Source organism: Pinus tabuliformis, chromosome J, assembly GCF_031772625.1.
Source record: "Pinus tabuliformis cultivar Carrire ecotype Pingquan chromosome J, CPIR1, whole genome shotgun sequence".
Classification (NCBI taxonomy): domain Eukaryota; kingdom Viridiplantae; phylum Streptophyta; class Pinopsida; order Pinales; family Pinaceae; genus Pinus; species Pinus tabuliformis.
Window position 1 is genome coordinate 517,834,308 of NC_142295.1, and position 72,089 is coordinate 517,906,396.

The 72,089-nt window shown below is 40.7% G+C and overlaps 2 protein-coding genes across 2 annotated transcripts; both read right to left on the reverse strand.

The window, feature by feature from the left end:
* Positions 1–31,736: 31,736 nt before the first annotated feature.
* LOC149228029 (uncharacterized) lies at positions 31,737–34,124 on the reverse strand. Its single transcript, XM_089380654.1, has 2 exons — positions 33,037–34,124; positions 31,737–32,514 (listed from the first exon to the last, which is right to left on the reverse strand). The coding sequence occupies exons 1-2, from the start codon at positions 34,122–34,124 to the stop codon at positions 31,737–31,739; spliced, it is 1,866 nt and encodes a 621-aa protein (XP_089236780.1).
* Positions 34,125–35,396: 1,272 nt separating this feature from the next.
* LOC149228030 (uncharacterized) lies at positions 35,397–36,107 on the reverse strand. The gene has a single exon (XM_089380656.1). It carries the CDS (start codon positions 36,105–36,107, stop codon positions 35,397–35,399), a length of 711 nt encoding a protein of 236 aa, XP_089236782.1.
* Positions 36,108–72,089: the final 35,982 nt, after the last annotated feature.

The following is a 72,089-nucleotide window of genomic DNA, read 5'->3' on the forward strand; positions in this document are numbered from 1 at the left end:
ATTGGCCTCAGGTAGGTACAAGTATGGTTCTTGAACCTTCACCACATTTTTTGGTCATAATGCACATCCATATTCCTGTTATAACACTCAATGCTCTCAACCTTGGCAGCATGGGAACCATTCTCAGTATGGGTAGCCCCCTCAATCCTGGCAACAAGGATGGAGAGGGTCAAACCATTCACGTTAGTCCTATCCTGAAAAGTTGTCATCATATCCTCCTACATATGCACTTCACCATATGTCACAACCATCCTTTCCCCCCCTACCTCAACAAACTCAATTGATGCTACCATTACCTTTACCAAAACCTTTTCGACCATCCCAACTACCTACTCAACAGGTACCAAATCTTAATAATCAAGCAGTGCAATCGATTCGTTTTGTTAAACCACCCCCTTATCCTATTCATAAAACCTTGTTGATTGGGATACGTGAGCTTCAATTCAGATTGGGAAGGTTAATTAAACCATAAAAACAAAAAAACCCCATGGTGATCACTGAGGAGGAAAACAAGGAGGAAAAATTTTATCATTTGAAGAACAATGACACTATTTAGCCCATTCCCAAACCATCAAAGTTACCATCTTCTTCAAACCGACCTCCCTACCTAGAGAGGCTAGTTATGGAGAGGAGTGACCTCGAGTCTAGTCTAGCTTCTGAGTTGAGGAATCTTTTCATAATGGTACCTTTGCTTCAAGCTATTAGAGAGATCCCCATCTGCATAAAGATCATTAGGGAACTTTGTCTCAAAAATCTATGGAGGAATAGAGAAAAACCTCAGACCATTCAATTTGTTGGTTGAGCAGTCGAGTTAGTGATAGGATGTGCATAAAAGGAAAAGTATATAAATCCTAGAAACCCAGTTGTCTCTGTTCAAATAGGTGGTATCCTTGTCCCCAATGTGTTAATAGACCTAGGCACAGCCATCAATGTCATGACTAGGCAAACCATGGATCAGATTGGGTTGGTCCATATTTGTCCTACCCCTACCATGCTTGAACTTTTAGATAGGTCAAAAATCAATCCAGAAGGTGTATTAGAGGATGTTTTTGTCTCCATAGACTCTTGGGAATACCCTGGAAACTTTTTTTTCCTTCAGCCAAAAAATCCGTTGGGTAGACATCCCTTGATTCTGGGGCGACCATGGCTTGCCACAATCGATTCTTACAGTGGATTCCACTCTGGTGATATGTATATTTCACATGGAGACTCTAGGAAGAAATTCACCTTATACCCACCTGCTAGATCTATTTAGGACCTCAAGGACACTTTGTGGTTAGATTATGACAATAGTGATGAGGAGACTCAACCTGTTTCTTTGATCCACCATTATACAGAGTCTACCCAGGAGGGTGAACTACAAGATTTCTTGAATAATTTAGACAAAATGCCTAATTTTGACATGTTTTGTCAAATATTTATTTTAGAGTTTCAAGAAAATTTTGATTCTCAGCCCCCCTCATCACCAGTCTTAGTAGCATCTTCCTGCACTCTTGAGCTTGAGACTACTCTTGTTGAAATTAGTCTAGGAAAATCCTTACATATTAGTTCAAACCTGGACTCATCTCAATGAGAGCATCTTGTTGATTTGTTGCGTGATCACCTTGATGCCTTTGCATGGAGTTACGAGGACATGAAAGGCATACCTCTTGAAACCTATACTCACCATATTTATATTCAGGAGGGAGCCCAACCTGTTCATCAACCCCAAAGGCGTGTGAACCCTGTGATAAGAGATGTTATGAAAGAATAATTACAAAAAATCTTAAATTCTAACTTTATATATCCTATATCCGATAGCCAGTGGGTCTCCTCATTGGTAATAGTCCCAAAAAAGGATGGGAGATGGCAAATCTGCATTGATTATTGAGAACTTAATAAAGCCACTCTCAAGGATTACTTTCCCCTTCCTTTTATTGATCAGGTGCTAGATACCCTTGCTGGTAAAAAGTAATTTTCATTTTTAGATGGCTTCAATGGGTACAACCAAATTCAGATCGCACCCGCAGATCAAGATAAGACCACCTTTACATGTCCATGCGATACATTTTCTTATCAAGTGCTTCCCTTTGGATTATGGAAAGCCCCAACCACCTTTCAAAGGGTTGTTCTAGCCATTTTTGTTGATCTCGAGTGTGTTGAGATCTATGTGGATGAATTTTCAGTGTTTTTTAACTCATTCCAGGAAGCCCTCATTAACTTAGAAAAAGTACTTTTACATTGCCAAGACGCTCAGCTTGCTTTGAGTGATAAGAAGTGTACATTAATGTGCAAATAAGGAGTAGCCCTTGGACATTTGGTTTCCGACGAAGGTATCTAGCTAGACCCGGAAAAAATAGGAGTTATCTTGCGTCTTCCTTCACCCAAAACACAAAGGGAAGTAAGAGGATTCCTGGGACATGCAGGCTACTATAGGAGATTCATTGAGAACTTTTCTAGGATAGCTACCCCCCCTTTCAAATGTTAGCTAAGGATAGTGAGTTTCTTTGGTCCACAACTTGCCAGCAGTTTTTTGAGACATTAAAGCTAAAATTAGTGTAGGCACCAGTTTTGAGAGGTCCCAACTGGTCCCTTCCATTCCACATTTTCTCTGATGCCTCAGACCCTGCTATTGGCACAACTTTAGGACAAGAAGAAAACAAACAATCCTATGCTATTTACTTCATCGTTAAAAAAATTCCACCCTCTGAATTGAACTATATAGTGACCAAGAAAGACTTTTTGGCCGTAATTTTTGCTATCAGTAATTTCAGACACTACATCATAGGATATGAAGTCTTTGTGCATACTGATCATTCTGTGATAAAATATTTAATGAAAAAACCGTTGACTAGTGGTAGAGTGACTAGGTGGTTATTGTTGTTACATGAATTTAATGTTACTATTATTGATAGACCAGGAAAATATAATGTTGTAGCTGACTATCTTTCTAGATTGAATAATCTTGCTGAAGTAATTCCTGTTGATGATGATTTCCCTGACGAACATATTTTTGCTACGTCCACAAATTCCCCATGGTTTGCTGACATAGCTAACTATTTAGTCACTAGAAAAACACCACCTCACTTATCTGCTCATGAACAACAGAATATCTATTAAAAAGTGTTTCATATTCTTGGGTCCAAGGAGACCTCTTTTACACTCAACCGGATCTTATCATTCGTAGATGTGTAAGAGAGGAAGAGGTGTTTGATATACTAAAATATTCCCATGATGAACCTTGTGGTGGTCACTTCACTGATAATAGAACTGCATATAAAATCTTACGCGCTGGATACTTTTGGCCTTCTTTGTTTAAGGATGCCAAACAATATGTTAAGCGATGCAATAGCTATCAGTGAATGGGTTAACCTATTCAAGCCAAATAAATGCCTTTATTTCCTCAGATTATGATTAAGCCCTTGAGAAATGGGCTATCGATTTTTTAGGACCAATAAATCCAACATCTATGAAAAAAAATCATATATTGGTTTGCACTAATTTTGTTACCAAATGGATAGAGGATAAAGCTGTTTCTTTTACTACAGAAAACTTTGTTGTTGAATTTTTGTTTAGTGAAATTTTTACTAGATTTGGTGTTCCTAGAGAGATTGTTACTGACAATGGACCGTAGTTTATTTCTAATCTAGTACATGAAGTCATGGATCAATGAAAAATTTGACATAAAAAGTCCACTCCATATCACCCATAAGCAAACAGCCAGGTGGAGTTTACAAACAAGGTGATCAAATCCATCCTCACTAAAATAGTAAATCTACATAGGAAGGATTGGGCCAACCTGTTACCTGAAGCCTTATGGGCTTATCGAACTACTTGGTGGAATATCACATGACATACACCATATGAGTTGGTGTACGAGAAACAAGTTATTTTGCCGATGAAGTTCCAGATAAAAACCTTTCGAACAACATTTCATTTGGGATTATATCTATCAGAAGTGCAACAAATAATGTCTCTTACTGATGAGCCTCAGTATTGCAACAAGAATATTGCAACTCCCAAGTGTCAGGCGGAAAGAGTCGATAGTGCGGACACAAATCAACCTCCCTAGGAGCCTAAGACTCTCTAGTGACAAACAAGACAAATAAGAGCAATCCTTCTCTAAACATGCATTTACTATATGGGAAATCAAGTGTTTAGATCCTACCTATAATCCAACGCTGTTGTAGCAGTCCAGCTCCACTGATCCAGATGAGCTCCTCCTTCACTTTGAAACCTGCATACACTAACAATCAAACGATTAAATAGCACTTGATAATCTCATAGAATAAAACATATTTAACACATAGAACAAGGAGTACATGAAACAACTCATAAATAACAAGTTATTGAGAAGAATGGACTCATTTGCATTAATAGGTAACAAAATGAACAAATACAACCTGAGCCTTGGTGTTGTGCAAGTCCTTCCCAGGGTCCATCAAGAGTTCTCCTTTACTTTGACAAAGCTCACCCACTTCCAAATAGAACAAGCAAAGATGGCAATCTCTCCTCACAAGCTTCTAAATGGGAGTCCTAATTCCTGCAGCATTTACCCTTAGAAATGTATAGCTTCCAACCTCTCCTCCTTCTGACCCAATGCCTGTATTTATAGTGCTCAAGAGGAGGTTAATCAGGTCCACCATCAATGGGATAATCCCCTCTTTGGATGGGATAGCTCCCTTATTGATGGGATAAGTTCCTCTTTGGTAGGGGTGCATGAACCATCTGGAGGCGCTCAATACACGTCGAACAACCTTCTAGAATGCTCTAGAAATGACCATAAGTAACTTTTTAAAGATGAAACTTGTGCATTTTAATCTTTACAGGGGGACGCACCTGTACCTTTACTTACAGAGCGTCCAAAGACGCAGCTTTTGTGAACATTGGGTGCGTCCCCGCAGGTAAGGTTGAGAGAACCTGCGTACCCAGAGATAAATACATTTATAAAGACTTTCTCTCTTTTTTGGAGTTTGACGTGGAGAGCAAAGGTATAAGACTTGCCTAAGAGGATAGTATGACTGTTGATAGAGCCATACTAACTGTAAATAGTCATGGTGACATTTTTTAGTGTAACAGATTGCCCCCTAAAGTGCGAAGCCTGTAATAGATTAGGGTTTTGTATTATCTAGGAAGGGTGAAGCGCTTTATCATTTCAAGGATTATCTCGTGGAGAGCCTGGTCAGAACCTGCAATTTTCAACACAAAATACATGTATAAGATTATATCATCACTAAGGTAGGCATTCCCATACTCAGATTAAAACTTTTAACTAACGGACTAACTACTCTGATACAGGAATGATCTTGCAGTACATCATAATCATAGACTTTTGTAGACACAGTATGGGCGCAGCCATCTGTTTATGATTAGTCTACTTAGATAATGAATACAAAACTCCTCGCAGCCTGGATGGTGGAAACTAGATCCAGGGTCTTCATTTCTACTTCCCGAATTGGTACGATTCTAGCCATGCGAATAAATGAGTTGATGTCGAACATGGTAGAAACCACTTGATTACCAGTCGATGATGTAAACTGTTAACAAGCGTGAGAGAGACCACCAGTAATGTCAATGGTTCTCAAAGTACCCAGTACAATCCATGAGATGTGAATGAATGAGTTGATGTCGAACATTTCACGGAATCCTTTGATCGAAAGTCAATGATGTAAACTGACGTCAAAGGCGAGAAACCTGCCGTTGATGCATGCAGACTTCAAGGTACTGACGATTTCTAAGTCATCTCTCTAGATAATGTGCTGATGTCGATAAAAAGCGACTCGTTGCAGGCAAGCCCGCAACACGAAATCATTGTTCAAGTTGAAGAAATGTTGCTGTAAGGACTGACTCAGGGATGGTTAAATGGATGATAAGTATTTTGCAGATGAAAGTTTTGTTTGCAGACCTCTTGAAAACATAACGACACAACAGATGGCTTGGTGATAAACGACTCAAAATTAATCCCCGGAACCCGGCTGAAGACTTTCAAAGCGGTTTGATCAACTGTGAGGTAAAGGATTTCCCAACCCAGGTGAATGAAAAGTGTCGTGTTCAAGAGTGGTAATAAAGTTTCTTCTGAGACAAAAGATAACAAATAGGCTCATTCTTCTCTCTTTTCCCCCACCATTTCTGGCAAGTACCTCTTTATTTTTAACAAGCTTGAGGAGGATAACATATGCTTGATTATAAGCTCATCCTTTGGATGAGTCCAACCTAGTTTTGATTCGAACCCTAGGAAGGAGCGGTTCGTTCCCGTTTGTAATTGAACAGGTCCTTTACTGTGAAATGTTTAACGAGTCCAGTATAGGAGAAACTCGGCGTTTTTCAATTTTAGAGAGTCTGAAAAACTTAAGAAGACTCCAAGTTGAACTTTTTCGTAGATTTGTGTCCCTCAAGCCCGAAAAAGTATAAAATAATACCTGGGGGAACCGCTTGATCTTGCGACCAAGGAGTACTTTCATAATTAGTGCCATTGACCTGAAAAGTAAAAAGCGATCAAGGACACGTCGTTTTATTTCCGTATCGAGTTTGAAACGACAAAAACCCGCCAATCTTTTCCTGATTTTACGGTCAGAAAAGAGCTATAAGGGGACCGTCTTTTAATTCCGTTTTAACGAGTGTAAAAGAAACGCTCGGCAATCTTTTCATTTTTTAGGAGTCAGAAAAGGGCTTAAAAGATGACTCTGATATTTTGGTTTGTGAAAAATGACAATTTTCCCTCTAAGTCCCTTTGTCCTGCACAAAAACAACACATTACTCATACCTGTTTAAGATAGGCAAAAATACATCGAAAAACATCCTTCCATGGTGAAAAATGAACAAATTCATCCAAAAAACCTATAAAAAGACTTTTTACCATGTCATTTTTACCATTTTACTGTTGAGGTTGAAAAAAGGGCTTTTGGCAAGAAACTTCCCATGGTCGCTGCGGAAAATCCGACCGTCAGAATCGAACGCCATCTCTTCCAGGTATTTTACAACATCCTACTCTTCAATTTCATCCGATTAAAATTGTATTTTAGGTTTTAGTTTTGTTTTTTGGGGGGGTTTAGGTTTCAAAATGCGCTCTGCGGTGGACGCAAGTGCCCTTCGGGTGACCTGCGTCCCCCGACTTTTTCCTATACAGGAAAATGGTCGGGGGACGCAGCCCACCTTCAGGCCAGCTGCGTCCGGACGCCCTGTGTTCTAAACGCGGGGTGCGTCCTCCGTGGAATGCGGAATTTTGAAACCCCAATCCTCACAAACAACCATTCAAATTTCCCCAAATTAATTCTAATCATTGTTTCTTGGTGTGTAGGGCACTCACCATGTTGGATTGGAGAGAAAGAGAGCACGAGGACGTTGATTTAGTTGCAATTGAACATCAACCTTCCATTGATGCCCTAAAAGCATGCGGGTTATATAAATACTGGGCCATACATGGCATGAGGGCTCAGGTGAGATTCTTAGAATGGCTGGTTGAGAGATGGAACGTTCAAGAGCAATGCTTTTACATAGGAGGGCACCAGCTCGAGATAGAGCCCTCTGATGTATACTTTCTCACTGGCTTGCCAAATAGAGGCGAGCAACTCAATCTAGCCGGGACTAGGCCGGGTGGCCAATCCCTTGCTAGTCTCTGGGCGGATTGGTGCACACCTAATGCTCACCATGCGAAAGGCGTGGAAATCAAACACATCTCTCTGCGTGAACTCAAAGTTATAGCTTTCACGGTTACCAGAATTTGCGGCGCGGCCGCTTTACATATTGCCTCCGGGTCCCAAATGCGGATGGCGATTGACTGTTACCAAGGCACCATTTTCAACTGGTGTGATGCTGTGTCGGCTAATATGAAGAGCCAACTGACTAGGGCAAAGGATGGACGACTGAAGACCTTTGGATATGGGCCTCTAGTTGTGAGCTTTGCCTTAGAGAGAGTTCCGATGCTGATCCCTCAGCAACTCACTGTTGATATCTTGGGTCCTCGGGAGCCAAAGCTGATACGATGGGTTACGGTGATGGCCTGGCATCCTGACGAGGGCGCGGCAGTTGTTCGATTCTCTGATAGTTATTTTCACTGGTTAGAGGACCAGGTTTTTTCGATCCAGGACTTTCCGTATGCCGGAGTAGATTTTCGAGGTGATCCGGACATGGTTCTTCCACAGGGAGAACAATGGGATGACAGAGGTACTTTATTTTTCACAAGTTTTCAAATTATGTATTTTTTTTTGTTTTTTATATATATCGTCTCAAAACTGACAGTAAAAATTTTTAAAATGCAGATGTTGGTCCACAGCGCCCAGCCAACCTCCGGCCTTTTGAGAGGAGACATCCAGTTGCACCGGTACCGGCCCCACAGGACGCGGCTGCAGAGTCACTAGCTGAGTTGGAGCAGGATCTAGAGCGTCTGACGGTGGATATACCTGAGACTACCATAGATGATATTCCTATCAGACTTCAGCGCTATGTAGTCGCAGTCCCTAGACCGTTTAGGAGATTTTTGTGTAAGGTAGCCCGTGCAGTGGTGTCGTATAGGGAGCACCACCAGTGATTGGCTAGTCACTTTGTAGACACATGTGACATTTTTGACTTTTTGTACTTTATCATTTTTGCCGATCATAAGGTGTTTTTCAACCTATGATCGAAGACGATGTATATTTTTTTGACACACTCCTATCTATATATATATCACTATTACCGGCTTATCTTGTTTAACATATGTGATGAAATGTTTTTAAATTTACTTGCATGATTATTGTAAATGTCTGTCCAACATTCGAGAAGCAATTGCATCTGCTAATGTATTTAAAGACCTTGGAATATGCTGATATTCAATGTAATCAAATTCACGTTCCAAGAGACGCACTCTCAAAAACAACCTTAATAACACAGGATTTCTAATGGCATAAACTCTATTAAGCTGTAATACAACAAGTTCAGAATCTAACCTCACTATCAAACGTCGAATTCCAAATGAAATAGATTTGGATAATAATTCAACCACTGCACTGTATTCTGCAATGTTGTTCGTTGTTTGATCGAGGCTTACCCCATGCATAGAAACTAACTCATCAGAGGGTGAATAGATAACCCAAGCTGCGGAAGAAATATTCTGTGTACTACGACAAGCACCATCAGCAAATCCAATGTATGTTTGGAGAGGCGTCGACATCTGCAATATCAAGAGTAAAACCAAGATAAGCCAGAATAACGACGAAAAACACACTCTCTAAGCTAAGCACACTGACTAAACTAACAAACATACTAGCTAGAAAGAAACCTAACCTAACTAAAAATTCTCCATACCCACCACTTAAGCATAATACCTCTTTAGGCAAAGTCCATTTCTGGGTTTACCCAAAGAGTCCCCATCAAAATCTACCAGCTCATAAGCCCCTTTTGCTAGCTTTCGCTTTACAATGTAGGGTCCATGCCACATAGGAACGAATTTTCCAGCACCTAGCTTATTGTTAGCTTGATCATATAATAGCACTAGGTCTCCCTCCGAAAAACTTCGAGGGGTCACATTTCTATCATACTCAGCTTTCATTCGCTTCGCGTGAGTCTCGATTGCTAATGCAGCGTCACGTCGAGTCTCATCTAATTTAGCTAAGTACAATAAACGTTTCTCCTCTTCGGAAGTAGCTGGAAGTAATTCGACAGCCATTTGAAGTGATGGGATTTCGCATTCAATGGGTAACACAGCTTCCAAGCCATCAACTAGCTGGAAAGGAGTGAACCCTGTTGAAGTTTTCACTGAGGTTCGATATGCCCATAGCGCTGAAAATAACATGTTGTGCCAATTCGACCGATGAATACCAATGGTTCGTCGGATCATGATAACCAGAACTTTGTTGATAGACTCAACCAAACCATTGGCTTGCGGATAATAAGGAGTAGAGCTATCGTGGCGCAAACCAAGCTGGCTTGTAAGCTCAGTCATCATGATGTTTCCAAAATGGCTCCCATGGTCAGTAATGATTGCTTGTGGGACACCAAACCTAGTTATAATATGATTGAATACGAAAATTGCAGCTGTTTTGCCGCTTGCGTCGAATGTAGGCATCGCCTCGGCCCATTTAGTGAAATAATCAACCGCGAGGATGATATACGCATGCCCCCCGGCCGAGTGAGGGTTACAAGTAATAAAGTCGATACCCCATTTGGCGAATGGACCAACGGCAATTATAGTATGGAGAGGAGCAGGTGGTGCGCGCATCTTGCGATCAAACACTTGACAGTTGTGGCACTTTCGGACTGCAATGATACAATCTTTAAACATAGACGGCCAGAAATAGCCAGCGCGCAACACCTTCTGAGCTGTGGCATACCCAGACATATGACCACCACATGCTCCAGAGTGACAATCATTCAAAACCCTCTCAGCCTCTTCGTGAGTTAAACAACGTCGAAAAACTAAGTCTGCTCCCCGGCGATAAAGTGTATCTCCAATAATTTTGTATTGCTGGGATTGAAACCGAATTTTTCGACGTTCCGCCTTTGAAGCTTCAGGCCGAAAGGTTTGGGTTTGGAGATAGATGATTATATCCCCGTACCACGGATCTAAAGTACTAATAAGAAACAAAGATTCGTCCGCAATGGACTCCTCTGCCACAGTCTTTGTGTCAGCACGAGGGAAATCACACATCAATTCCGCAAAAACCAAAGATTTCTTAGACTTGGACTTCTGGAATTCCAAGTCGAACTCTTGCAGGATAACGATCCATTTAGAGTACTTGCCCCCTAGCAATTGTTTTGTCAAAATGTAAATCATAGGGTTGCAATCCGAAATAACTGTAGTTTTACGGAGAAGAATGTAGTGACGAAAACGCTGGACAGCTTGAACGGCTGCCAGGGCCAATTTCTCCACATGCGAATATTTTAGCTCAGTGGGATTTAAGGTCCGACTGAGATAATATATCACATGTTTGGCTCCGAATTCATCTTCTTGAACTAACACCATTCCAATGGTGGAATGCGAAGCTGCGAGGTATAAGAAGTAGTCCTGGTTGTAGTTGGGAGGATGCAACAACGGTGCATGGGTTAACGCGTGTTTAAGTGCATCAAAAGATTGTTGGGAAATCTCGTCCCAAAAGAATTGAGCATTCTGTTTCAACAACCGTGTAAAACCTTTAGTGACCTCGGCGTAGTTTGGGATGAATCGGCGTAAAAAGTTCGCTTTCCCTTGCAAACTTTGGAGTTGGCGCAAACTCGAAGGAGGAGGCAATTTGATGATAGCTTCGACCTTCGAGGGATCGACGCGAATGCCGGCTTTTGAAACAACAAAGCCTAGCAATCAACCTGTTTCTATACAGAAAACACACTTGTGGGGATTCAACCGAATTCAATAATGCCTACACCTCATAAAGATTGCTCGTAAGTGGACAAGGTGATCAGCTCGATGTAAAGAATGAGCAGGAAAATCATCGAGATACGGTTGCACAATGTGTTTGATGTCATGAAATGCGTAAGACATCGCCCGTTGAAAAGTGGCCCCAGCATTCTTAAGCCCAAAAGGTAATTTGCAATAAGCAAATGTCCCCCATGGACAAATGAATGCCGTTTTTGGTTGGTCGGCAGGTAGAATATTGATTTGATTATAGCCCGAAAAACCATCCATAAAGGAAAACATTTCACTTCTGGCACAATCATCAATAATTTGATCAATATAAGGCGTAGGATAGTTGTCTTTTGGACAAGCTTGATTTATATCCCTATAGTCGATACAGATTCTTATTGTTCCTTGTTTCTTGTTGACCGGAACAATATTCGATACCCAATCCGTTAACGGGATCGGATAAATGAAACCTGCTTTCAACAGCTTTTCGACTTCTGCTTTAATCGCAGCCGCTTTTCGAGGGTGAATCTGATGCAACCATTGCCGGATGGGTTTAGCATCCGGGTAGGTTTTTATTTCATGAACAACAATGGCAGGATCGATTCCCGGCATTTCCTCGTAAGACCAGGCAAACACGTCGCGGAATTCTTGGAATAGGGCCTTGTAAGTTTGGATTTCATCTTCTGTACACGCGGCACCTATATGAATGTTCTCCTCAATTCTGTGCTTCACTGAAATGTCAATGGGAATAGTGCGAGAAATACTCCCTAAATTCAACTCTGAATCAGGATGTTTCATTGGATTTTGAGCGTCTTTGACATATTCAGCGGTAAAGATAGATGAAAAATCATTTTCAAGAACATCATCTTCAGGTAAAAACGAAGATCTGTGATGGAGATCTTCCCATGGTAGATCGTCTACACTTAGGATTTCGCGAAGTTGTTCGTCAGATGACACGACTTCGGGAAACGCTATCCGTTCTAAAGATGATGTGAAAAGTGATTCTTCACTGACCACATTCATTTGGTCAATTTGGGTTGAACGCGAGTCGGTAAAAGACACGACAGCTTCATAAGCAATCTCATATGGACTCAAAGGCATAGCATCACCGAATGAGTCTATCTCAGATTCAGATGGGACGATCCAAGGATCATCATAAATAATGTTTTCTGATGTAATCATATGAATTGATGCAAATGAAGGGTCTGCGTTGATTGGAGGGAAAGGAAAAGTTCCCAGCAAGCCGGAATCTTTAACTAAACCTACGCCAACGTCCCTATAAGGGATTGTCGTCTTACCGACATGCTGGATACTCTCTAAAGAGGCTGGGTCAGATGAAAAGTATGTCAGCTGATCAATAGTCACGATCTTACCGTTATATGGAAACTTAATTACTCTGAAGACCGATGAAACGACCGCCGTCATAGCATATGACCAACTTCGACCCAAAAGAAGGTTGTAGTCTAGAGGGGCATCAACCACTTCCACATCCAGACTAACGGTTTTACCTTCTACCCCTATAGGTAATTCCTGTAGAATACCAAACGGACGGAACCCACGGCCATCAAAGGCCTTAAGGATGGTGGGGGATTAGTTCAGCGAAGGAGAACCAAGAGATCTCCAACATTGAATCGACATAATACACGTAGAAGCTCCCTCATCAATCACAGTCCGATGAATAGGCCTGTTTTTGACTATCACTGGGATTTGGAAAGCCATTTGATGGGGTAGACGCGGTGTACTATTTTCTAGATCGAAGATTATCAGGTTCGGGTCCTGAACGTCAACAGCTCCGATAGCCGACAAAAGTAGTTTTCATTGTGCTGGGCATGATTGCAGCACTTCTAACGCCGACATTGCTGAGGGTGAAACAGCTAAGTCCTCAACAATGTTGTAATTCTGGGCTGCTCTCGCATGTGGATTGAAAGCAGACCTTCGAAGTACACCCTTGGCGGGCGGTTTGATTACTAAGTCCGGGTTAGGTTTCTCGATCTGTAGTGGATCGGAACCAGGAGCTGAGGTTGATGGGTTAGAGTGAGAAGATTCTGCTTCCTTACCATCAACAAGATTCTTACTACCATAATCTTGTGATCGAGTCGCAATCCTCACATGAGACATCATCAAAATGGGTTCTTCACTGGCAGTCGAGGAAGAACCTATCATCTTACTCTCCTGCTTTGGAAATGGATCTTTCAACACAGCAGGAGGGGGAGAACCTTTGACTATTTTCACAACCTCGGCCCGATGAGGGCAATCTCTTGTAAAATGATCCTCTTCACAAATAAGACAAGGATATCGAGGTTTGCGCTTTTCGTCATTGGTTTCCGACTTTTCTGTTTTCTCCTTCGGAGCCTTGTCTGCTTTAGCCTTCTTCTTTCCTTTCTTGTTTCCACCGTTTTTTGATTTGGCCGTAGATGACTCTACAGCGTGAATATCGGCGGAAAGTTCAGGAGAAGACTCTCCTGTCGGGGAATCAGGCAAGGTGATTATAGGAGTAGTAGAACTCTTGGAAGACTTCTTCTTGCTCTTAGTGTTCACCGTACCAATCATACCATCAGCGGCATGAGATCTCGAAGGAGCAGCAGCGATTTGATTCGATTTTGGAAGATCCGGAATCTTCTCGTGTAACGTACCCGACTGAGTATAAACTAAGTCAAGGTACTGTGCCTGAGCAATGACTTGCTCCTCAGTAACTACTCCGGCCTTAGCTACATCTTCAGTAATCTTCGGTAACAATGATTTAACAAACCATTCAGCTAAGATTTGGTCCGGAATAAAAACTTTCACCAACCTTCTTCGACGTCTCCACTCATGAATGTGATCGGAAATGTACGTCGACGTCGATTGTTTTAGTGAAGTTAATAATTCCGTACCGTTATCGTATCTAACCGGCAACTGAAAGTGAGTTAAGAACGAGGTAGCTAACTGACTAAAATTGTAAAAAGAGGCCCGTGGTAACTCAATGTACCACTTGGCCGCGAGACCAATGAGTGTACGCTGAAAAAGACGTAAGCGGATCGAATCATCCGAGATAGAATTTGAAGCACACCAGAGGTGGTAAGTCATCACATGATTGGACGGATCCTCTCCAGGCTTACCTTCGAACTTGGGTATATCACTGGGAAACTTATTTGGCATTGGCGGCCAGAACTGAAGATATTGAATTGGATCATTCGTTAGGCGTGTCAAATCTGGTAAATCCAAAGTTGCGATAAACGGTAACTGCCGATTAGGATCTCTAAAACTTTGAGTCATGACACCAGCCCCAGGAGGAGGATATCCAGGATAACTAGGAACAGGAATCGCATTAGGGATATTATATCTTCCTGGAAAACCAGGATTAACCGGACCGTACTGGGGTTGTTGAGGTTGTTGATAAGTGTACCCAGGATACGGTTGATACTGGTAAACTGGCTGTTGGACAGCTTGCCTTTGTTGGTACTGTCCCTGGTACGGTTGTTGAACAAATTGAGGTTGAGAAGTGACAACCGTACTTATACCAGGCTGACCCATAGGCATCTAGACCGTGGTTTGAATCGTAGGTCCAGACAACGGTAAAGATGCCTGAGGAGTGGTTGCAGAGACAGTAGAAACCGAAGCTGTCGATACTCCAGAAGTAAGTGCGGTAGATGCAGCGGTAGTTGCCGCAGCCATTTGAGATGGAGTACTAGGTGCAATTGGCGGCTGAGTAACTACCGAAGTTACAGAAGTTTGAACATTTGACTGGGCAGGTTGCGGTTGCTGGGGTGAACCAGAAACTACGGGTTGTCCAGCTTGAGGTACCAACTGTATACTTGGCTGCAACACCTGTTGACCCTGTGATGGATCCCACATTAACATTCCAGGGTATTGACCCGTAACAGGTTGAGAATACTGAGGTCCATAACCGGATTGAGGATAGGATTGATAATTGAAAGGTGCAGTTCCCACACCTTGACCATATGACTGACCTTGAGGTGGTTGATAACCTTGACTCGAGTATTGACCTTGAGGTTGATAACCTTGGGGTAAATACTGATACTGGGGTTGACCTTGACCTTGAGGTTGGTACCCTTGAGGTTGATACCCTTGGGGTTGATACCCTTGGGGTTGCCATCCTTGAGGTTGCCATCCTTGAGGTTGATATTGATACTGAGGTTGACCCTGGGGTACATATTGAGGCTGGGGTTGACCTTGAGGCATGTATTGTACCATAGGTGCATACTGACCTTGAGGTTGCCCCCCAGACACGATTTGTGTACCTTGAGGTTGCCCCCCAGGCGTTAACTGAGGCTGCCCCCCAGGCGGTAATTGGCCACCTTGAGGTTGGGAAACGGGAACTGAACCTGACATCATGTAAATGTCTCCTACACCCAATGGTATATTACCACTGTTTCCAGTTAATAACCCATGATCAACGGGTTGAGGAGATGCCCCCACAAAGGTACCAGAAAGTGCTTGATACCCAGTGGGAACAGAAGGACCGCCGTGTAAGAAAGATTCAGGACTTTGAGTAAACACGGACGACTGACCAGACATATTTACAGGAGTATGAATACCTCCAGGTGGAAAAGGAGTACGAGGTGGAGAAAAACCTATCCCTGAGTTGTCTAAATAATTAGTTAACGAAAGGTACCAAGTAGTACTTCTAGGAGGACTGTAAAAGATAGATTCACGCTCCCTGAGCTCAATAGTAAGTTGATCTTCAAGGTGAGAAACACCTATTTCTTCCTTTGGAGCAAGTTCTTCGATAGCAATCAAACCAGTAGGAAGACTTTCGGTGATAATTCGTTCTATTCTCGGTGAATCTGGAACACTAGAAGTTGGAGTAACAGGTTCAGATATTTCAGGTTCTTCGCCTGTATCACTAGCAGACGAAAAACTACCAACAAGCTCAGAAACTGTAACAGCTTCGGGATTATAACCTGTCTCTAGGCTTTGGTAATCTGGATGGACTACCAAGGAAGATTCTCCTTCTTCAGGTGAACCTACTTTACTGCCACTAGGAGGAGTTACAAGGACCTTCAATCCTTCGTACTGACCCGGGACGTCTTCAGGAGATCCACCCCGTGATCTACGGAGTTTCCTCAACAAATCAGTTCCGATAACAATCTCAGGTGACTTGCCCCGAAGTCTACGGGACTGTCTCGGTAATTCCGCCACAGCTAAAAACTTTTAACTACTACACATGAAAACAAAATAAAATTTCAAATCAAACCACCTAAAGTCTCTAAAGAACCAAACAAATTTGAATCACACGCCTAAAGAATCTAGAGCGTCAAACCAAGCACAAACAGTAGCCTTCCAGACCGAAAGCGCTAGTTGGTGATGAAGCCCAACATCGTTGGATTCAGTACAGAAGTGGCGGGTGGAACAGTTACCCCGGCAACCTGCTTAATGAATAGACTGGACCAAGTTCCTCCACTTTAACCGTCTCGAGTGAAGCGAACCCCCTAGAAAATCCAAGTGAGTCTAGCCGACGTCTGCTCCAGGTACAGTGGGATCTTCCCTCCACCGTCACCTCGGTAGAATCCTAAAGATAATGGTCACTAAGGTTACCAACCGCAACAAATGCACCTGGGGGAACAGTCTAAACTCCGACAGCACGCAAGGGTAGAGTATCAAGCTCAATCCCCTTGCCGGCTCCTTGACAATAATCCAAGGTTTACCGACAAGTGACCCCTGGCTCCTCGACAATGGTTAATCCGAGGTTTACCATTTGTAATACGTGCGTGTCTGGCGTCATTCCCAACGAGGGGGGATTGATCCCCTCACTGGTTCGGACACGAGCTCGTGCTTCTCCTTTAAGAGGAGCTTTCCCAGAGTACAAATAAGACAATTGGATTTATTCTATCACAAGATAAGCTACTTGTTTGGTTTTGTTGTCTTGGAGAGTTAATTACTCACCTACTCCAAGACACTAGCCTAATCTAAATTGGTGTTTCAGAGCCCTAGAAAATAAAAGTTACTACGTCGATTTTACTTTAAGCGTTAATTTTATGGTTTTCCTTAAAGACAAAAGGTAGCGGAAGTGAAACCAATGGTGTGTAGACTCGACTCAAACCACTACAAAGATGCACCTAAGATGATTTACGCTACTTTCCTTTTTCAATGAAATTCTTAACTAAGAGAGTTGAGAGATGCAAATTTTATAGAAAACAACTTTCTTAATAAAGACAATCAAAGAAACAATTCTCTTTATCTTTTCAAGCATACAAACATGACCACTCTTTACGTGCACGAAAAACTCTTTCTCTTTCAAAACTTTTCAAAGCTACTTGAAACAAAACTTTCCAAAGGAGATGTTTTTGTATTTTCTCTTTTTAATAAAGCACATAAATCTATTTTAACGAAAATCAATCTCAAAAACTATAAAATCTATGAAAACTTGACTCACAAGCAAATCAAAAGGGAAATTACTCTAAGCAAACCTAACAAGGCAAAAGCTCACAAAGATGATTCTAGGTTGTTTTACTTGACCAAAATCAAATCAAGGACCAGCTAATGCAGAATCAAAAGACTAGTCAAAACAAAACTCAAATCTTTTTGTTCTTTTGTAAAATGGAATTCAAGACTCAATCAACAAGCACTTCGAAATTTGCCCAAAGAAACAACTCAATGGTAAGGTGCTCTCACAGGTAGACTTTATGACAGGTCTGACTTCTAAGAATGCTGACAAAACCAGAGATATCTAAGGCTTGACAACTTCTACCGCCAAAGTCACTACAAGACCTACTCAAAAATCAAACCCTAGGGCTTAAACTTCTATGAAATCCACTAAAACACTCAATGCTATCGAAACAAGTTCAGGTGAAGATCTTTGACAAGAGACTAATGAATCTGGGCAGTAAAAACTAAGAAAAAGCAAAATCTAAGAGAAAAAATGCAAAAAATGGAATTTTTTCAAATTTTAGCAGGGGACGCAGGCGACCCATTAAGACAGGTGCGGGCCCGCTCTGTGCACACAGCGATAGTGCATCCAGGGACGCACTGTGCAGCACTTAGAGGGTGCGTCCTACTGGAAAATTCAATAAAAACCAAAATAAATCTAACTCTAAGCTAACCCACCCAAAGACAAAGTCACAGAGCCAAAAACCAGAAAAATAAACCAATTTTCTCAGAGCAAAGTTCATACAAAGGAAAAGACTTTCACATCAATGGATTCCCCAGCAGAGTCGCCAATTTGTCAGGCGGAAAGAGTCGATAGTGCGGACACAAATCAACCTCCCTAGGAGCCTAAGACTCTCTAGTGACAAACAAGACAAATAAGAGCAATCCTTCTCTAAACATGCATTTACTATATGGGAAATCAAGTGTTTAGATCCTACCTGTAATCCAACGCTGTTGTAGCAGTCTAGCTCCACTGATCCGGATGAGCTCCTCCTTCACTTTGAAACCTGCATACACTAACAATCAAACGATTAAATAGCACTTGATAATCTCATAGAATAAAACATATTTAACACATAGACCAAGGAGTACATGAAACAACTCATAAATAACAAGTTATTGAGAAGAATGGACTCATTTGCATTAATAGGTAACAAAAGGAACAAATACAACCTGAGCCTTGGTGTTGTGCAAGTCCTTCCCAGGGTCCATCAAGAGTTCTCCTTTACTTTGACAAAGCTCACCCACTTCCAAATAGAACAAGAAAAGATGGCAATCTCTCCTCACAAGCTTCTAAATGGGAGTCCTAATTCCTGCAGCATTTACCCTTAGAAATGTATAGCTTCCAACCTCTCCTCCTTCTGACCCAATGCCTGTATTTATAGTGCTCAAGAGGAGGTTAATCAGGTCCACCATCAATGGGATAATCCCCTCTTTGGATGGGATAGCTCCCTTATTGATGGGATAAGTTCCTCTTTGGTAGGGGTGCATGAACCATCTGGAGGCGCTCAATACACGTTGAACAACCTTCTAGAATGCTCTAGAAATGACCACAAGTAACTTTTTAAAGATGAAACTTGCGCATTTTAACCTTTACAGGGGGACGCACCTGTACCTTTACTTACAGAGCGTCCAAAGACGCAGCTTTTGTGAACATTGGGTGCGTCCCCGCAGGTAAGGTTGAGAGAACCTGCGTACCCAGAGATAAATACATTTATAAAGACTTTCTCTCTTTTTTGGAGTTTGACATGGAGAGCAGAGGTATAAGACTTGCCTAAGAGGATAGTATGACTGTTGATAGAGCCATACTAACTGTAAATAGTCATGGTGACATTTTTTAGTGTAACACCAAGGCTATCGACTTTAATTATCAACCCGGGTTTCGTACAAACTTAAGAGTTGTCGACACTATATGCCCGACATACAATGTGTCCTTCCTTTGCTGTCATGATGTAATGGAGTGCATGTACTGAATTCAAATCCTAAACTAATTACAGAAAATGAAATGTTTGAAATGGAACCCTAATCTATTGCAATAAATAAAGTACAAGGAAAGAGATGGAAATTCAATGCTAAATCACACCATTTCCTAATTAACTGCCAAGAAACTATGCTTTGCAATAATGCTAAATTATCATGAACCAAATACTACCATCTAAGCATGGAAGTAATAAGAATCAAACATCACTAATGTGCAAGTAAAGGCTACGAAATAAATCTGTTTTTGTCATTTTGCCTTTTCATGCAAAATCAAGTATGCAAACTAATTTCTTTTGGTGATGTGGCAGGTGAATTAATGATGTTGGAGGTTGGATGGAAGGGTTAGGAGATGGTTGGATGGTGAGGGATACCCTTGGGGGATATTTGGTAACTTCCTAGAGGTTTTCCATCACTTCGGCCTCAAAATAGCCCATTTCAGGAAAACCTACATGATGTACTAGAAACCTATAGGATGACCCTGTAGGAGTTACAGTGAACCTATAGGATACATCCGACTAAAAAACGTGAGGTGTTGGAGGTGATAGAAGGCTTAGGGAAGGTGGTAGATGGGTGGAATGGAGTGAGAAAATGCCTAGGATCACTCAGAACTCAAAACCAAAGTTGGGATATGGATGGATTTGCTCAAAAAGCTTAGATAAGTTTCCTTGTGAAATGATGAAATTGGTGAGGGTTTAATGACCAAGAAAATCAAATCTAAATTGGATGGGAAAAATTGTGTTATTAACTAGGATGTATTAGGTCCTTATTGCAAGTGGAATCATTCAAAAAGATCTCTGTTAACCCATGCAAAAATAAAAATAAAAAACATTACTAGTCGAAAATCTAGAAATTCAAGAACTAGTGAGCTAGTAAATCTAAAAAATGCCTAACCAAATCAAGTGCTTCATCCATGGCCCTGGTGGCATCTCTCTTGTGAGTTAAGAATATTGGCTGTAGGATCTGCAAGGACAAGCCCAAAAGCATATTTTTTCAAAGAAAAATCATTGTTTCTTGAGACCATTTTCTTGCCTTCTTGCCCTTTATTCAAGATGGGTTCTTGAATATTTTTCAGTTTGACAAGGCCTTCCACACCCTTATCAACCTTCTACTACCTTAGTTTTCCATTTTGACACCTCCTGTAGGATTTATGGGTCATTGTAATTCCTACACGATCATCCTGTAGAAAACACAGTCCCTTTGTAAACCAAAGTAAAGGAGTGGAAAAAATAACATAAATGGTGGAGGAATGAATGGTAATGAGTGGTAAAATAAAAATGTGAGTGACAGGGGTTTCTTTGTTATCCTCCTTTGCTCTTTGACCGTCCTTCTTGCTGACCTGCAAATGCAAATTTCATGAAAATGGAGAGGATGCTCTCTTTATTTTTTTTTCAAGAATGAAATGGGATGGATGCATGATGAATAGATAGTGAATATGAAGTGGATGGAGGGCTTGGAGTGCTATGGTGACCTCGACGTTCGCAAAAATTTCTTCTTTTAACTGCTATCCTCATTGCTTGAAATCACCACCCTTCACAATTTGACTTTTCAACATTGCATGAGTGAAGGAGTGAGCTACAATCAACTAGTTGAAGGTGGCTGAGAATGCTGACCCATCCTTAGCTTATAAAACCTCATCTCTGATGCATTGACAACCAATTTCTAACTATAATATGCTCAAGAGAAGAGGTCAAGAATATCGCATACCTGTACCTACCTGATGGTTGTTGGAGAGACATGCATGCTGCTGCTGAGTTGATGTTGATGTGCAGGTGGAATTAATTCAATTGAAGCTCATTAGCATGCTCTAAAAAATAGCAGAAATTTATTGTTCTTCACTAAAAACGAGGTCCAACAATCTAGATTTGGGAATAAGAAGACTAATCCAAGCAACTCAATGATTATTATGAACTTCCAAATATTTTCCAAGGATGAAATAATGCTTTGATCCTACAAAAGAACCTACATCAACCATTTAACTCAATCCTACAACAAGAAATCATTAATACTAAATGCAGAAATAGAAAGAAATAAAAACTAGAGATGCATGTGAATAAGCAATGAAAAGACGGAAAGAAAATGATATAAAAGGGCTCTGAGGTTCCTGGGATGGCTAATCCCAAGGAAACTAAGAGACCTATGGAGGAGAACAAGATTTAGAAGCTGAACATGACACCAGTCTTCATTATTATCATCAATAGAATTACATCCCTGCAAGAAAATCCAATGGAGCTACAAAAAGACAAGCTCTCTCCCCAATAACACTAATGAAAAACTCTCCCTAGAGGAAAATTCGACTTGGTACTTATAGAAAATTATTATTAATCATTCCCCATCAATGGAGGAAGCTTTCCCCACTAAAATCCCTTGATTAGTGGATCTGCTCCCTTGACTGGTGGATTTGCTCCCTTGATTAGTGGAACGCATTCCTAGATTTTCTCAATCATTGGAGCTCCACAATTTGTACCATAATTCCATAATATCTTGTTGACTTATTATCTATTATTTATCCTCCAGTAGTAGGGAACAGGTCCCTAAATTATCTCCTCCTCCAACTCTTCATTTTCTACCCAATATTCTCATAATATTCCACAAAAAATAATTAATATTAGGCACAAATATTCAATTATTCATAAACCTTCCTAATGAATATATTAAAGTTAAAAATAAATTATCTAATGCAAAAAGAGAGGTTTAATGTGCTGAAGGATGGTCATAGGCCTTAATTTATGTTTTAAATTAGAGGCACAGGTCTTAATTTATGTCTAATTTAGAGGACCATCAATTACAGTTAAATGAGTTAGACAAATTTCGAAGAGATGATGTTCAACAGAGTGTGTTAGTATAGCAACAATGCAAAAAATTGGCTTGACAAGTCTATCAGGAAGAATCAGTTCCAACCAGGTGATTGGGTACTTCTGTCTAACTCTAGATTTAAACATCTCAAAGAAAATTCCATACACGCTGGATGGGACTTGATGAAGTAGTCAAAATTTTCAAGAATGTGGTTGTAGAGGTAAAAAATATTGATGGGAAAAATTCAGTATTCCTTGTGAACGAGCATAGACTCAAAGTATATTTTCAACCCTTCACAAAGGAGGACTTCGTGCAGCAAGTGCAACATCAACCTAAACTAGAGATGGTAGGCGGCCATCAAAACCTATTACAGATCTAATTTTCTCTTTTCAAAAATAATAAAAAAACAATAAAAAAAAAATGACAAAAAATAAAAATAAGACAAAAAAATATCTCTTCCCTGTGATTGTGAAGATCAGTTTGCTGACGTCTTCACTGAAGGATCAACCTAAAAACGAAAACGTTGGCAAGAAGATTGAAATTTTAATAAAATGGGAATGTTTCTTGATCTTTATATGTGTTAGCTATCAACAAGAAGAAGCAGGTTTTTAAGTGAAGGAACCGAGCCCTTATCCAAGTTTGGGATAGTTGACAGAAAATATTTTATGCAAGGAACATTCAATTCTACTGCATTTAATTTTTGTTCGGCACTATCTAGGCATATTTTTGAGGTGAAATTATTCCCTTATTTTATTTCCATTTTCGTAAGATTCCCTCTATTTTTATTCGAGTGCATAAATGTTTAGTGCAGGAATCCGCATTGCTATGAACTCCCGAGTACAAAACTATATGTCCTAGTGCAGGAACAATGGTTTCTAGTGCAAAAATTTATAATATGGTGTAGGAATACTTGATGCAAGTATGTGCATGTAAAAGGTTTACTCTTGTTTCATGAAAATTGTGTGCAAGCAGAATGACTGCACCACTTCCAAATTGATAGCATTCAATAATTTTTTTATTATGATTAAGCTTTGTTTTATCATCTTCTAAAATAGGAAGGAAATCTTTTAAGTATGGGGATAGTTAAGTTATGAAATAGGTTTTTTTTTAAAGTACCATGTACACCTTGTGTGAAATAATGAAATGATTATGGGATGTGTATGATTTAACTTGTAATACCATACTTACCTTTTTGAAAAAAAATCTTGTTACCTATTAATGATGATCCGAGCTCATACCATACCGCACATGACTATCATATTAATCATGGCACCTTAACCGCCACCTTCACCAATAGTTATCTCTTCTTGTACCACAACCTATCCATATTGCATCTATCCCAAGGTCTACATTTAATGATAGAGCATGACCATTAGGAGGTGGCTAATATAGTGGCAATCGAATAGCTCAGTTATCACAAGATTTGTTTTAGGCAGAGCTCCTAAATGACCATGTGATCTTTCTAAAAAGTTTTTAGATAGAGTTCATCGAATTGAGGATGGCACCCGTGAGAATTGAACCCTGTTCCGTGAAAGAGTTAAAGCAAATGGCTGAAAACTAGAGCAATCTTCCACTATTGTAGGAATCCAAGTTCCTCCCGTTTCTACTGAACTTTAATGGCTTTGACTCAGCCATGGCATTAAAATTTTCTCGGACCTTTGATGGGAGCTGAGCCAAGGTAGGATCACTGGAATTTGAAGTAACGCAACAGTCTATATCACAAGCCACGAGATTACCAATAGAAGGTGAGAAGTGGTTCAAAAAGGAGAAGATCAAGAAGAAAAAGTGGTGTCAGTTTGTAGTCAACATAAGACAAAAGGTGGATTGGAAGAAAGGACTGCCACACACTGCCATGCAAGGAAAATGTAAAGACCTGTTGTACATATTACAAAAGTTTCTCACTTGTGAAGGTCACTACTGATTGACCTTCTTGTGTCATATTCGGTGATTGCTACATTATGAGTTAGCAAAGCTTATCAATTTCCCTTATTTTCTGCTAATAAGCTTAAAGAAAATATGAAAATGAGTTAAAAGAGGTAAGACGAGCCAAGTTGCATGTAAGTTATACCATCATGGGTTGATTGCAATTTTAGTTAAGAAGGAATTGTAGGTCAAGAATATGACATGGGAAGCATTTTTTGAACGCGTTACAGAAAAGAGGTGCAAGGAAATCCTCTAGCAAGAAGAGTGCAAGTAACAAGGGGAACCCTGAAACCCTAACCCTGTGCCCTACCAAGGCTAAAGATAGAGAAGAGTTAGTGTAGGCAGAGGAGTGAGAGCTCATTGTTGAAACCCCATCTACATCAAAAAGGAGTAACTAAAGCTTGGTCAAGAGGACTGCTTCCTTGAAGGAAGCTGACATTCATCGACTTCCCCAATCAATTTCGACCTCCCAACCTACTTCACTAGCTGCAGAGAACCTTATAGTGCTTGCATATGTTGTGGCTCATACAATGATTAGCGAAGGGGATATTGATGAAGAATACATCACACCCTTGTAGATTTTACTTGGAAAAGTGAAAAAAAGGAAAATGACGCTAACAACTAGTGTAGGTGCAGGTAAAGGCCTGATAGAGGATCCAATGGATGTTTACATGTAGGGTAATGAAACCCTTCATGATATTGAAATGCAGGAGGATAATGACCAAGGTGATATCGACCTTAATGATGCTAGCACTAGTCTGGAGTCAACTATTGAGAAAAATCTTGCATAAGAAGAAGTCGTTAAGGAAGACCCCACTCTCCACCTGAATAGTCAAATAGAAGAGCTCAAGCAATGTATCTATGGGCTAGAGGTACTGAACGAGACTTTGAAAGTACAAGGGACAGTGCAAAAATAAACTAGAAGGAGAATTGAAGGAGAAAAAATGCCAAGTGAAGATATGGAAATTCCAAGCATCAAATTTCTACAGTTGTGTCAGAAAGGTGACCAAACGGCTCCAAAAGGCTCTAGGAAAGAAAAGGAAGACAATGAAAGCAGGAGTTAGCATACAAATTCAGGACTGAAAGAAGGCTCCCTTGTTTTGTTTTTTGCAGCAGGTAAAGGTTGTGTGAGGACACACAACAAAATATGGATGAGAGGATGTTGTTTTTTAACCTCTATCCTACTCTAGACACATGACCTAAACCTCTGTTTTAACCTAAGAACCTATTCATTCCTATACCTTTTTCTAAAATCATGCACATTCCTGCACCCTCTTTGTATTTTCATATTTAAAGGCTTATCATGGACTTAATTACTTATTTATGGATTTTATACCTTTAATTATCCTTGCAACTAATATTTGTCTTTCCTAAAGTATTTGATAAACAAATGTATTAATCATTGTGATAGTATGGCCGAGTCCAGGTAGGATTCCCGCACTAGCCGGCGGATTCCTGCACTCCCATGATAGCTTACCAAATACATGTATCTTTGGAAAAGGATCAGTTGACCTCGAGTTGTGCTCGGAGAGAGAGACAAGTCAACGGATTGAAGATCATGACCTCAGCCAGATATCTTAGATTAGCATTTTGTAAACAACCGAAAGTCTCTGTTAAGCTACTTTTATGATTTCATTATGGATGTAGGCCTGAAGGCTTGTATATAATGTAAAACTCTGATAGGAATTAAAGAGAAATGTTATGATAAAATTTTTGTTAAGAGACCATAATTATTTTGGAGTAATCCCTCTCTGGGTTGGATCGCAAATTCAAGGTGTATTTTTTCTTCTGAAACTAATATAAAGGAATGTGCTAGTACGCAGTTTCATTTTCCATTTTTGTTGTGATGAATCACTGACCAAATGCGTTTCTCAATTTCTTAAGAGGGAAACAAGTTGGTTGGCCTGGGCCTAGCCAACCCAGCTCATTCTCCCTTTCTTTAAAGTTGTGTTAACTTAATTTAAACTGCGGACGTGAATTTGTTATTTACTTTGCATTTCTGATTCTACAAGTTGATTTCATTGGTTCAGTTTCACTAGTCTTTTACTCCTTTCTTTTCGCAATATTTCTTTATTCCTTCCTGCAAGATTGATGTTTGATTATAAACTAAGAGAATTATTAATATCTGAGGTTTCACTTAAGATTTAATTGTGTTGTGATGAATATGGAATAAACACTATAGTAACTTACAGGTATGTGCTTGCATTGAACACTTTCAAAGAAAGGATTGAATTTCATGATTAATTATTGAATGAACCCTCTAGGTTAAAACATTAAAAGGCATATATAAATTACATGCACAACTATCTCAGGAAAATCTAGGAAATTCTTGTGCACAAAACCAGATGATTTCCGTAATTATGTAGAAGAGTTTTTTGTTTTAAAGAAAGGTTTACTTTAACTTTTGAAAATCATTTCCTGTACAGAATCTAAGTTTGGTTGAAGCATTTTTCTGCTTGTAAGAATTTAATTTCAGATTTTGTTTTCTTTGCACTCTATTTCACTTAACATTCTTTTTATTTTCCGAAAGTAACCTAGAAACGAAGAGCAGAAATATTGATTATTTGGTGTAGGAACCTCAGATCCAGTACAGGATCAGATTGTTCTAGCCCAGGAGACTTAGAACTCTTGCATGAAGGTCATAACTTCAGTACAAGTACAAAACATACTTCCGGTATCTAAACCTCATTCCAGTGTAGGCACAAATTTCTGGTACAGGAACGTTGTTGTAGTACAGGAATAACAATTTAATGCAGGAAATAATATCTCTAAAGAAGACAGATACACCGAATCACTTATTTATCACACCGTCCCACTGAAGGTAAATATAAAGGGTCATTTCATTAGTTAAGATTGTTCACAATGAATTAAGGATTCATTTTAGTTTATGCAAAAGTACTTTTCATTTATTTCAGCACTAGACTTTCTTTGAGTATCAATTGCTGCTTGATCATCATTTTTCTTTCGATTCTGTAAATTTGTGATTTAACAAGTAGGAATACAATTAGAGAAGGTTCATATCATTTTTTGGCATTTCCTATGCTACGCCTCGAAGTGTATGAAACCCCGGGTTGGCAAATTAAGTGTTGGAAGGAGCTTTCTTAACTACAAATCCTACACCCAACAAGTACGAACATCATTTAACGCTCTGAGTTGCATGTCGTTCGAGAAAAGTTTTTACATATATACATACATATATACATATATATATATATATATATATATATATATATATATATATATATATATATATATATATATATATACAATTTGTACAGAATCCATATAGTAAATTCCATACAGTCCATATCCGTACAGTATATATTTCCAGCTTCAAGTGGGAAAGGAAATTGAGGCAAAGTGGGCATAGTTTTCAAGGAGTTTTGCACTGAAGAGATAAGTTGTATTTTGCTATTTTGTTTTGTCTGCAAATATATTTTTCCTGAACTTGAAAGATAAATAAATTTGAAGAGATCTCTAACAGGTTTTCCCTAGAGAAGATTGAAATGGTTTTTACTAGGTCTAAGTTGACCAAAAATCTGTGTATTTTTATGTGTGTTGCTGGTCTGTTTATGTCCATATTAATTTTCAGCATGTGTTGATAGTCTCGTGTGTTTTAATCTGAAAATTTGATTTCCAGAATTCTATATGTTGAATGTATGTTTATGGGAAAGAGAATTTAACTAAATGGGAGTGATAAGGCGAAATTAAAACCGAGTTGGGATTGCAGGAAACATTTTAGTCATCAAATTTCAACAACTTTCAAGGGATTTTCTAGAGCTGGTCCATTCAATCATGATAGCTAAATGGATTATCTAGTAGTAAATACATAACATGGTGCATATCAAAATGTATGATGACAAGAAAGAATCACTACTCTTTCCTCCTACAGGGGGTTCAATAGGATGGCTACTGTGGGATGGAGAAGGTTAGATAATAGCCTAGCCAACAAAGTTATTTCCTAAGCCAACACAATTATTTCCAGAGACACTAGAATAAAAAACTTTGAGTGGTCTTGTTGATGCTCCTTCACTCAAGCGGGGGTGTGGGAAACATCCTAACCAATCTTCATACATTACTATCAGGTAGGGGTGAAGCTCTACTCAACTTTGGAAGCATTGGCCTTCATTATGAACAATGCAACTGGAGGTATAGGATAGGATAATAAAGGAGGGCACTTCCTAATTTTTTTAGCCAAATAAATTATCTTGGATTGATGCTCAGACCGATGGGAAGAAATTAGATGAAAGGCTTGGACAACTAGATTGATGTTCGAGGGATGCTCACTCTGACCATGGCCAAATGGTGTAAATGGATGGCACCCCCAATTATCATTTTTTTCTTCTTTATCCATTGGCCAAGAAAAGTACATTCCTCTAATTGGTCCATTAAGTTCGTTGGAAAAACATTTATTCCTTCACATCTCCTCCACCATCAACAACAATTCAGTTGTTTTGGTAAAAGTTCTCATTACCTTCTGGTTTTTAGCAGCACTCTTGGAACTCTCCAAAACTGAGATAAAAACTTTGTTTGTGCTCAAAATCAGTCTTTTGACCCCTCATGAAACTATTTCTTATGCAGTGTATCTCTTTTTGTTAACTTCTGAATGAGGCGAATTGACATGAAGAATGTACTTCTTTATTTGGACAATACCAGGAGAAGACTTTTTCATCTGAAGAAAAACAAAATTCTTATAGCCAAACATAGAGATATAAAAATTGACAAATTCCATGGAATGTTGTATAAATTGAATTGAGGATCAAGAGTAAGAAGAAGACACCCAGTATTTGACATATGTTTCTCAATATTGGAAAGTTGAATTGTCAAAAGGAGTTTGTTGGGATAGTGAAAATGGGTTTTGAGTTCTGATCCACAGTATGAGATTAAGTTTACATGGTTATGCTTTCGGAATATAAGTATATTGAAATAAATATATATGTATAAGCATAATTCTCAGCATGGTTTTCTCGAGAACTAGAAATCCAATACTAACATAACCTAAAAGAAAATCATCATCTCCATGTTCGTGGCCATGAAGAAACATGCAGATCCAAAAAAATAAAAGCCCAATTGAGGATGTTAAATTCACAGAAAGAAAAATTCCTTGAGTACCCTATGCTAGCAGGGCCAATTGTGGTTTAGGGAGGTTGAACCAGGAAAACAAGCACTGAGTAAAGATGACTATTGCCCGGAAGAGTACCACCACTATGCTCAATTGACCAAAGAAACTAACCAAAAAATTTACCAGTGTCACTAGCTCCATGGCTTCCTCATTTTAATTCTATGTCTTCTCTTTACTCCTCTCGGTTGATTTGGATTGGATTTATCAAAATTGGGTTCTCCTGAAATGGGCCTTCCAATGCCTAGAAAGATCAATGGTTTTCAGAAAATCAAATGCAGGTCTTCGATAGAATCCACTAAGTCAAGGATGATGAAGTACAACCCACCCACTTTTCATGTCTGGTATATGTGATAAGGGTCAACCAAAACATCCTATATTTCCCGGAATATTACAAGAATTTTTTTGTATTCATCCTTTCTCTTTAAGGATTCTTTTGAATTTCAAGAGAACCAAAAATCCATTTTGTGACCTTTCTAGGAACTTTGATTATGGTAGAATTATAGTTTTTACCAAAGTTTGATTATGCACTCAGTTAGTGTAACAATTGATAATAAAGTCAAAAGAACGAAGACAGATGAAAATAAAATTTGAACAAATAAATCTTTAGAGGTGGTGATTCTAGAACATCATCCTTTGATCATGGGGGACACAGAATGCAAGATAAGCAATGAGAAATTCTTCCAGTGGGGAAGAGTTTATCAATTTTTTAGCTCAGGGGATTTTTCAGGAGTCGTAACTCATCCACAATGATCCTGAAGATGACCTCAGTATCTTTTTTTTTATCGTTAAAAGACTATCTAGACTATTGCATTATATTTACAAGTAAACTTTACAAACAGTGAGACAGGCTTTCCAGGGCCAGCAGTTGCACCTTGGATAGCTTAACTTTGAAACAAAAAGCTCCCTCGCAGGGGCAGCACCTACAGAACTTCCAAAATCACCTTCCAGACTGACAGAGTCCCTCCAAAATCTAATTGCTGCTGGAGGCCCAAAAGACGTGAGAATCAGCTTGCTAAGGGGCCTCATTGCGTTGATCAGACCCATGACTGCCCACGCAGGGGCTTTTGACATACATAAACCCGACAGACAATAAAAAATTGACAATAGACCCGACATACATATACCAGACAAACAGACGCATACATTGCCAGCCAACAAGCATAGTGAAATCCGGAACCGACATACCCGTAGAAGCTTTAATCCTGGTTTCGGGCTGGGAGAGGAGGACATGCGTTGAGCCAGGGTTCAGTGTCCTGGTCCTCGCAGAGGCTTTTGTCTTCCACCACGTAGCACCACCCCCGTCCCTCTGGGACTCCTTCCCACATCGCCTTCCACTTTTTCTCATCAATGCCCTAAGGTGCCGGCCCCATTGGGTGTGAGGTGCCATGCACCGTCTCCTTCCCCGAATTGCCTGCCTCGTTCGGTGGCAACACCTCAGGGCTTTCCTTATCAGGGCTGTCCTTACCAGAGCTTCCTGGAGGCTTCTCCAGTGCGTCCACACTAGAGCCTTCTGGAGGTTTCTCCGACGTGCCCAGAGGATTTCCGGTTCCAAATTCTTCAGGGATTTTGGTGAAAAGAACTGAAATGTGGGCATTGACTCCTGCATTGTCCATTGAGCTACCCAGAGTGAACACCACGGAGCCGAATGCCGGAAGCAATGGTCCTCCCTCGCTAGAGCTACCGACCTCCACGAATTGCCCGACTAGGAGTTGTGTGGCTCTTGCTCGCCTATGACAGTAGCAGCAACAACAATGGTGGTGTTCATCTGCTGCAGGGGTTCTAGAAGAGGAACCTCTCCCTAGTCCTCATCTGCTAGGCTGTCGCTCCCGTAATTTGGCCATGTCTTCTTCGCTGCCACCCGCGTATGCCTGAGAGAATAGGTGGGAATAGGCACTGTGCAGATTTTGCCCCAATCCCCACACTGGTGAGACGATTTCTGAGCACCCTCCTCCTGCACTAGAGTTAACCCTTCTCACTTCCAATTGAACCAGAAATCCCTCGAATTGCCCCCCCTTCCTACATCCACGGCTTGAATTGCAGCAGCAAGAGGCCGCAGCATCCACCGTCTCGCAGTTTCTTTGCTCTTGCACCCTTCGAACCTCAATATGCCAATGCACCCACATGCTTCGTTGATATCGTGTTCCATTCCTTCTCTGCAGTCGAGCATTAACTACATTCTACACCACCATCGAGAACCTCTGCCTTGCATTGAATACCCATCGCTTCGCTGCTGAGCCATTATACCTTGATGGCAGTTTAACTAGGCGTATTAAGGTTACCACGGGGCGGCACATGCTGGGCATGTGGCACGCCCCCCCTTGACAAGTCATCACCCGCATCCGGGGATTCAACATCTCTGATGAGTAGACTTTCACAATCCTGTTTCTGTTGGTTGCTTAGGATGATGTCCAGTTTGCCTTCTAGGAAGGGCTGGTCACAATCTACCCCAATATTTGCCAGGAGATCAGCTACCTTATTACCCTCTCTTTTGGTGTGATGGAAGGAAAGGGCATTGTGATTGCACAGTTCGTAAGCAATGTTGCTTATCCTGGCTTCTAATCTCCAGCTGTCAGCTACCTTCCTGGCTTGAGAGCCATTCTGAATGCGTGTTGCCATGTTTATGAGGATTTGAGAATCGCCGTCCACAATCAGTGGTTGAAGATTGAGGCGTTTTGCTACCAGGATCCCTTGCCACATCCCTTCCAACTCCGCTGAATTGTTGGTATCCCATCCTATATTGCCGAAGTAGATCTGCGGGAGGGAGCCTTTGTGATTCCTTATGATGCCCCCAAATCCTGCTTGCCCAGGGTTGCCTTTCGAGGCTCCATCGAAAGTGAGTTTGTATGAGTTGATGGGTGGGGCAGCCCATCCACTAACCTCCTTGCCTTTGCGATTCGCTGTATGATGCATGGTGGGCTCTTGTAGCAGCTGCAGCTTCCAGTTGTCTAGGATGTTTTTCTCGTTGTCTGTTGTGGGGAGATCCTCTTTAGTCCATGTTCTCAGAAGCATGGTTTCTTGGAGATTGCTGTGTATTCTATTCCAGATATTCTCAATGGTCATATTTTGATTTTTGAATATGCGCCTGTTCCTTTCCTTCCAGATGTTCCATAGTAGAATGCCCGGGATAATGTTCCACAAGTGGTTGAGAATCTCACAATTGTAAGGTCTTTTCGGCCATTGACGGATGGTGTCTATGATACCGTCAGCTTCTCTGTGTTGCCTTTGACATCTGAATCCTACCTTTTCCCATAATTGATTGGCGATTGTGCAAGTATCCAGAAGATGTTGCAATGTTTCCTCATTTTGAAAGCAATTGTGGCATATGGAAGGTCCTTGAAAACTACGTTTCCTTAGCTTGTCCCATGTGAGAATCTTCTTGTGCCCAACCAACCAGAGGAAATGTGATATTTTAGGCCAGGCTTTGAAGCTCCATATCCTTTCCCATAGAGGATCCGGCCTGGTGGGGAAGTTGCCTAACAGATTGTAGGCTTCTGAGGTGGTGTAAGTGCCTTTAGGTAGGTAGCCCCATCTGAGTATGTCCTCATTGTTTTCATACCTGATTCTTCTTTTCTTTAACTCGTTTTCCAGTGCTGCTATCTCCTGGAGGCTAGTGATATTGGTTATTTGATTGCTCGATTGCCATTTCCTAAATCCGTTCTCCACTTCCTGTGCCCAGAATTGATGCACAGTGGTTTGCTGCTGCTCCTGGCTACTTGGAATGATCATTGCAGGGAGAACACTTGAGAGTTTAGGCATCTGGTTCCAAGCATCATTCCAAAACCTAGAACTGTGACCATTCCGTATTTCCCAAAAGCTGTGTTTCTGAACGAGCTGATGATGCTGTTTGGCTGCGTTCCAAATAATTGACCCATTGGTAGTGGGCATGAACCTTATGAGCTCTGCTTGAGGCATGTTGTTGGTGTATTTGGCGGTCCATATTTTGGCCCATAACTTGTCTGGATTAGTCACCCATTGCCACCATATTTTGGCCGTCATGATGGTGTTGCTGTACTTAGGATCTCGAAGACCAATGCCACCTTTGTTTTTGGGCTTACAGACAGTGTCCCATTTAACCAGTGCCCACTTGCGATTGGTAGCTGAACTTCCCCAGAGAAAGTCGCGCTGCAAATTTCTCAATCTCTTTAGGACCCACTTAGGTGCAGCAAGGATGGAGAAAAGATAGAGAGGCATGGCTTGAAGGATGGACTTGATAAGCACAACCCGGATAGCCAGATTTAGGGAACGATTGGTCCATAGGGTGAGCTTGGATTCAAGCTTCTCCAAAAGAGCGCGCCATGCAGGCTGCTTTATGGCAGAGTCAATGAGGGGAGCCCCCAAGTACGTGGAGGGGAGAGAAGTGGATTGGAAACCAAGGATACGGGAGACGGCGAGTTTAACAAATGGAGGGGTATGGAAGAAGAATATTTGAGATTTGGAGCTGTTGACATGAGTGCCTGAGGCTTTTGAGAAGTCGTTGAGCAGGGATTTCAAACGAGAGGCTTCCTGAGCTGAAGGGTAGCCATAGAGCATAGTGTCATCAACAAATTGCTGATGAGAGGACGCCGGAGTGCTGTGAATAGAGATTCCTCTAAGCTGGTTAGAGTGGAGGGCTTGCTTGATGTGCCTGCCAAGTCCTTCCGACATAATCACAAATAGGAATGGGGAAAGGGGGTCCCCTTGTTTGATTCCCCTGGAGGGCTTGAAAGGACGGGAAGGCAAACCATTGACGAGGATGGAGAAATGGGAGGATGAAATAAGGCCCATGATCCATCTTACCTAGGTATCACAAAATCCAAAAGCTTTCAGCATGTGTTGAATGTAAGACCAGCTGAGCTTGTCGAAGGCCTTGGAGAGGTCGATTTTAAGTAACATACCAGCTTGGTTGGATTGCTTGAGCGAGTGTATTATTTCATGAGTGAGGATAATGCCGTCCATGATCTGTCTGCCCTCAACATATCCTGACTGCTCCGGAGAGATGAGCATAGGTAGAAGAGGTTTGAGCCTGTTTGCTATAACTTTGGATATGACTTTGTAAAGGACATTACAGAGAGCAATGGGCCTAAATTTATCAGGGGTTATGGAGTTTTCCTCTTTGGGGATGAGAGCTATAAAAGTGGAGTTAAGGGAGGGGAGCAGCCAGCGAAGGGCCCTGGATTCTTCAACTATTTGCCAAACCTCCACTTTAATCAGGTCCCAGAAAGCATGAAAGAACGTAGTTGTAAAACCATCAGGGCCGGGGGCTTTACCTTCTTTGAGCTGCGCCATTGCTTCGTCTACCTCGTGAATGAGAATTGGGCGCATGAGCAGCTTGTTGTGTTCCTCTGTAACCAGCCTAGGAATGTTGCTAGTAATTTTCTCAATCACACTCTTCCGATCCACCGTCTGCTCCTGGTGTACCTGCTGGAAGTGATTGATGAGGATTTCCTCTATCTTCTCATGTGCTTCTTCTTTGGTCCCCTCTGGGCTTTGGATGAAAGGAATTTTGTTGTGCATTTTTCTTTGCACTGTAGTGTTGTGAAAGAACTTAGTGTTACGTTCCCCTTCTTTAAGCCACCTGATCCTTGATTTTTGCTTCCAGTAAATTTCTTCTTGCTTCCTTCTTTCTTCAAGCTGATTATAGATGTGCTTCTCTTTGTTCAAGGTTGCCTCCGTGTGCCCTGTGTTGATTACTGTCTGGTGTAGATCCTTGAGTTCCTGATTAAGCTCCTGTTGTGCTTCAAAAATGTTCCCAAAGGTCTCCCGATTCCATTGTTTGAGGTGGCCTTTTAGGAATCACAATTTTTGTTGTAGCTGGTACATCCTTGAGACTTCTGGTGGGACAAAGGAGGTCCATGTGGTTCTGACGAAGTCCTTGAATGCTGGGTGCGTTAACCAGAAACCTTCAAATCGGAATGGTTTTTTGGTTCTGTCCCCTGGTCACTGCCAATGCAGAGCTATCGGCCAGTGGTCCGAGCCAGAGTGTGCCAAAATCTCCGCAGTGAAATCACCACCTAGATGAACTGCATTATCCGAGATCAAAAAGCGGTCGAGTTTGGAGGCGATCTGGTGCCTGCCCCCTCTGTGATTGCTCCAAGTGAAGGTTCCATTGCAGAAAGACATGTCGATGAGTGAGGCGTTTTGGATGAAGTCCTTGAAATGTTCTGCTTCAGGTTCCAGTCTGGATCTTCCTCCAATTTTGTCCTCGATTTTGGTTATCATATTGAAATCCCCTGCGACTATCCAAAGCGGATGCTGCCTGTTAGCGTTCAGTGCTTCAATGGTGTCAAGGAGCGCTTTTTTGCTGCCACCGTCCTGCGGAAAGTAGACATTGGATAAATTCCCATGAACATTGGTGCCCATAATGTGAAAGGCAGCTTGAATGAGGTGATGGGAAGCGTGGAAGTCGGTAAGCGATATTGCCTGGGTGTTCCAAGCGATTGCTAGCCCTCCCGAAGCTCCCGTTGCATCCACGGCTACTGAGCGGCAACCTGGCCAGGCCTTTGAAAGTATTCGACCCAGCGTATGACTATTGCATTTGGTTTCTTGGAAGAAACACATTTGCTGTTTTTCCAACTTGATCATGTTTTTTAGCATCCTAGATTTTGCGGGGCTGTTAAGCCCTCTTAGATTCCAGGAGATAAGCTTCATGGATAACTGGTTTGGGTAGGGCTAAAGTACTTCGTAAGCTTCGCATCTCCCTGAGTCCACCAGGAGTTTGCCTACCTCCATTGTTCTCTAAAGATCCGTCTTTCTCCCTCTTTTTTTGGAGTCCTTTGGATGCAGATTGTTGTCCCATGCGCTACCAGGTTGAATGCCTAGTTGTTGCTGGTGGAAGGCTCTGGATATGACCTCTTCCAGCTTTTCTAAATCAGTCTCTGAGATGGAGTCATACGCCTCTTTCCTACAAGCTAGCTCCAATCCAATGATGTCCAGACTGTGGAGATCTATGCTTTCAGGTTCTACCTCCATTATTTGAGCTTGACTTGTGTCTTCTTGAGTGATCTCAGAGATCTTTTGGGGAGTCGACGTCTCATCCCTCTCCTTTTCCTTGGGGGTCTCCTCTGGATCTTTCTGGTGCCTGCTTAGGATTGTCGGGATTAGAATGGGGGTTTTTGATTTGGGAGGGGGACCGGAAGGGGGGGGGGTGGGTGGAGGAGGATGGACGGGCAGGGATGTTATTGTTGAGCAAGGGTTGATCTTCAGGGAAGTCGCTGAGAGACTCAAAGCTGTTCTTGGAAGCAGGGTTGTGGGTGTTGGGAGGCTGAGGTTTGGAAGCATTCGGAGGCTTCTTATGCGCACGCTTTCTATTAGAGACCTGGGTGAAGCCATCCTGAGATGGGGAGTCAGAAGATTCAAGCGGGCTAGCTTTGACAGAGAGTGGACAGTCCTGAAATAGATGCCCTATTGCATGGTATCTTCGACACCTGAACGGCACATGTTCATAGTCCAGGGGCTGGGTCCATTCCTCGTCGCGATGGGCTAGGGTTATTGAATCAGGAAGAGCTTCATTGAGACGAATAAAAACATAGATCCTTGCATATGAAATATACTTACGAGTTTTTGTTTCCTCAGATGCTCTGATATATTGTCCCACTCCATTACCTATGCGCTTCAAACTTTCCTCTTCCCAGTATTCATCGGGGAGAGAGTATAACCTGATCCAGACCGAAGCCCATGTGAGGTCTTCCTTGTCAGGGTTAAATCTGGGTTTCCAGTTTGTGTTATAGAGGCCTACTGAGTTAAAGAAATACGGACCCCCTCCTAGGATCCTGTATTTATCTTCTAGGCAATAAAAGATGGCGGTGAAGAAGCCCTTCGGCCCTAGCTGGAGAGAGACGTCTCCCTTAGGCTTCCACTTTGCCGCAATCCATCCATTTAGGGCACGTTCGGTTGGCCAAAACCCTATAAATTTACCAATGATTGCATGATCTGTCATGAACTCAATCCTGCTGTCAATCTTCTCTCCAGGCAGTTCTATGCGCGGCCTAACCTTGGCTACCGGTCGGCAGGTAGAGGAGGTGACCTGCGGTTCATTCGCCTGGGTCTCTTGTGCTTCTGGTTTATCACTGTCATCTTCTTGTTGCTTTTTCCCTTTGCTTAGTATGTCCGAATCCACTGATCCAAATATGACTTCAGGTCCCTTACTATGCTGTGAGGGGGAGGGCTTTGACGCCCCCCCTGGGGTTGAACCATTGTCGCTCTCTGTTCCCCTGCAGCTTTGTCACATTGCAGCGAATGATGATCAGAGCTTGAGCCCGATCTGCCGTGCAGGATGCGCCGTCGAGGGTTTCGTCCTTCGAACCCTAGCTCAGTCGTTCATCCGTTTCCTCCTGTCTACCAAATGCCATAAGATGACCTCAGTATCAACATTTACAAGAATGTGATTAAATCAGGCCTCCATAGGATTGCTTCCAGATCTGCTGTTCTTCCTTGTGTGGAGGAAATATCCTGGCTCATAGGCTAGGTGGACTTGTCCAATATAGGGATCCTAAACCAACAACAGAGCCCAGTTGGAGGCAATAGACCTTCAACATATTGTCAAGAAAATTCCTCCCAAAGCTTGAAGTATGTCTATCTGAGAAGTGGGTGAAAATGGCAATGGATGAGGTACCTCCTAGCATGCTACTAAAAAATGGTGGGTTTACACAAAAATATTTAAAAACAATATATCTTCTGTGTATCCAACTGCTACATTGAAGCATCATTTCAAAATTTCCATGTTGTTGCTGGCCAGACTGTATGGAGAAAAGGATGACACCATGTTTCATGAATCATAAGTGCCTGTGGTGAATGAAATTCATACTCATGTGTCAACATTCAATTGGAGTGCAATCATGTCCTCTTCATTATATAAAGTTATCAGGGAAGTGAAGAGTGCCAATCCTACTAGTTTATTTATGTCAATCAACCTTTTAGACTCTATCTGTTCTAAAAATCAATTTCTAGAACTAGGATAGAAATGGTCCAACTATTTTCCTTCAATACATGTTTAATGCAAGATATTATGGGATTACAAGCATAAATAAAAGATGACAAGAATATGCAACCATTTTATTGCTCCATTGTACTCTTTGTTATTTGAGAAAGAGTGTCCATGCCTCTCGGAACAAGCACAAGTAGTCATAGGAGGCACTGGAGATTGGTATTTTCATGAACAGGGAGTCTACATCAGAGTTTATGGTGCATCGAGAGCTCCTCATATGCTACCTTTATATGCTCTGGACAGAGTGGTTATGTTGGAAATATTATATCAGACATTTTCTCATCGAGTGACAGGTACTCTTAAGAGGGAAAAGAGGTCAATATGGCCTAAGTTTCCTATCAGGATCAAATACTATGGAGTTGATAGCACCAGCCAAGCCATGAAAGAGGCCAATGAAATTGAATCATATCATTTTGGAGAGATAAGATTCAAGAGACATGATCCTGAAGTTCTTTGTCATTGTGTTGCTATCAACTAGATGTGGTCTTATACTCATGAGAGGGATACTGATGAGGAAATATTCAAGAGACTTATTTATCCATCTGAGGTTAAATAAAAGCTAAGTCAAGGATCTCAGAAGAAGGCCAAATAGACCCATGCTTCACCTATTGTCAACCTCGAGGAAGAAGATGAAAATCTCTAGAGGGCATTAGAACAGGTGAAGGAGATGAAGGAAGAATTGGAGAAAAATGTAGACATACTCAATAGTGAGATTGAAGAAGATCAAGAAACAAAGGAGTGTTATAGACATATTTTGGCACTTCAACCCCAATCTTATATGTTGATAAACTAGGGTTCTTTAACCCCTAAAAAGTGTTGTTTCATACCCTAAAGGATCATGGTCAACTGATTACATCATTCCCCAAAAGTTCCACCTGAAAAACCACTCAGAACTGGCCAAAACTGGACCATACTAACTGCTCCACTGTCAGGGTGCGATGCATACTAACTTCTACACTAGCCAGGTGTGATGCATACTGAAGAGGCCTTCTGTAGGGTGCGATGAGCGAGGATGGACAAATGTCCGAGACAATTCACCAAGTGGATGCTCATGGAATCTTCTAGAAACTTCTCCTATGACACTTGCCTCTCTGAATTCACCTAGGGATGAGTAAGAGATCCAAGAAATCTCCAAGTGGAACCAAAAACACAAGTGGAATGGCACTAATAAAAAACCTAGAGATGACTCACACCCTTGCAGACATCTATAAATGGATCCCTCATCTGAGAAATCTAAAGGCTGGAATTTGGTAATTTGCAAGGAAGTGTTGATAGTTTGTCTTTGAGAAAGAGCATTGTATTGTTGGGTGATCTTGCTTTTCATGAGGTGAAGAGGGCTTTGATGCTGGGAGGATGATGCTAGATCAGACAACTAGGTAGTAATTCTCCCTTCTATTTAATAAAGTTATTTGAGTTTTCCTCCATACAATTGTGTATTTGTGAATGATGTTATTTGTGAATGCCATTGTATGTCCATTATATTTATAATTTTGTAATGATTATGATATAATAGATTGAGATGCTTTGATAGTTCTTTGTTACTTTGTTTCTACCGGTACTCTCCAAGTGGGATAAGTACGAAGAGGAGTTGCAAGCTCTATCAAGGGGGAGAGAGATCAAGCAAGGAGTTAAACGGAAGATCCAAGTTGGTTCCTTTGCCTCTCTCTTATCTATCATACATAGAGGAAATCACAAATTGCTTTGAACTATTTATTTCTAGGGTAGTTGCCAATCCTAGAGGGCTAGTCGATCGAAAAGACACTAGTTTTCCCAGAAACAAAATGGTGACTCCACTGGGGAACGAATAGATGTTTTGTTTGTTGTTTTTGTTTGCTTTATAAACTATAGATGGAGCCTGAAGTTAGCGAGATAGCCTTCGAACTACTCTTGCTCTGTAATTGCATAGTAGATGAATGCTACTTCAGTCAATCTTCGATTTAGTTTATGAATTAAGCATTTGACTTACCAGAATTCTAGATTCCCTTTTGGTAGCTCAGTAACCTCTCAAGATCATACCTCTGTACTTTGCTCTTTACCGTCCATCATAGCTTAGCTTAAATCACTGAAATCAACTGCAAATTTGAGCCAAAACCCATCTCAGTTGCGCTCCTTGGTCCATCACACTGCCTATCACTGTCTACCAGTATGCATCGCACCTCCCAAGCCTAAAAAGTGCGATGCATCCATGTTTTTGTGAAGCCTAGGTGCGATGACTGACTGAGCCTATTTCTCTCCTTGAAATTAGGGGGTTTTGTCCTTGTTTTCAACTCTGTTTAGTTGTTTTTGCTGCTTATGAACAATACCTCATTATTGAAGCCTCCCTAAATTACATAGATCAGCCTCCATTGATTAGGATTAGTAAATGTTTTTATGTTTTTGTCCATGATTTACAATCCCTTGTCGAAAAGTTGCTTAAATCAATCTGTCATTTTGGTACAAAAAGTGTCGTAACTGTCGTTTGGTGTCAAAAAGAGAAGTGTCGTAGAGTCTTCCTTCCCTAGATAATCAATTGAACTTTTCTTCAAGTATTTGATTTGATTTGTTGAATTTTGAAGTGTCGAAATAATTTTTTGTTCAAAATTGAAAAGTGTCGTTTAGTCTTCCTTTCTATTTTGAGAAAGAGATTGTCGAAATGTCACTTTGAGTAAAAATATTTTAGATCTTTTCTCTACTTAGTTTTCCTTTTTGGCATTTTTCACATTAAGGGGAATGAAAAACAAATACATGCATTTGCATTTGCATTTATACTGTGTGTGAAAAAGTATTTAGGAAAGTTCATTTAGTGTGTGCTCTTTTCTCTTTGTTTAAAAGAATCGTAATTTTCTTTGCTTAGTAGCTAGGATTTTCATTGCTCAAAATAAACAACAATTGTTTATCATTGTAGATTGCATTTTTAGAAATTTCAATCAACATCACGTGGTGAACCATTGAAAGGAAAACTTATAAACAAGATCAACTCTAAAATAAATTTCAATGAACTTAACAATGCTTTGGAACCTAATGCAACACATCTAGAGGTCAAGGCTAGAGATGTGTTCCGGCGTCATAAAAACTAGTAACTATCATTTTCCTTGAAGGTTGGATAATTCCTCCTCTTTGATATGACAAGTGATAGCACAAACTTGTGCTCCCCATACCATTGAGTATATATTGGGAGACCACAATAGGCTTATATCATTTATCCATAGGAAGCTGTGTCTGCTACCCTATAGATTGCAATGCACTGAACACAACATTCGGGAAGATTGTCTATTGTACATAAGTCCTTGGTAATTTCTCTTTAATTTATCACCAAGGTGTATATTGCAGTTTTGCAATTGGTTTGGTAATCCCTTTGTCTAGATTTCCAGAGTAGTCCCTTTTGTTCCTTTTCAACTCCTTAAAAGAAAAGGTCCATCTGAGCACTTCTCACTTCAGGCTCATTAAAAATCAAAGGAAACTAGAGTCATCTTTAGATTTTTCTCAACTCTTAAAAATTGAAAAAGCAAAGTTGTGTCAAAGTGTCATTAAAATTTATTTAATTCGAAATAACATCCATGTTCCTTCATTGATCTTAGGTTGAGATAATGGAGTCTACCAATCAAGGAATCCCTTTTGAGGGGAATCCTAGTCCATTTTCTTCCTGGGGAAATATTGGTGCTCTATATATGGCTACATTGTCCCTTCCGGGAATTACAATTGGTCTGCTATTATGGCTATTCTCAACCTCTTTCGTTCAAAATACTGTGATTCCTCAACAATCGAATTAGCAACCAGTTGATACTAAAGTTGACCCTTCGCCTTCTTCTTCGTTTGTTTCTCCCTCCCCTTCTTCCTCTTTGCTTGGTGAAAATACTGATGCTAGTAACCGAGTGACTGAGAAGAAGAAGAGGTCAGCTAAGCAGGGGGGATACCATGTAGCATCTGGTGAAAATCCGCACATTGAACTTTCCAAAGCTAGATCTCCATGCATAATTTGCAAAGGAGACCATTCTCATCGAGAATGTTCATGCATTCTTTGGATCTTGAGAGAATGGTCCCCCCATTTGCACCAACCAGTGTCATCAACCTCTAGTGATCATGTTGACAGCACACTATCAACTAGTAATAATGGGCAAAAAAGAAAGGTCCAGATTCCATGTAAGTTATGTGAAGGGGACCATACCCTTCCTCGTTGTCCTTTTTTGGATGAAGCCAAAAGAGTCTTGCATAATCGTCCTACTTCACCGCAGTGACTTCCATCTGGATACAGGAAACTCTCCCCAAGTCCTTTACTAGTTGAAAATATGATTGACATAACTCAACCGTCAGTTGAAACACCTATCATTGAAAATGAATCTTCGAAGTCCATACCAAACCAAAGTCAACAGGTTGAGATGGTAGTCGACCCAATTTTACCTTCAGAAGATCATAACCTTCCCAAAGAGAGTGAGAATGATATGATTCAAATTATTTTTGTCACGTCAGAGTCTGATGAACTTGGGGGCAATCTGTCCATTCCTTCACAACAAGAAGAGAATCCCCCAGTTCCCGCTGCTCAAGGGGTTATTTCTCCCATTTATTCGGTACCCGCTCCAAGCAGCCTAGTCACTTCCTTCGATTGGAATCAACTAGCAAGATCTTGCCTTCCTTCTTATTTAACATTTCGGATCATAGTACAAGTCTACAAAATGATCGTGTTTGGCACTATCATAAATGAGGGTGCGTCAGTGAGTATCCTTTCCTCAATTGCTTGGAAAGCGCTTGGTTCGCCATCGCTTATGCCTATTACATAGAATTTGTTAGGATTTAACAAAGGAACCAACCGACCGTTAGAGATCCTTCCTAAGTTACTGATTACTTTGAGAAGGAAAATCGTTTACTTGAACGTGATGGCAGTCCAAGGATCGTTAGATTACAATCTACTCCTTGGACGTTACTATGTTTATAACATGGATTTTATTGTTTAAACACTCTTTCTAGTGATGTGTTTCCCAAATGAAGGTAAAATTGTCACTGTTGACCAGCTTTCATTTCCTGGTTCAAACACAGCTCCAAGTCAAACATCATCCATAAATGGTCCTTTTGCATCAAGAGTGTCTCTTCAACCTTCATTCCATCCACCTATTTACTGCGAGTAGTCTGGTGAATGTAACGAGGATTTAGGGGGCATGCACCCTAGTCTGCTTTGGTGGATGAACCCAGCTGAAAAGATAGGTTTCCCTGTAGGTTATGTGATTGGAAGTGCCATCCCACACCATTCACCTTTGTCGACTATGTGGGCAAAGCCAAGGAAGTGTTTTGTCTAACCGCTGACAAAAAAAAACCTGCTTAGCCACAATGTTTTCCATATGGCTACTAGAGACTCTACTTTCCTTGATGCTTGGGGGCATGCAAACCATTTTATGCAAGCTAAAAATGACCAATTTCATTTTTTAGCTTTTTAGCCTTTAAACTTCTTAGGTTAGGTGATTGGTCTAACACACCATTCACCTTTGTCTGCTCTACGAACGAAGCAAAGGAAGAGTTTTGTCTAAACACTGATAAAACATCCTACCTAACCTCAATAGTTCCTTAGTTTTTTAAGCTTTTTATTTTGTCTAGCTTTTAGTTTTGCTTTTTTTAGTTTGGTCATTTCTAGTTCGCATAAAAAGAAAAACTAAAAACTGAGCAATGTTATCGCATGGTTCAAGCTCGCTAAAAAATAAACCGAACACTGAGAAATGTTATCGCATGCTTCAAGCTCGTTAAAAAATAAACCTACCCCTGAGCATGTTGTCACATGGTTTAAGCTCGTTAAAAAATAAACCTACCACCGAGCACAGTTCCCCCCACAGTTCAAGCTTGTTAAAAAATAAACCCACCTTCGGTAAATAACCTTTGTGATTTCCATTCTATCAGCCTTTTGAGCCTTGGTTATGTTCTTACCATCACCTCCATCCTTTCGGCCAATCATACGCTTTCACATGATTGTTTACCTTTTTCAGGAACAACTGCGACGAGTGGTCCTGTTAGCCAACCTCTTCACATCACCATGTTTTGAGAAGTTCCAAGCTCACCCGGAACCAGTTTGCTACCCTAAACACCACTAGTTCCTAAAAAACGAGTCTCCTTTAAACTCTTTTCAGACTCGTTAAATATGAAAATATTGTCGAGCTATTGGCCTTTCCAGCTCGTTAAAGTAAGGGGAAGTGCCATCCCTCCTGTATATTTTAATCTTTTTCTGACTCGAGGGATTATCTCATGAAAAAGTTCGATCGCTCGTCTTTTCGGCTTGCTAAAGTTATCAAAAAGTCATCCGTTTTGTATTATTTTATCCTTGTTCGGACTTAAGGGATTATGCTACGAAAAAGAACTATTGGAGTTTCCTTTTCGTCCCTTTTTCAAACTCTCTAAACATGAAAAGGATCGAGTTATCCTTGTCGTTAAACTCGTTAGAACAATAGCAACAAACTTGTCCCCTAGACAAGAACGAGTTTCACTGTCGCTAGGCTCGCTAAAACATAGCGATAGGTTTGCCCGAAGGGCTAATTATAGAAAAATCATATGTTATCCTCCTTAAACTTAACAAAAATAAAGAGGTACTGGTCAGCAATGACTGTGGAAAAAGGGAATAAAAATTGAAGAATTTTATGGTAGCAGGTCGCTCTTGAACATGACACTTTCACTCCATCACCATGATTAAGTTGGGTTGGGTTATTCCATTCACCGGTCATATCACCATTGGTCCTCCATACCATCCATATTTTGGGGTTAACGCTACCAATCCATCTTAGTGTTTCCAACATGTTCAAGAGAAGTCATTCAGTCGAGAACCCACAATCCAGTTAATGCCTCGTCCACTGCAATATCTTCACCCTCCATTTTTCGTGATTGCCATTCTTGAACCTTGTGTCGTCAAATCGTTTTCACCTCCAGAAAATCATTTGCTTCATTTCGTATCGTAGATGTGGGATACATTAAGGCCCTCCTACGATGGGTCACTTCTTGTCGACATCAGCTCATTATCCAAGAAGTTGACTTAGAAACAACCCTTTCATTACTTTGAAGCTTGCATGCCTCAATAGCAAGTTTCTCACTTCCGACTATAGGTTGACATCAATGGCCTTCGACCAAAAGATTTTGCGTGGTGTTCGACATCGGATCATATATATTCACACCACGTGAATTGTACTATAGTACCTTGAGGGTCATTATCATTATCGGTGATTCCTCTCGCGTCTGTTAACATCTTACATTATTGGCTGGTAATCAGGTGATGTCTTTCCATGTTCGACATCAGAACATCTTTTCACATGGATCGACTTGTACATCGGGCGAAGATTGAACAAGTTTGAAGACCCCAGATCTAGTTTCATCCATCCGGGCTGCAATGTATTCAGGAATATAAATACATAAAATGTACACAGAAGCTGCACAGATGGTCATCCAAGCCAGGGATGATGAACCTACATATGAAGAATCACCAGTCTACAACTGTAGATGATTATCTGTTCTATGTACATGAAAATGAATTTATAAATCTGAGCATGGGAATGCCCGCCTCAGCTAGATCATGAAAAATTATATTATGATGATGTATTGTATTGTATCTTATACAGGTCACTGTCTAGTTCAAATACCTCAGATCCTCATGATAAAGCATTTCACCCGACATCAAAGATTTACAACTTCATGCTTTAGGGGGCAACTGTTATAAACATATTTGGGAACTTCAAACCAAATCTTATATGTCGATAAAATAGGTCTCTTTAACCCCTAAAAGTGTTGTTTCATACCCTAAAGGATCATGGTCAACTGATTACATCATTCCCCAAAAGTTCCACCTGAAAAACCACTCAGAACTAGCCAAAACTAGACCATACTGACTGCTCTAGTATCATGGTGCGATGCATATTGACTTCTACACTAGCTAGGTGTGATGCATACTAAAGAGGCCTTTTGTAGGGTGTGATGAGCAAGGATGGACAAATGTCCAAGACAATTTGCTAAGTGGATGCTCATGGAATCTTCTAGAAACTTCTCCTATGACACTTGCCTCTCTGAATTTGCCTAGGGAAGAGTAAGAGATCCAAGAAATCTCCAAGTGGAACCAAAAACAACAGGTTTTATGACACTTATCAGAAACCCAGAGATGACTGACACCCTTGCAGACATCTACAAATGGATCCCTCATTTGAGAGATCTAAAGGCTCGAATTTGGTAATTTGCAAGGAAGTGCTGATAGTTTGTCTTTGAGAAAGAGCATTGTATTTTTGGGTGATCTTGCTTTTCATGAGGTGAAGAGGGCTTTGATGCTGAGAGGATGATGTTGGATTAGACAACTGGGTGGTAATTCTCCCTTCTATTTAATAAAGTTCTTTGAGTTTTCCTCCACACAATGGTGTATTTGTGAATGTTGTTATTTGTGAATGCCATTGTATGTCCATTATATTTCTGATTCTGTAATGATTATGATATAATAGATTGAGATGGTTTGATAGTTCTTTGTTACTTTGTTTCTACATGTACTCTCCAAGTGGGATAAGTACAGAGAGGAGTTGCAAGCTCTGTCAAGGGGGAGAGAGATCAAGCAAGGAGTTAAGTGGAAGATCCAAGTTGGTTCCTTTGCCTCTCTCTTATCTATCATACATAGAGGAAATCGTAAATTGCTTTGAACTATTTGTTTCTAGGGTAGCTGCTAATCCTAGTGGAGTCGATCGAAAAGACACTAGTTTTCCCAGAAACGAGGAGGCAAAAGAAAAGAGAAGGAAAGAATAACATGATGACCTAGTGAAACAATTGGATTTGGAAACTAAACAAGGAATCAAGTAGAAGGAAAACCACAAGAAAAGAGATGAGGAGCTTTAGAGGAAAACAAATGCGGAACTCCAAAAGAATAAGGTATAAGCTATGTGGAAAGATAAAAGGATTGAACATGTTGACGTTCCATCATCTCTGAAGATTCCCCACTCCTCAGTCTTTAGTGGAACCATGTCAGATTGAAAAAAATGGAGAAGGAGCAATTTTCCCCATGACCATGGCTAACCCAGTATTGGTATTGAAAACATTCAATTATGAATACAAGAAGAACAAGGTCAATGGGAGAGTTTTGAAAAAGGATAAGGTTGGGAGAGAGATTTCCATTGAGGAGGTTCTCGTTCATGATACAGAAGCTGATCCAGAGATGCCTGCAGCTTCCAGTATTTCCATGGCCCAAGGAACAAGTGATAATGTTGCCAAGCTAAAGATAAAGGTCTATGATGCTCAGTTGGCACTCAATGTTGCTAAACAAAGAATTATAGATCTAGAATTCCAGTAGCAAGGTGAACCAGAATCAGATAAAGAGTTCAAAGGGAAATCTCTTGCGATCCAAGAAGAACTCAGTATGGTTCAAAAACAAAAATAATTCTATCGGAGCATTCAGGACATCAAAGATAAAACTCCTAAGTTTGATGAATATATAAAGAGTAAGGGGCCTGTCGAGGAAGAATTGGAGAGTATTCCAAATATGATAGATGACATCATTCAATGGAAAATACAATATCCTGATAAGGGGGTAGACATTCCTTAGCTCAGTGACTTGGAGAAAATTATATATATATATATATATATATATATATATATATATATATTATTTAATTTTTTTTTTTCTTTTCTTTTGTTTTTGTTTTTTTGTTTTTTTTTTCGTTTTTTTTGTTTTTGTCTTTTTTTTTTAAGCTTGGAAATGTCTGGACAAGGCTAGATCCTTAAAGTAAAAGGCTCAAGAAGCTTTCAAAAATTGCTTCAACTTTGAAGGAGAGGTTGATGCAGTCTTAAATAACTTCAAGTTATCAATGTTCTAGTCAACCTTTGGTTTTGTACCTATGGAGAAGTGAATAGAATAAAAGGAGAGAGTGATAGACAACTGAAAGAAGGAGATCTAGGTATTAAAAGTTATCACTAGGGACAACACAATTTATATGAAGATTTACATAATATAATGTTTATGCAAATTAAAAGGAAGGTGTGTCTATTTCTAACAAGGTTGCATAGGTACGAGGTTATGGCAGTAAGAAACATACAAGTATTGGGTATATAAGAAGAATGTTGAGTAGTTAATCTAGGACCTGGGTCAATCTAACATTTTTTCCCCTTTAATCTCATAATTTTATAATTATTTTGGCCAGATGAGAAGTTTCTATTTGACTCAAAGCCTAAAAGATATTAAATTTTTGGCACTATGTTCCAATTGGTTTAAAATTCATAAGGTCACAACTCCACTAACATTTACAAGTAACCTCATAACATAAATAAGAAAAGATAGACAGAATCAAAGAAATCATCATACACATACTTAAGTGTCTTGTCCCCTCTTCCAATTGCAAGCAAGTTCATTTCTAGAATCCATGCAATTTCCTTAATAGGTTCATCATGCATGGCCACAGTTACTGGCTAAACCCCAGTCAATAGTGGCTACATTTTAGCTTGTTTATCACAGCCAATAGAGAAAACAACAATGCAATCATCCTTTCATGTCGAGCAGAGAACCTGCATACAAAGCATTACATAAAATAAAAACTTAGAATCACACTCTGAAACTTCATTAATGGTTCTTTCCATAAGTAAGCTACAACCCTGGTTCCTGCAAGCATATTACAACTTTAGGATAAAATTCACAAGAAGAAAAAAGAACATGTACTAGAATTCCAACCACAATCTGAAACACCACACTGGTTGGTCATGTGACATTGTTGTTTTTGGCATGCTAACCCCAGTTTGAAGGACGATCCATCATCTAACCTGGTAACCTATGTTCCAAAATATAACAGAAGATCAAAACAAAACACCAATCCAAAATTATTACATTAATATAATGGAGATAGTTTAGAACAAACCTGATTATCCCAAGATGTGACCACCAAATATTTACCATTTGGACTGAAAGATAGGCTTGAGATACTATCATTTGGGGGCTGCATGATCTACAAAAAGCAAAAAGAATTGCCAAGATAATAATCTTATTGTGTGATTCATGAAGATGACGTAACACTATTTTGTAATAGATTACCAATAAAAAAGTTTACCATGACCCATGCATAAAATACCCACATATAACAACAAAAATAAATATCCACATATTAAAAACAAAAAGAAATACAATGTCTAGACTTTAGGAGGTCAAAGACATTTTCTCATGCTTACCTACAATAAATCTACATGGACATAATGAAATTGGTTGCTATATAAAATATGAATGCCAAGTAACCCAATGGGCCTGGGGTGATGGCCCTTTCCTAGCATCTTGAAATAGCCATGGGGCACATGGAAGTAGGTTTTGGACATGTGGCTCCCAGAGATGAATATTCAGTACTCATCTTACAAATCAAACCCAACCCATGTTCTCCTTTAGGCCTGGGCACCAAGGTTCTGTTCCCAAATGTTTTACTGGGCATCTGTGGGGCACCTGGAGGTAGATGTTGAACTTATGGCAGTTGGAGCATGTATACAAGCCCAAGCCCACTCTTGAATCCTAACTTCTCCTTAAATCTCGGGAAGTAAAGAGCTCAACACCATGAGCCAAAGTTCCATTCACAAATGTTTTACCTGATAATCATGAGGACATGGAGGTAGGAGTTAAAATTAGGGCACATATTCCATATTAAGTACCCAAGTCCACCCCAATGTTCCCCTTAAGGCCCGTGGATTGGGATCTTGACACCATCAACATAGGTTTCATTCCTAAGGGATTTATCCAACCCCTTATGGTAGCCCTATGGCACCTTGAGGTAGGGAACAAACCCATGGCACCTAGATATAAGGCTACATGTTTATATTAAATATTCAAGCCCACCCCCATGTTCTGTCTTGTCATGAAATGGTAAATCAAGTGCACTTGATTATACATGAGTTCAATTGTATCAAAAAACATGTTGATGCAACCAATTGTTTTGTTATATTGTCATATGAATCTGGACAGAAACAATGTTCTTTGCGGGTCAAAAACAAATCCCCCTTCCTTTTTATATATATACACAACAGACGGGATATAAAGTCGACTCCTTTTTTCTAGACACCTACCAAAAAATAATTTAGAAATTATATGTTATTTCAAATGTGAGTAAATTGTCTCTCGGTAAACATCCTTGAAGGACATACAAGAAAATTGTGATCTTAATTAAAGTCTCGTGTCGTAAATTATTTACTCGCATGGACTAATTTACTTTGAGAAAGAGAATCCAGCCTAAATCAACTGCACTGAACATGGTGCATACTTTCAATGTAATAGGGATAGTCAATAAGATCAAAACCACAAAATTATACATTAGGTGTATTTTGGGAGGTTGTGACATGCTCCATATTTACAAGAGGAAAATACTTGGAAAATAAATGCATACCTCGAAAGATTTGCTCGGAGGACTTGTAGCAATATCGATGGTGCCGAAAGTCACACTTACAACAAATTCAACCCCATTTAAAAGGCCCCAGAAATTATCACTGCACAGAAACTATCAAAGCTTTGTCTGAGAAAAAAAATTTAATGGCCAAAACTTTTGAACCCTCAAATCTCCAGGAACTGCATGTTGCAGTGTTCTCAATCTCTAGGAACAATAATCTGCATTGTTCTTACTATACAAGTCTCCCTAGGCTCGTGCCTTGGCTTTCCCTCCAATTGACAAGCCACCAAAGTCCAAATGCTTAACATACCCACCAAAGTTCAAATGTTTAACATACATACGTCTTTCCTCTTTATTCTTTTACATATGTTTTTCCATATTAAAAAAATATGGCATATTAACAAAAAAAAATCCATATTAAAAAAAAGTAAGGGTAAAAAAGTAGTTGTAAAATTTTATTACTTAAAATAAGTATATATAAAAAAAATGTTGAACATTACTCTAGATTTTTAAAGCATGTTTTCTTTTGACCGATTGAGGCTAATCTAGGTTAAGTAGAGCAAATATATGTAATATAGTAGTAATCATCCATTTTTAAGTTCATGGCTAAGGGAGACAATAAGACCTTATTGTTTGTAGGACAATGGAATTTAAAATTGGTTTATCAGATGTCATTGCTTTTAGGACAAGGGAGGTCTTATTTTTTGTAAGACGACAGAATTTCAAATTAGTGTATGAGATCTCATTGTTTTTAGGACAAGGGACATGTGTTTGCATAGTGATTTGACTGTTAAAGTCTACAAAGGTGTACACACTCAACCTGCCTTTAGAATTGAACCTATGACCTCTTATGAGGAAGCACATGTTCTTAACCATTATAAAGATATAAAAAAGTTGGCAATTTGCTCCAATATTCAAATATTAGGACCCATGACCATCCAAAGGTAGAAGCTTCTACTAAAAAAAAATCATAGATAGACTTGAGGTTTGAAGGGGATTTTATTATGCAAAAACATAAATGGAAACATAGAAAATATATTGCAAAGAGTACAATGATACAACAAAATACAATTTTTATTAATGAATGAAATAGAAAAGAAAACTATAAATTGCAAAGTGATACAAACTAGTTGGAATGGTGGTAGCTTATATATGAAGGGAGATCTGTCAACTACTCTTAATCACTAGAAAACACCAAAAGAGGCAAAAACTACCTTTGAACATAAAGTATGGTGCCCTAAGATGCAAAAAGCCTAACCCTAAGAAATGATGTTGCAAAAAGAATGTGTGCCCCAAAGATACTAATTGATATATCAACTTCCCAAGGCTACAAATCTTGCATGAAAACTCCATTTTGGACATTTTTCATACCATTTCAATCCATACTATGTGCCTTTAGCCTATGACAAATGTAAAAAATGCAAGGGAAATGCCCAAAAAAGTAAGTGAAAGTTTGAGACCTAAAACACTATACTAGAACTACCAAGATGTGGAATAATGTTGAATCAATGGAACAAGTGGGTGGTCACTAGTATTCTCTTGAATCAATTGTCCCCCCTTAGGAATAAGTGGTCCATTTTGTGTCAAGTTCCTTCATCAAGTGGGGAAACTTTTGTTGAATATGACTCCTAGTGAGACACATGCACCAAAGTAGGAACATGAGGTGCCTATGAGAGGTGGAAAATATGGTTGAAGTAGCTCCACATTAAATATAAGGTTCAAGCCAAAGAAAAGGGAATATTTGATTTAGAAGCATCTTCACCCACAACCTTTGTGTTGGTGTAAGGCCTATATCAGAATGGAGAGCCAGGGGACACTTCCAATGGGATCTTAAGAGGTGTTATTTATACAAATGAAACCATACCTTATCTCCCACCCTAAAATTATGTGGCACTCTAATTTAGGTGGATATTGGTGGCCACCCACCTCTTCCACTAACTCAATGGTTCTTTATCTTCTTATTAGTTTTTCTATGGTTTTTTGGGTCTCGAACTTCTAGGGTCATTTTTAGGCCCTAAATGATGTTTTTTGGCTATATATGGGTCCAAAGGTTTTCATGGAATTCCCTAGGCCCAAACAAAAGTTGTAATCCTCATATAGTTCTTTCAAATGGACTATTGTGTGCCCCAAACAGAGATTGTATGCAAAATTTGCACCCCTGGGAAGTTGATTCTAGGGTTACAGTTTTAGACCTTTGGGGTTCTTTATTTATATTAAAAGGCCATTATTTTGGCCACTTGTAATAGCTTTGACAAGGATATTGGTCATCTATAGGTCTTTATGGACCCAACACTAGTAATTAATTGGATGAATGCACAGGTTCAGATTCAAAATACTTCCTTATCTCCCTTAGCTGCTCAACTGAAAGAGCTCTTTAAGCAATTCCAAATGATCATAATCTCTCATGTGTTTAGAGAACTTAATAGGACAACAAATACTCTCTCAAAGGAAGGACTTCAGTTGCAGGAAAACTAAGTTCTAGAGAAGGAATAACTTGGTGGTCATTTAGTGACCTCGAGGAAGTTGGTCTAAAGTCCTTTCTAATTGTTATCTTCTTGTTGAACTTATATGTAATATGTCACTTTTATGGAATTTTTACTCTGTGGTAGAGTTGTTGTTATTAGACTAGTCATATGCTTTATGCAAGGTTAAACAGTGAACTGGAGTTAAGTCATGGACACTGGAAATGATCTCCCTTTAGCATAAGAGTCATATTTTTTTCAAGGGCATATGAATAAGTAAACTAAAATCAAGTAGACAGTTAGTGATGAAACATTATATTTTGACTGTGTAGTGTGCACTTGAAGATTGTATTTATGGTTCTTCTCAAATAAATAAATAAAACATTTTCTCCATGGGAAAAAAAAATCATAGAAGAAACTTTGGACATTCCTTACAAATCATTACATTCCTTCCACTATTTGAATAATTTCATAAATAAATATTGTAACAAGTAACTCATCAAACAAAATGCACTGCCACTATCGAATTTAGGAATTGAACTGCATGAATTCAATTAGCTCTTTAGTTGTCATTATCACCTACGCAACTATTCTCCTCCTACCTAAAATTTCAATAAATAAATAAATCCTACTTTTGCTTCTTCAAGTTGTTGTTAGACATCCATTTCACACATATTTTTTCATTGGGTAACACTGCATTTGTCGAGTTTTAACATTTTCAAAGTTTCAAGAAAAAACAACGAAAGTCTAAATAGACAAACAAAGCTTCCTTTAAATTCCAAGTTTTTGGATGGAAGACATTCTATCAAAGTTTAGAAGATAAAGATAGTCTACACAATGCAGGATGGTCAGGAATTTGTGTGACTTGAAAGCAAAAGATGATGGAGGATGCCCTCTTAAGCTGTAGTTCCACTAAGGATTTCTGAAATTGGATCATAATTGAGTACTCAATGTTGTTTTGGGTCCAATTTTGGGAGAAGGAGGAGATCTTGGTGACAATGGGATGATTAGGCTTCACGGAAGGGAACTCTGCTATAATTTTCAACATACAGTCCATTCATTCTAGCGGAGGAGATATAGAGAAGCCATTAATAGGAACTCATCCAAGATCATTTTGGAGGTAAATCCATTTTCAAATCTTAAATATATTTATAAATTCAAACAAGAGTAGTCATTTTTCAGAGCAATTATTAATTCCCAAGATATTGTAGCCAAGTTGACATGTTAACCGTTTATCCTTTTATTGAACAAGGAATCATTTATGCAGAGTCGTTGGCCCTATGATACAGTCTTTGATGTAAATCTCTTGATTAGAAATTTAATAAGAGATGCACCTTATATTAAGAAAATGGGCAAAAAAGAGGCACATTTAATAATTGTCTCTAAAAATCTCTCAATAGAATCCTGAAAGATTTGAAATGGAAGAGGTTAATTCCATGGTTATTTTCTTCTTTAGAAATTTTTCTAATTTCCATGCTTGAAGCATGTATTTGTGCCTTGAGAGATGCTAACAAATTATTTTGATATTGGTTGAGGCAAAGAAAGTGTGCAAAGTTACACTCACATAAATGTAGGGATAGAAAGTATGTGAAGCTTGTTTCCTAGTCTCCACACAAAGAATGGACAAAAGGTGAAAAAACCAAGTCAATATGTATATGTAGCTTATGCCATCTAGAGGTAGCTACTAACTCCACACTCTATAATGAATGCTTTGTGGTACAAGTGACACAAAGGTTTGCATGAAGAATGCTAGATTAAAAGGGGTGGAACTTGATGCTACATGCACACTATTACCCCACTTTTTGTATGAGTTACATGAGATACAAAGTAAATATTGTTGTTATTCAAATTTAATAAAAAATGTTAATATGTCTTCCCCGACAGAAAACAAATATCTTCCACAAAATATTTTCTCCACAAACCTGATTTAAAATGAAGCTCTTCCCTTAACACGCTCAGATGCAGAAAAAAATGACATTGGTAGGCACTTTGCCTAGTTGAAGAGTACTGAGGCCTTAGGCCCATTCTAAATTTTCCCTTCTCATCGCAATACACCATCCTCAAATACCTAACTGAGACAGTTGAACCCATGATTGTAGGAGTTGAAGGACTCGTAGGAGAGAGATCAAATTCCTTCTACTTACCCAATGTTGTGGGTGTTTGAAACCACAACACATGCATCATCTTTGATGTTAGGGATACAGAGAAGGCTCACTTTCTCTGTTAGGCTCCTTTTCATTTGAACATGAGACTGATTGAGTATGTTGAATATAGAGCGAATAATTTTAGTTGTTGGGTTTAGATAACAAGGAATGCACAACTTGCAGTTTCACTAAAAGTTGGGGTGGAGAAAAACTATAACTGCATAAACAAAAGGTTTGAATGTAGGTAATAGGAGGGAAAACAATGTCTATGCCATGAAAAAGGGATTTAAAAAAAAAAAAATCCATGCCATGATATATGGATTTTCATTGTATATGGATTTTAGAAAAGCAATGAATGAAAATATTCGAAAAGGAAGTAAGAAAATGCAATAGAAACTGCCAAGCATATTCTCATTGATAATATTATGTAATTTTTCTACAAACAAGGTATCATATATTCCATCTATGGTTCCCACCCAAAAGACTGTGATGATGAACAAAAAATATTGCAAGCAATTTACTTGGAAATAATGAATAATAGTGTGTGACATGGAGTGTCAACAAGTTCCAGGTGTGCTAAGGAGGAAGTGACATGGTATGATAGGAGACATTAGGGTGTCCCAATGCATGCCAGGCAGAGTTAGGGAGTACCATGGAAAAACAAGGGAGAATTAGTTCAAAATGCGTGGAAATGAATGGATAAGAGTGTGTGATAGGGAGTGTTAGTGAGTTTCAAGTGCTCTAAGGAGGAAGTGATAAGGTTATATGATAGGCAGTGCCAAGGCATGCTCGAGTGCCAGGGCATGTTAGGGAGTATTAGGGTGTGATACAGAGTGCCAACACATGCCAAGGAATGTAGGGGATGCTAACACGTGCCACATAGTGCCAATGGATTGTTAGACGTGCCAAGTGTTATGGCATGTCAAGATGTAAACTATGTTGATTAGTTGTTTTATGGCCATGGTTGGAGGTGAGCCTTAACATGGTAAGTTTTTAAGTGGCATGAGTTGATATTGGACATGAGTAGCCTAAGATGAGTTATTGGCAGTTCTTAGGTGAACAAGGCATAGTCTCATTGTAGTAATTGTAACTTGATTAAGTTGTTGTAGTTGAGGTAGGACTTGGTTGGCTTCCAAAGTATCAAAAACATTGAGGGTAGTTATGAGGGCATGATAGCTAAGGAGTGCCAAGGCATGCCAAGGAATGAAAAGGTGTGCTAACACATGCAAGGCAATGCAAGTGCATGTTGAGTGTTAGGCAGCTCAAAGGAACACAAGGAAGAACTAGGTCAAAATGCTTGGAAATGAAAAAATAAGAGTGTGTGCCAAGGATTGTTAGTGATTTCCAAGTATCCCAAGGATGAAGTTTTTTAGGACAAGCTCATAATAGGACTTGAAAGAGGAAAGAATATGGTTGTGATAAGGCATGGACAAAGTAGTTTCACAGAAAGGGAGACTTTGGGTTGGGCACAATGTTTTTCTTCCAATGACTTGGTTGGGTTCCCAAATCACAAAAAAAGTAAGGCTATCTATGAGGGCATGATAGCTAGGGAGTTCCAAGGTGTTCCAAGGAATGCAAGGAGGTACTAACATGTGGTAGATAGTTCCAGGGCATTTTAGGCATGCTAAGAAATTCCAAGTGCTAAGGTATGCCAAGATGTGCCAAGCACCAGGGTGTGGTGCCAAAACATTCTAAGGTGTGTTAGGGCCAAGTGTCATGGAAACAAAAGGGGGCACTAGTTTCAAATGCATGGAGATGAATGAATAAGAGTGTGATGGGGAATGTCAAAGGGTTCTAGGTGTGCTAGGTGTAAGGGAGTACTAGGATGTGCTATGGAGTGCCAAAGCATGTCAAGGAATGCAAGGGATGCTAACACGTGCCACATAGTCCCAAGGGTTTGATAGACGTGCGAGGTGTTCTCACATGTCAAGGTGTAAACTATGTTTCTTAGTTGTTTTAAGACCACAGTTGGATGTGAGCCTTGTTTTTGTAACTTGTTAAGTTTTATGATTTGAGATTCGACATGAGTATCCTAAGATGAGTTATAAGAAGTTCTTAGGTGAACAAGGAATAGTCTAGTTGTAGTAACTATAACTTGATCAAGCTATTGTAGTTGAGTTAGGTTTTGATTGGATTCCCAAGTTGCAAAAAAGGTAAGGGTAGTTGTGAGGACATGCCAGCTAAGGAGTGTTAGGGCATGCCAAGGAATGAAAATGTGTGCTAACAAATGCCAGATAGTGTCAATGCACGCTGAGTAGTGTTGGGGATTGTTAGGGCATCATAAGGGAGAAATAAGTCAAAATGCATGGAAATGAATGAATAAGAGTGTGTTCTAGGGAGCGTTAGTGAATTCCATGTGTCCGAAGGACAAAGTGTGTTAGGATAATTTTAGAATAGGAATTGTAGGAGGCAAGCCTACAATTGTGATAAGGGGTTGTACAAAGAAGTTTTAGACAAAGGGAGACTTGGGGCTAGGCACAACACTATTTTTTCAATGACTTGGTTGGGTTCTATTGAGCTGTAAAACAACCCCCCAATTTCTAAATTTTTACCCAAAAAACTTTAATTGGAAATGGGTCCCTTTTTAACAAACTTAGAAAGTTAATGTTTCAATAAAATTGCTTGCGTAGAATTAACCATATAAGACGTAAAAAACCTTATCAAAAAACCCAATTCAATAGAATTCCTATCTAAAAAACTTTTGATAAAATATGAATCCCTTTCTGAAAAAGCATCATAAGAAACTCTCCGATGTGATAAAGTGATCGAAGATCGCGTATCACAAAGAGTAAAGGGATTCACATAAAAAGTCCTCATCAAAACCTCTGATCCAGTAAATGTAATCGCAATCGGCAGTCAAGGGTATCATATGACAAAGAGCCAAATCCCTAGCCGATTCTCCGATTGCAATTCATAAATAAGGCTTGCATTTCAACGATAAATCGTCAAGAGATTTGGTTTACATGCATCAATCTTTTAAAATAATAAATTAAACTATTTCCCTTAAAAGAGCACCTTTGCCTTATTATAATGTTACTTTATCGCAATCGGAGTTTTCAGGGCTTTCACACTAAAATTTACCAGATGAATTCCCCGATTGCAATTATATAATCAAAAGGCCTGTATTTCAAATAAACTTAGTGAATATGAATTTAAAATCAATAAACCTAAATTATTCGCTAAACATACCCTACCTTATTCTATTCTCCTTTATCGCAGTCAGAGCTTTTAGTCTAAAATGCTAAAGTCCTACCCAGTGAATCTTTAGATTGGGATTTGCGATTTATCACTGATCACTGATCGGGAAAACCAAAGACATGCTTGAAAATAATCATTAAGCATATGGCTGATCCGACGGGTAATTATGACATTTATTGGCGGATATGATAGTTATTTAATTTCATAGTTAAGGGTCAATCCTTCGAGGATTTCACCCGTGGTAATTCTTAATTACATCCACCTTATCATATGTGAATTACCTTAACTCTTTTCATTTCCATATTAGCTTTTAGTGCCAATATCTCTCTGTTACATTTTCAATTGTCTGTGCAGAATTGCTCCGACCTCATGAATCCAGAGAAGATGGGAAAGAAATCAAACAAAGCCAAGGCCCCTGCCGCAGTTAAGGAACCAGAGCTCAATAAGAAGGGATTATTATCAGATATGACGTGCCTCGGGCTAGGAAACACAAGCTAGGAGAGTATCTATAATTTAATAGAAGTAGAAGAGACTGAAGAAATGGAGGAGGAAGCTACAACTGATTCCAAAAACAAATCAGAAGGGACTCTGAAAGATTTGGCCTGTTCATACCTACAAAAGATAGCAGCGCGAGCAAAAGTTTTGCCATATATTGATGTGGTTAGAATGGTTGTTGAAAAAATTCCAGCCACAGACTGAACATTTTCCACGGCCGATGGAAAAATATTCGGGTCATTCAAGCCAGAGGATCTCAGACAAATGTATCATCTACCTCAGCCAAAAAAGCACTACAACAAGGCATTTATGGAAGAATTCGCAAAAGAAAATGACATCGAGTTGGACCTAATTAGATACTAGAGGCATTTCCCGAATAAACATAAGCACGAGTCATTGGGTTTGTATTCTATTGATTCATTAGCCTCTCCTTATTGCTATGCTGGCACTATGATGTGTAGATTGTGGCGAATACATAATTCCGTGAAGTTCTCCATAGACATGGTCCCATTAATGGAAGCTGCAATTCATGGTTACGTTATGGATTGGGAAAATATTCTCTCTGATAGAATAGACACTGAGATACTGGAATATAGAAGAAAGAGGTTTGCAACTACCCCAGGTCATTCCTCCTTTTTACTACAGTGCTTATAATCTTGACATCATTTGTTTTAATTCTTAATTCCCCATTCTCGGATGGAAATGGACTTCTCAGGATCCCAATCGTATCCATATCTATCACAAACAGCTATGGAAGGCTCATTATAGGAATCATTTGTATAGAATTTGTAATGGTTTTGTTCTGCTTGTATATTATTATATATTCAATAAGCCTCCCCCTAGGATATTTGAGGAAGCAGAAATTGACCTAACAGTAGTAGGAAGTTGGTTTGGAGAAGAGAAATTCACTTATGTAAGGCTTTTTGGTAGCCTCACTGATCCCCATGTTCTTCCTCTATATGCTCCTGATAAATTATTGGCCCGGGAATTAGCATACTAGATAACAGTTGCGGGAATGTCAAAAACCCTTAGGGATTCCAAGAAACACATGTTTCCTACATTTCCCATTCGGTGTGGCGTTTTTACCTTGCATGATTATAAACATGTAGAGAAAGAGGCTAAGGAAATTCAGATGTTAAATCTCACAGCTATTCCTAGGAGGCAGTATGACCCTAAAAAGATTGCCTATAATGTTACTTGTCAGGCTAATCTCACCATATTTGATTATGAAGAAGATGTCTTTGATGACTTGTTTTCTTCAGCAGAACTATTTTTCTAGGTTAAAGGATTGGCTGTGACTAAATTGGGAACACAAGGATTAGAAAAATTCAATATGCTTAGTGCCCAGAGGTTAGAAACCCTACCTTTGGATTCAATAGATACAACCTCAACAGTTCAACCACAAGGCCAGAGTGAACAAGAAATTGTTAAGAATACCCTTGAAGTGGAAAAAGTTCTTGAAAAGGAGAAGACACCAGAATAGGTGTAGAGGCAAGAACCAAGTAGCGGACCCCTTGATTCAGACATCTATGTTGACCCTAAACTAATCAAGGAATGGAAACAATTTGATTCTATCATCAGTAATACTAAGAATATCCCAAGATTCGCTACACCAAAGGTGTCCGTGGCATAAAAAACAATAGTAAACACAGTTCCGATTGAAGGAACAAGCGGCCCACCCAAGATTCATAAGGACATAGAAATAATTCTTGAGCATCCCCCTGATGAGATTGTTTTGCATGTGGAAGAAATACCACCACTAGATATCTTCTACAACCCTAAGCATAGGGCTGTAGTCAAAAGGAAAAGGAAAAAGAGGAAAATTGATCACTCTCCTCTTTTGACTTCTCAAATGGAGATGATGAATGTGGTGTGGAGGTAGGAAGTAAGCCCTTTTGATCATCTGACCAAAATTTCTTAATATGCTGAAGCATATACTACAGCAACAATGGATAAGGCATCAGATGTTAGTAACTTATTGAAAGGAAAATACCAAGCGATCAGTCTTCTAGAGGCACAGTCAGAGGAAAAACAACAGAAGTTAGAACAACTGGAACAGTAGTTAGCAGCACAGAAACAACTTAATGAGCAGTTGAATGACCAATTGGTAAAAGAAAAGCAAAGAATTGATGAGCAAGTTATTCACAAACAACAGGAATTGTCTCAAGCATTGAGCAAGTTATAGCTATTAAATGAATAGATGAGTAAATCAAAAGAAGAGAAAATCGCTCAAATGACAGTTCAGATAGAGCGATTCAAGGAATATCCTTAAGTAGGAAAATTTAGAGCTAAGGCCCTAGAAATTACCAGGGCATTGTCTCAAAAGTTGAACCTACTATGTTACAATATTTCATTAGCAGTTCCTCTATGCGATATCACAACATCCATGATTGAGAAATCAGTGGATGCAAGACTAGAGTTGGAAAAAATGGATGAGATATTAACAGATTTTCTGTCATGGAAAGATTTGAAAGAGGGAAAAACTGCTAATCTCCCACAAATCTAGGAATCGCATAAGGAAATTATTTTTACTGAATGGGACTCTTAGCTAATGAAGACTGGTGAGCTCCAGTATTGTAGCAATAATGCTACAACTCCTGGGGCTTCCTGTCTCTTAATTTTATCAACCCGGTAGTTCGTACAAACTTGGAAGCGACGGTGCTGTATGCACAAGTACTAGCCCTTGTCGCAGCTGTCACTTGGTCAGCTAGCACAAGTCCATAGGGCTTAAGCCAACTTCTATAGGCTCACAGAAGAAGCTTTATCAATGATGGACGAAAGCTAACTCAAAGGAAGGATACTCTACTTGACAAACTGAATCAAAAGCAATTTAAAGCATGTAAATCTATGAAACCCTAATTTAACTAGTCTATCCTCTATAATGCAAAGAATGTGGATGCAGCTCTTATGAATGCTGTCATTACCTCTAACAAGTGTAAATGCATGGGTCTAAGCTACTTGCATCATGAGAAATGTGTTTTTGTGTTTTTCCTTTAGGTGTGTGGAATGAGTGTGAACTTGGCCTAATTAGGGTTTGATTGTGCAGGTGGGATGTAGAAGGAAGGAAAGTGTAGGACAGATTGGGGAGGCTAGGAAAGGTCCCTAGGGATCCTTAGCACCCATCCACAGAGGTCCCTCACATTCAGAAGCTCGGCAACGAAGTGAGTGGCCTCCTACAGGAAGGCTGTAGGGGATCCTACAGGATACTCTGTTTTCTACAGGATGGCTGTGCACATCTACAGGATGATTGGCCGTGGAGGTTTTTAGGAGTTGATGGAGTGTTGGAGTGGTGTGGGAGGCTAAGGGAGATGGAGATGGACCTAATGACGTCTTAGGAAATGGCAAGTCAGACGAAGGAAGGGTGCATGCAATGGGTTGATGTTTTGGAAGGGTGGAATCAACGAGAGTGAAGGAGATGGAGCTGTACGTGAAATGAGAGAGTTGGAGGGCACGTGAGTGAGATAGAGGGTGAATAGAACTTGCAGGTGGATGAAGAAAACGATGAAGGAAATCACTTGAGCAAAAGCAGTGTAAATAAAACAAATGACCTGTGCATGAAAACAAGGAATTCATTAACCAATTATGCCATGAAACCTATAAATCCAAAATGGAAACCAAGCAATAAAACTAATGCGTGAGAGTGCAGTATGGATCAATGTCGAGAATGTATGAATAAATCCTTAATGAAAAACGTTCATGTGGCAACTTGCGTGGAGATGAAACGACTGCTGTTCTTTTTGGTGGCTGATCATGGTCTACACCCCAATCCCAAACAGTGAGATGGCAGTGAGCCTTTACAACCTGTTTTTGTTGGAGCTCCAAGAGATTTATTCTACCAACCTATCAAACTTGAATACTGAAAGCAAAGCATCATACCAGTCCTATCTATGCTAATGAAAACAATTAAACTATCAAGCTGGAAATCCGAATTGCATAGGAAACTAAACAAACTCAAGTGCTGGACCTAATTGTAAATGCATTACAACACTGAGGAGGTCTATGGCTCTCAGGTTGGGCCCTAACCTGAGAGCTATAGCTCCTTGAGAAAACTCAGAACTAACTCAAAAGTGGCCTTCTTTATTCATCATCTGATAACATGCCAAATTGGCTTACAAAAGAGAACGAAACTTGAGCTGTGCTCCAAAATTACAATAGTAATACGAGAGTTTCAACAACCTAACCAAGGCTAAGGCCTCTATACTTATACAAAACGATGCTCCAACAAGTATCCATGATTCTAGGAGCTCGGCTGTTCAATCTATAGTTTAACTGCTGATCCTGTAGGATGATCATAAATGCTGTTTCCTGTAGAGCAGTTTTGAACTGCTGTTCCTGTAGAACAGCTGGCCGTGTATTAAGCTCGGAGGGAGGATGGAGTGGGGCTCGGAGTTCTTGGTGAGGATCACGAGGAATGTCCCCCAAGACCGTGGACAACCTCTCCTTACGTCAGCAATGCCAACTCGTTGTCTCCTTGCCACCTTTTCGTTGTCTTTTGCTCCCTTTTAATGCCAAAACCTGGAATCACAATGCATTAGCTACGTAGATAAAGTGCCTATCCTTTCTCCTACAAACAACATGAATAAACTAAGAAGTGTATGCATAAACAATAAAAATGAATGGTTTGAGCAAGCAAAATAGGCCAAAAATGAGCCCAAATTGTACCAAAATTGGGGCTCATCATCACCCCCCAGCTGAACCATTTGCTCATCCTTGAGCAACTTAGTCAAGATCCTCATCCTTCATGGCCTTTACTGCTCCCCTTACATCCCAAGCTTCTGTGGTGATGTCTTCATGGTTGATATGAATTCTGCTGTATTTTCCACTTTTTCCCATTGTGCCCTTTCTTCCTTTCTTGTACCTCCTTCAGCCAATCCTAGCGACAATGGAGGGCTGAGTTTGAGGCCAATCCAGCTGGCCTGAAGTCTTTGCACTGATTTCTTGTACAGGTCCACCCTTGCAAATGCTTCCCTCATTCTGGTCGGGTTATGGTATTCCCTGATTTTCAAGCTATGTGCCAAAGCATGCCATCTACGTGCACAAGCATGGCCAGCAGTTTCTCCCAAGAGTCTGTCCATGTCTTCAAAATGGGCTATTGCTTGGGCTTGCTGGTCTATAAATCTCAAGGAAGCTGCAGGATCATTGGATAACTGTTGGCGGGCTGAGGTGAGGGCAACCGGATCTTCTAGTTCTGCCCGAATATACAGTGGTTCACTCACTTCCCGGTTCATGACCGATTTCTCTTCAGTGGCTCTCTGATCCTCATGATTCAGCCATGATGCAAAAGCCATTAGTTGCATATCGCCCAAGGCGATATTGGGATCCCAAGAGACCTCATTGGGCAGAATTAGATTGTGGATATAAAATTCTGCTGAGCTAGTGTTGCATACTTCAGTAAACTGCTGTGGGTCATGAATTTGCTCAATACCTCTTTGTGCTAGGGTGTTGATCTGGAATTGTAGCCACTGATCCTTTAAGTACAGCCCATAGGACTTTGCAGGATGTCTGCACTGCAAGGCTTCCATGGCCCAACTAGCCATGCAAGCCAATTGCGTCCCCTTTTGTTGCAGCTGCTCCTTTAAGGCTTGCACCTCAATTCTTAGCTGCTGTTCTTCTTCCTGTAGAACTTTTTTTGATCCTTCAATATTGGTGGTCAGCTCCTTCTTGCCTTCTTGTTCAGATGTGATGCCCTTGGAGGATAGTCCTGCCTTTGCCTGGAGTTCTTGCAGCTGCAACCGTAGCTTTTGGTTTTCTTCCTGTAGAAGTGCCTGCTGGCAGCTAGCCACATGTTTAGCCATAATGAACTCACTTCTGACCTCCCTGAGCTGATCTTGTAGAGGGCCTATGTCCCCCACCCCCTTTGATTTGGCAATTTGCATCCAGGTATGGGAGCGGACTCTTTCTTTCTCCAATTCGAAGAATAGAGGTACGGTGAATTTTTGTGGGATGATCTTGCCTGCCTCCAAGAAAGTGTAATATGAATTCAGATTGGGTGAAGGACTGGGTTCAGGTATATGCTCTATTGCTGTTTCTTGAGGGGGTTCTGCCTCATCCGCCCTGGGTGATGAAGGTCCTCCTTCTTCTTTCTGTTCGGTTTCCTGTAGTCGAGCTAAGGTATCCTGTAGGACGTTCGCAGCTTCCTGTAGCCTGGTTTTCTCGTCCAACAGGTCCACTCGGTCTTGCCATGTGCTCTTCTTCGGGCTGCCCTTTTCATAGGTAACTGTGAATTTTGAGGGAGATTTGTCTTTGGGAGAAACAGGGGTGTCCTCAATGACAATTGGGCTGCTGGACTGCTGCTGTGGTTTTCCTGTTTTTATCCGAACACTCCTCCGTGCTTTGAAGTAGAGAGGAGGGTCCCTCTTCCTTTTTCCCTTTGGCTTAGGTGGTGTACTGAGGCCAGCTAATACAGCCGCTGCCTCTCTGGCTAAAACATCCACCTTCTGCTTCTCAGATTTTGGTTGTGCATGGCTTCCTGTAGAAGCCTGTTCTTGCACCCTTGTGCTTCCTGTAGACGCTGGTGTCGGGCTTCCTGTAGAAGCCTTGGTCTTTGCTTTTGGGCTTCCTGTAGAAGCCTGCTTTTCCTTTCCTATAGCGGTAGGTGTCTTCCCTTTTTCTCTTTTTTCTACGGGGGTTTGATCCTTATGTTTGCTTGCGAGTGCTGGAGAGGTAATTGGGCTGACGTGGCTTTCCCCGACTCTGTCTCTTCTGCTTTTTGACCTTATTTCTCTTGCTGACCGGATGGGGGAGTCAGCTTTTTCTTTAGCCTCTTCTTCCTCAGCCACCTCTTCCTTGTCTTCAGTGTTGGAGGAGCCACTCTCTTCGATCAGCATTTTAATGTCTCCATCTCGTGTCAGATTCCTAAACGACTCCCAGGAGAGGGGAACTTTATATGAGTGCAAGGCATCTTCCACAAGCAATTTTATTAACCCATGATGGGCTATCTGATCAGGGATGCCCTGTCTTAGTTTGGTAGCACACTCCATGAGGGACTGTAGAAGATAATAAGGGATGCTTAGTTTTTGGTCTACAGGATCGTCAATTCTGTGCCTTAACTCAGTGAGGAGCCGGAAATGATATGCATATACTATACTGAACCGGCCTTCACATGTAATATACTTCATTATTTGCAAACTGACTTCATTCCACGGTGGTGTTAGGCTCGTCCTTCTTACCCCATTTTTATCTTCGGTGAATGACTCTTCTGGTGGGAAGAACTCCTTCTTTGCTTGCTGGCTCATCTTCCGCTCTTCTTTGTCCCACGGCAGACCCATGGGCAGCTCGGTAATCCGACTGATATGCTCTGGGGTGAGTTTGAGGCTGAGACCTCTGAAGGTTACCGTGGCCAATGTCTGTGATTAAGGCTGCAGAGCCCGCAAAAATTCCTCGGCTACTTCATCATCGTAGCCCTGTAGTTTATCACAGAAAGGCATCCATTGTGCTCTAGTGAAGAGCTCAACCACTGTCGGGTTTCTCCTTAATGCATTTGAATTAGTGGGCTCTCGCCTGATAAACCCGCCAGGCATGATGAACACAGTGGTTTATACCCGAGGTGGTGGATACACAGGAAATTCGGTCTAAAGACAGAACATGCAATGAATTTTCAGACCACAGTTGATTATACAGCTATCCTGTAGGAGCGATAGTATAGGCACGGCAATCCAATTTTTTTATGACCACACTGTGACTAAAGGCCTTGCCACCTTTAAAAAACAATTGCGGAAGGAGTTGCAGGGTTACCTCTTTTCTGCCACCTTTTTTTACGTGAAGACTTCACCTTCCTGTAGAGCCGCGTTCCTGTAGAAACTGCTTCCTGTAGGACGGCGTTCCTGTAGAAACTGTTCCTGTAGGAGCAGTGCGCAGGCTTCGGGAAGAGCTTTAGTTGGCTGGCGGTCGAGAGGTGCTTTACCAGCGTTCAGGTAGCCGAGAGCTCGGCGTATCAACATGCAGAGGTAAGCAGAGGATCTACTCGAGTTTTGAAGTGAGGTTGATGGAGATACACGCTTAATCGAGCCGATTAGATTTTGAATCGGCGTAGCTCGTGGCGCGGGGGTGAGCTGTCCCCGCCGGACCGTTGGGTGACGTCACCCATCATCTGCCTACACATTCGTTTGTTGCCGCATTCATTCCCACAGATCTGCCGCCGGCCTTTTCGGTTAAACTTCACTTCTCGGTTGACGGGACTGATCTTCACGTGCTTGCTGCGTGTTTCTTTCGTCGTGGCTGCCACCTCGTCCTCTGACTATCCCTTTACTAACCGACGTGGCCAATCACTGGCCTTTAGGCCGTTCAACCATTCACCTTTATGCCATGCAAAACAAATCGAAGTAATAATCATGCAGTTTTATGGAGAGAAGGATTAGAACACTTACCTGCGCGCGGCTGCACATGATTTCCAGTTTTTTGAGCGATGGATCTACCTGCCGCCTGTGGCTGCACATTCCTGTCGGCTCGTGGTTACAGGATGCTGGCGATGGAGTGAATGGTTCTGCGTTCATGCACCCATGTTTGATCTCAGATGGCGGTGCTGTGAACGGTCTTCACTTGAGCAGGTTGAACTGTTACAGGATCCCCGCGAGGGGTCTTGTCACCGTTCTTTCTCCTCGGGTGTATGCTGCATGCTGGCGGCTCTGGCTTCTCGATCATGATCCCAGCGCTTCTGATGTATCAGTGTGGATGTGGTATGGTTCTCGGTGCTTAGTTTTTCTTTGACAGATGCTTTCTCACGAGAACTGATTACTTTGTTGTGCTGCTGCAGGGATCTTGGTTACATGGCGACGAGGATGGTGGAGGACGATAATGGCAATGTTCAGGGGTGCCATCATTGGCATGCATGCATTCAATCCACTCCTCGGTCGCTAGATCTTCATTTGAAACACATTTCGGCCATCGTAACCTTCTACAGGAAGTTTCCTGTAGAACACAGAGTTTCCTGTAGAAATTTGGCATTTTCCTGTAGAAGATCCGCGTCTTCCTGTAGGAAGACTGTCTGTTCCTGTAGAAAAACTGTATCCTCCTGTAGAAGATCCAAAGCATGATAATAATTGCACATACCTTAAAAAACATTGCTGTTCTTGGAGGAGGTGCTGATGACATCCTTTGCTAGCATGATGAAGGCCCCTGGCTTGGAGTGGAGAGGCTTCTTCTCCTCCATAGAACATCTGCATGCAAACCTTTTATTGTGCTGATTGCTTTTTCCTGTTTTCTTTCTTTTTTCTTTTTTTTTCTCTCTTTTTTTTTTTAGAAAGACAATAGGAGCGCCTAAATGAGGTTTTCACCCCTACTGCCTGCCTTGGGCGCCTCAGAGAGGTTTTCACCCAAGGATCTTTATTTTTCTCTCTTTTTTTTGAAAGACAATAGGAGCGCCTCAATGAGGTTTTCACCCCTACTGCCTGCCTTGGGCACCTCAGAGAGGTTTTCACCCAAGGATCTTTATTTTTCTCTCTTTTTTTTTTTTTTTTTTTTTTTTTTGTGTTTTAGATCCTTCAGGGTATGCCCAAAGTGGAGGCAGAACCCTTCTCTATGACCAAAACAGATTTCTCCATAGTGCTGATAAACTCTTGTCTTGAGAGAGGTCTTCTATAGATCTTCAATCGGTGCCCATTGACAAGCATGGGAATGGATTCCTCATCAATGGTTCGAATGAGGACAGATCCATTGTCATGGCACTGTTCCACCATATATGGTCCTAGCCATCTGGTTCTCAACTTCCCCTTGAAATCTTTGAATCTGGAGTCATACAACAAGGCCCAATCTCCCAGCTGAAATTGCTTGTCATGGAGATGTTGGTCATGCCACACCTTCCTCTGAAGTTGAACCACTTCTGAGTGAAGGAGGGCCTGCATGCGGTGCTCATCCAGTCCATTCAGCTGCAATAGCCTTTCTTGCTGTGCATGGCTGAGATCTAGGTCCAGCTGAGCTGTCATCCTCAAAGTGTTATACTCAAACTCAATGGACAACAAAGCTTTCTTCCCATAGACCAGCTCATAAGGTGTGAAGCCGGTGGTGGTCTTCCAAGTGGTGTTGTAAGCCCATGTGGCCTCAACTAGGCGATCTGCCCAGTCTTTTCTGCTGCTGCTCACCACTTTGGTCAAGATCCCTTCTAATGCTCTATTGGTGACTTCCACCTGCCCATTTGCTTGAGGATGATAGGGGGTGGAAGTCCTATGCTTGATCTTGTGATGAGCTAGTAGATCTTCAACCAAGTTGGATGTGAACTGGCTCCCTTGATCGGTCACCAGCTCTCTTGGGTAGCCAAACTTGTAGAAGATGTTCTCTCTTAAGAACTCGACCACCTTTTCGTCAGTTGCTGCTTTGATTGCTTTAGTCTCTGCCCACTTTGTCAAGTAGTCAGTACACACTATGATGTAGGATCTCTGCCTCGAAGAGGGATTGATTGGGCCCACAAAGTCCATGCCCCACTTCTCAAATGGCTTGAGAGTCACTTGAGGTTGGAGAGGCATCTCATCCCTTTGGGTCGGTTTCCCCATTCTTTGGCATTGGTCACACTGGCTAACATATCTCCTGACATCTTGATGAAGTGTGGGCCAATAGTAGCCTGCCTGTAGGATCTTGAAGGCAGTTCTCTTTGCTGCAAAATGTCCTCCACAAGGCCCATCATGACAGGTGAGGAGAATGTCAAAGACTTCCTCCTCCCTTACACAATGCCTTAAGATCTGATCAGGGCCAAGCTTGAACAGGTTGCCCCCAATCCATGTAAATGAGGCACTCTTTCTGATGATTTTGCTCTTCTCTTTTGAAGAGAGGTGCGGAGGAAACTGAGCTAAAACAAGGTACTTTGCTATATCAGCAAACCATGGAGAGAGTACTGAGATAGCAAACAGATGCTCATCAGGCATCTGGTCATCCACCGTCCCATCTTCATCTGCAGACAAATCCAATCTAGACAAGAAGTCAGCAACAGCATTTTCTTTTCCTGGTTTATCAACAATGGTTAGATCAAACTGCTGCAATAAAAGTAACCATCTAATAATACGAGCATTCACATCTGGTTTATTCATCAAGTATCTAATAGCAGCATGGTCAGTATGTACAAAAGTCTGGTAACCAGTAATGTAATGTCGGAACTTGTTCAGTGCATGAACCACAGCTAAGAATTCTTTCTCGGTTACAGTGTAATTCAGCTCAGCTTTGGACAAGTTCTTACTAACGAAGTAAATGGCATATGGAAGTTTTTCCTCAATTTGTCCTAAAGCTGCCCCTATGGCTTTATTTGAGGCATCAGTGTGGATGTGGAAAGGTAGGGCCCAGTTTGGACCTCTCAAGATTGGTGCTGACACCAACTTGTCCTTTAACTCATTCAAACTCTTCTGACAAGCGTCAGTCCACTTAAACTCCACATCTTTTGCCAACAAGCCAAACAATGGCGAGGCGAGCTTGCTGAAGTCCTTAATGAATCTCCTGTAGTATCCCGCTAATCCCAAAAAACTCCTAACATCCCTTACCTTTTGTGGAGGTGGAACCTTCTTGATTAGAGCAATTTTGTTAGGATCCACCTGTAATCCTTGGCTAGAGATGGTGTGGCCTAGCACGGTCCCTTCAGTCATCAGGAATTCACATTTTTCGGGACTGAGGGACAAGTTCATCTCAATGCATTTGGTGAGGACTTTTCCCAAATTGGACAATGCTTCCTAGAAGTTGGCCCCATAAGGAGTAAAGTCATCCATATAGATTTCCACTGTATCATGGACCAGCTCCGAGAAGATGCTCAGGACAGCTCTCTGGAAAGTAGCAGGATCATTGCATAACCCAAAGGGAAGGACTCGGTAGGTAAAGGTACCCCAAGGGCAAGTGAAGGTGGTCTTATCTTGGTCTTCTGGGCTGATTTGGATTTGATTGTACCCGCTAAACCCATCCAGGAAAGAGAAGAACTTCTTTCCTGCCAGTCCATCCAACACTTGATCTATGAAAGGTAGAGGGAAATCGTCTTTCTTGGTAGCTTTGTTCAGCTCCCGGTAATCTACACAGATCCTCCACTTCCCATTCTTCTTGGGAACCAACACTAGAGGGGACACCCATTCACTATCTGAGATGGGGTAGATGAATCCGGCATCTAACAGTTTTTGCAATTCTTCCTTGACAATGTCTTTAAGGGCTGGATTCATTCTCCTCTGCGGTTGCCTAACTGGTTTACAGTCCTCTTTGATGTATATATGATGAGTACAGACCGAGGGATGGACTCCTTTCATCTCCTTATAGCTCCAAGCAAAAGCATCTAAGTGGCTGGCCAACAGGTTGCACAGCTCCTTTTCCTGAGAAGGAGATAGGGAGGAGCTGATTTTCAATGCTCTCTCAGGGCCGAACTCCACATTCTTAACTCTGGGAGTGACAGGGTTGGTTGTACAAAGATCCACTAAGGTGCTGGCTTGGGCATCCTCCACCAATTTTTCTAAAGGTAGTGCACTGGTAGGTGGGTTTTGGATGAAGTTCTCGATCAAATCATCCTCGGTTGGGGGATTTCTTCTATTGGTTTCTATGGTACATAGAGGTGCTGAATACACCTCGTCTTCTTCTCCTTCTTCCAACCAGAGTGGTAAATCATGCTCTAAAGAGGGTTGGGCAGGAGGGTATAGGACTAGCTGCTTGGACATGGGACCATTCTTGATGGTCATGTTTCCTGCCCGACAACTTATGTAAGCATCTGCAGTAGCTAACCAAGGCCTTCCCAATATGAGAGGATATCCAGTAAGCTTGGCCTTTGGTTGCAGGACCAGGAAATCCATAGGGTATTCCCAAGAATCAATTGAGACCAAGACATCCTCCACAATCCCTTCGGGAGTCACGGTGGAGTGGTCTGCTAACTGTAGTACTGTCGAGGTCTTTCTCAAGGAACCCTGAAGATTGAGTTTAAGCATGGTATCCCTGGTCATCACATTGATGGCTGCCCCCAGATCAATCAAGGTGTGGGGGATAATGGTGCCATTGATGTGTACATCTACTACAGGACTTCCAGGATCTAGGTACTTTGGGCAGATGACTTGTCCTAGCATAAGGTCAGACAGTTGTCCTATGACATTGAT

Excerpts from the sequence above, each read along its gene's own strand:
- LOC149228029 (XM_089380654.1), bottom strand. The coding sequence starts at position 34,124 with ATGTCGGAAGGACTTGGCAGGCACATCAAGCAAGCCCTCCACTCTAAC. Across the intron at positions 32,515-33,036 it reads TTAAAGAAAAGAAGAATCAG|AATACACAGCAATCTCCAAG; the intron begins GTATGAAAACAA and ends TATCTGGAATAG.
- LOC149228030 (XM_089380656.1), bottom strand. The coding sequence starts at position 36,107 with ATGAAGCTTATCTCCTGGAATCTAAGAGGGCTTAACAGCCCCGCAAAA.